Genomic DNA, 58,306 nt, shown 5'->3' with positions numbered 1-58,306 from the left:
ATAAAATGATAATTCAAATAGCAATTAAATATTTTATAACTAGTAAATTAGAAATATTAAAATTAACAGCCAGGTCTGACTAGGTTTTAGTCAACAGGCATACTGTATTGGTGACACTGTGAACTGATGTAATTCTTTTTGGCAAATGATTTGCAAAACATTTGAAAAGAAATATACTTACGTCTGTTGCATGTGACACTGGACTTCCTGTAACTCAGCATTTTCAGCTTTGTCTCCTTCTCCTCCCACAGTGGACAGAACTAATTCCATATTCAGTCTTTCCAATGTGCCCCACAGTATCAGTTACCTGGGTGTTATCTGACATGCTCAGATATGATATGAGGATGAAGGATGAGAAGTATTAAACCCAGGCCAGGAAGTATGAGCGTACATTAGGAAAAGGATACCACAAAGGAACTGAGACTCAAGTATTAAGAAATGTGGGGCCAAAATAACATACCCAAGATCAGATTAGATCGTGTCAGAACTTTCAAGATTTGGAGTTCAGAACACATGGTTCTAGGGACATATTAAGAGATACTAAGAACCATATATAGTATTCTTACAGTGTTTATTAGCGCCATCTTTTGAAATCTTAAAGGAAATTCATGGTTTTAAGCTGGAAAGCAGTGGACACTAAGAAATATAATAATCATCAAATTTTGAGTCCTTTTGGTAGAACAGATGGATCTATTTATTTATATATATTGGCTCCTATATTCTCACTCACCAAGATTGTTATTGATTGGATTATTGAAAATATTAGGAAATATTGAAAATATTAGGAGACTTCAGATAAACTTGCAACAGAGAGCAGCATGCAACATACCTTTCTCCCAAGCTTTTATTAAAATACTCATAAAGATTTTTAAAAAGACAAGACTGCACAGACCAATTACTAAGCATACAGAAACATGATATTCAAATGTCATTAAAATGACAGAAATCTTTTAAGATCTGCTTCCCATCTGAGTCTAAATCAAGGATCTGGCATTGTCCTCAAGGAACTAACCACAAATAACTCAGTGCATGCCTAATAGCTTTGTGTTCCCTTTGTTGGTCCAGCTACTTGCTTTATAATTCTTCCTTACCTGAATGACATTATTAGCAATAGAAAACACACAAATATTACCGTAGGAATTAGCTAATTATTAAAAGCTGATTATCAGCTATATTTATCCTATAATTTAATTTCATCTGTTTCTTTGTAGTTTTGCTTTTACATACAAAACATACCACCAAATATGTATCTCTGGCTTCCTAATATATAAAAGACTTGTGTAAGAAAAAACATTTGATGACATACATAAAATCACAATCACAGTAATTGGACCACAGTTTACACTAATTCAGAACAGAGGAATTTATGCTCATTTATAAGTGATTATATAAAGGAAGAGAAAATGGGTTAGGTAACAAAATGATTAAATTTTTTATATGAAAAAATTACATGAATCCCAAGTTCTTAAAAAGTTTATGTTTAAAAAACAAGTCAAGGTGAAAGAATAAATTTGTACTTTTAACTTCCGTATGTGATCATTTGGGTCCTTTTGCCTTGGATTTGGTTTCCTTTGGAACTTTTCCATTTTGACACTGAGTAAATCTGGCTACTGTAGAAACACCATCCACAAACTTGGTTTTGAAAAGGACGTTTGCATTGTTGAACATACCTTCCTTTAGGGACACCACAATGAACTTAAGGGAGAAAGAAAAACAGCATAAAGTACTTTTTGCAGTATCCTTGAAGAAGTTCACTCTTTTTATACTGAGGTTAAGAATCATTTGGAGATACTTTGTTATTACTTTAAATGCTTGGCTCCATGCATATGCACATCCTCAAATGCAAGTGACAAATAGTTATTATTAGGCACCTCAATGAATTCTTTCCATATGCAGTTTTAGGAGTCTCTTAATTTTACTCTGAATACTTCATTACCCAAGTTACTATCTTCTGCTGGTTGGCTGCTTGTTGCTATCTTCTCCAGTTAGTATCACTGTCTTGTTGCTAGCTCTAAATGCCACTGTTAGCTGCTAAAAAAACTGCCACAATAAATACACAGTCTATGATAACTATGGTAAGTGAAGCCCCCCAGAATTGTTCAATGCATTATCTATATAATCATATTTAGTAGCCTTAGTTCCTGCAGCAACAGTTCAATAAAAACAAACTGTTTTTAGCTTCAAGGGTTTTTTAAATCACTTTCTAGGAGGAATGAAGAGTACCCCATCAAGTGCCACATGATTTTCTGATATATTTTTCAGGTGTATCCTAGAAACAGTCTTGTTTTGATTGTGTATCTTCTGGCAGCTAGCTAGAGAAAATAATTACCCTAAAAAATTCCAAATTACAAAAAAATTAGATTCTCCCTCATGTTACAACCTATAATTTATAATTCCAGGCTCTTTTCTTTAATAAGAGACAAAACCCTCTTTTCTTCTATACCCATTTGAATAGAAATATATTTAAAGAGATACGTAACACCTTAGTATTCCTCAATCCTGAATATCTTATTTATACTGACCATTACTAAAAAGTAGTTTTAGAAAACAAACTAGAACTATTCTGAGACCTTTTTTGGTTCTTACCTGAGAATGTGTGAAATGAGTACGTAGCATCTGTCCAATATTCTGAGTATGAGAAAGATCCAAGGCTGCATCTACCTCATCCAGGATGTAAATTGGGGCAGGTTTGAAGAGGAGCATGGACAGTATTAATGACAAAGCCACTAAAGACCTAAGAAAAGAAGGCCGAAAGAAAAGCTGTCAGAACTTGATTTTACCACTTTTTACCAAAGCACTGAAGCAAATCTGCTGTCCTGTTACTATTATGAATAGTGCCAATTTAGCTGAAAGATAGTTATAGAAAAAAGAATCTTAAGTTTCAAACTTGAAAACTTTTGTTTCATTAAAATGTTTTCTACTTTAGCTTTCCATTTTTCCCTCTCTTCAACAAGTTTTATTTTGAATAAAACAGGTATATGTTCTTCTTTCCTGTCAGATAATTAGGATGTTATATTTGGCACCTAAGCTTAAGAAAAGATCATATTAGTGTTAATAGTTTTCTCTTTCTCTCCCTAAAACTCTTTTTCAGTTCTTTTCTATATCCCCTTTAACTACAGCTGTTTTTGTTCTAGTCTGGAATGAAGAAATATAACAATTCTTATATTTTTCTTAAATATTTCATTAAAAAGCCTTGTTTATTGTAATACAAATGTTTAGAATTATTTAAAAATAGTATTAAAATTACAGTAACATCTGTAGCACACTTAATTCTGTAACTTCAAATATCTCCTGACATGCAGCACTGGAGTAAATAGTCTAATGCTTACTGTATTCCAATAGGGTATTTATTAAGAAACATGTAAGTGGGGAAAAAAAATTGTGTGTATAAGTAGAGGGGGTCTAGGAAGGTGAAACCAAAATTTCTAGCAAAGGAAATAATGAAACAGTACAATAAAAACCAAACAAATTGATCTTTACTGCTATAGAGGGTAGCGAGGGTAGCTGAGGTCACTCAAGAAACCTAAAATTACTTTTCAGTGTCTTTCTCTGTACCAAATATTTAAGGCACTGAGCTTAAAAACAACTCATCAACACTTAAACTACTATGCTGGATTATGGTATAATCCATAATAATCTGAAAATAAGTTTATATCATCTTAATTATGGAAATAATTTTTAGGTTCCAGTAAGAAAATAAGCATACATTCTCTATTTTCCTCAAAAAATTTTCTAGGACTTTGGCAAAAACACTGAAAGATGCTGTGATCTAAACTGTGGAATTCAACTTTGATTGACAGGCAGCAGAAGCTGTCTTTTTTGACTTAAAATATTTTGGAATTTTATCAGTAATGAAAAATAAAGAGTGGACTTCTATTCATAAAAATGACAAAAGATTTCATAAGAGAAATTAACAGGTCTTAGTATTTTCTACATCCATAAGAGAAGAGTTACATGATGGCATAGAGCACATGAGAACAATTCAAGAACTGTGGACTGTACATCCTGCAGGGGAAAAAATACAAAATTAATAAACATCTTCAATTATATTGATATTCACAATTTTCTCTCAGAAGGTTTTAATTATTTGGCTCTCTGCAGTTAAGAAGTTAGGCCAAATGACCTTCTAAGTTTCTCTCGATATACTGATTGTCTGAATCACTGCATAACACAAGGCTGGGAGAAACTTCCCTGAAGCCCAGAACATGCTATTTCCAGTACTCTTCTTTCATTTATGTAGATCCAAGTTTCCATTTGGCATCATTTTCCTTTCACCAGAGAACTTCCTTTAACTTGTACAGTTCTGCTGGAATCAAATTCTTCCACCTTTTGTTTTTCTGAAAAAATATATTGCCTTCAATATGAAGAATATTTCTACTAGATACAGAATTCTAGGTTGACACATTTTTCTTTTAGCACTTTATAGATGTTGTTCCAGACTTCTGGCTTGCATAGTTTTTTGTTTTGTTTTTTTTTTAACATCTTTATTGGAGTATAATTGCTCTACAATGGTGTGTTAGTTTCTGCTTTATAACGGCTTGCATAGTTTTTAACAAGAAGGCTAAAGTCATTCTTCTTTGTTCCTTGGCACTTAATATGCCTTTTTACCTCTGACTGCTTTTAAGATTTTTCTCCTAATCACTGGTTTTCAGCAACTTTATATGACATGCCTTGCTGTGTTACTGTATGTGTAGGAAGCGAGTGTATGCGTTTATCTTACCTGGGGTTCACAGAAATCAAGTATGTGGGTTTACAGAAGTCATCAAATCTGGAAAATCTGGGTCCATTATTTTTTTTGTTTTTTTCTGTTTTCCTCTCCCTTTGAAACTCCATTTACATGTATGTTAGATCTCTCAATATTGTCCCACAGGTCACTGACGCTCTTTTTGTTTTTACAGTTTCGTGTTTCTAAGCTTGACTTGAATAGATTCTATTGATATGTCTTCAAATTGAATCATCTTTCTTTTACTCTGTCGAATCCGTTGTTACTCTTATGCAGTGAACTTTTCCTTTCAGGTATATTTTTTATCTCTAGAAGTTCCACTGGATTCTTCGTTGATAGCTTCCATGTCTCTCATCACATTCTTTTTTTCTTGTAAATAGTTAATGTAACTCTTTAACCTCCTTGTCTTCTAGTTTCATCACCTGTCATTTCTGGGTCTGTTTTTCCTCTAGGTTATGAATCATATTTTCTCGATTTCTGTCTAGAATCATATTTTCTCGATTTCTGTCTAGTAATTTTTATTAGATGCTGAACACTGTGATTATGTTGTTTACAGTCTCAACGTTGTTGTCTGTCTTTAAAGCATGTTGGGCCTGCAATGAACCTTTGCTAAGGGGTGTCTAAAATAGCCTTCACTTTAGGGGTAGTGCAAATGTAATGCTAATGTATAGCTCTCTGGGGCTTCCCCAAATTCTAATCTGTTTCCTTCATTTTTTAGTAAGACTACTGGACTTTGTGTGGGTTTCCCTCCCTGCATCTGCAGTCAAAAAATTGATCCTAGGGAGAAAGCTAGGGTAAACAGTGGACTCAGCATTTTTGTTTCATTTCTCTCAGGTATCTCCTGGGTTATCCATTTTCCAATGTCTGAAAGTAATTGTTTCTCATGTATTTTGTCTAGTTTTCTAGTTGCTAATCCTTATTTCTACTTTGTTGCCTACTATGTTAATCAAATGTCCTAACTAAAATTTGTAGTCTCACATATTAGGCTCCTTAAATTCTACATGCAAAGATAGCAAAGCAAATCTGAAATAAAATTGGGAGGCAATGAGATGTTGGACTATAATAAAGTAAGAGGATTATTGCAAAGGGATTACTCACTCACCTCTGACCACCACTAAGTTCAGTTAGGTTTTCTTTCCAAGTATTTCCTAAGGCAACCTTAAACTCCAGACCATCCAATACATTTTGCCCTTCTGGTGGTGCAAGCATAGCATTAGCACCGGGCAAAAGAGTGGAAAAAATAGATCCAAAGTCCTTGTTCACCTGGATAAAAAAAAGATAAAATATCAGAGAAGGTTTTCCAAGAAGAATCAAATGATGTGTATATATGCAAACCAGCAGGAGCATTTTGTTGTCTGTTACCCTAGCTCTGAGGTTGGCAAGTTATGGTCCATGTGGCAAATCTGGCCATGCCCATTCACTTATGTATTGTCTATGGCTGCCAGCAATATAGTCTAGTGGTTGCAACACAGACTACATGGCTCTGAAATACTTATCTGTCCCTTTACAGAAAGAGTTTACTGAGCTTTGCTCTAACTTCCAGGGGAAACTAGAGGCTATACCTCTAACTCTACCATGAAGTTTTGATACAACAAAAGGCCATGGTTGCCGGAATCCTCAGAGACACACAACTGGATAATATAGGAGATTGAACTTTCATCTGGAGAAGAAAAACAAAAACTCTTTTTGGCGTAAAATGTTCTCTTAAAAAATTTGTTTTCCGTTGACTGGTATGGTAAGGCCTATGGTTATCAGCTAACTTTAAGAAGCCTAAGATCAGGGTGAAGTCCAGGAGAAAAAGGGGCATGAAATCAAACCAGATCTGTTAAAGGTGTTCAGTGGTTCTTTTCTATGCTTCTTCTCAAAGCCAAAGAAGTTAAGGTATCAAGGGACAGGAACAGGATTGAGCCCCAAAAGAAAAAGGCTAAAGAAGCTATTTGGCCTATTCCCATAAAGGCTCAGCAAAAGATTACACAGAGATTTAGGACCAATATTCTAGACTGTAACTGAGTAATTTTTGTGCATACACACTTGATCAATGCCTTGAGAATTCAGACATCTGTCTTCAAAGACACGACTAATAATCTTAGAGAGTTCAGCAGACAAAATTGAGAATGTATACATGCATGCACACATGTGCACACACACACGAGGATTTGACATCCATGTTCTCTAGGGAAATCTCCACCTTCAAGTATAAAATTCAAGTGCAAATACACTTTTTATGAATATTTGTAGTAATAAGGAAATCTCCTAGACATAAACAGTCTCCTAAATATAAATTTACTAAGGAACACATATCTTAAGAACAACTGTACACATGCTAATATCCTACACAGAGAAAGTAGATTCTAGTTTTATCTGGGATAGATTTCCAGAGCTAGGCAAGGTTCATCACAATGAGGAGAGGACTGCTGTCTTTTCTAGGAGAATGACAGAAGATAGCATTGTATTTATAAACACCTTTTCTTTTAAAAAAAATTTTTTGACCAGGCAGGAGAGAGGCAGCTCAAAACTAAGACTACTAAATGCTACTAAATTCCAAAGATGACCATGGATCCTGGATCCCATGTGGAAATTCCTCCAAAAGGGAAAAGACAAACTTTCAGTTAATGGGTAGAGAAGAATATAGATAGGAAATAAACTGAATTTTGAAATTCCAATAAGGCTAGAAGGAAACAAAAAAGCAAAAAACACAACCAGTGCCTAAAATACTCTGGCTTTGTCAATCAACTATACTTGAAGCCATAAGGAAACAATGTAATGCGATAATAGTACCTACTTCATTAGGTTACTTTGAGAATTAAGTGGGAAAATTAATAGGAGAATAGTGCCTGACATATATCATAAGCACTCAATAAATTTACTTGCTTTGGGAGAACTTTAGAGACTGGGGAAAAATCAGTTTAAAAGATAAATTTGTACTCACACTAAATCCAGGAACCATGGGGAAAACAAAAGACAGAATCTCTCAGATCTAGTGTTAAATCCACATATTGTGCAAGAATAATGGGGCCAACTTTTTGCAAGCATTTTTAAAAAGACAAATACTACAGGGAGACTGAACACTGAAAATAAGTTGTAGAGCAGGAAAAACAATGCAATTGAAAGACACAATTGTTCTGCCATTACCAAAAATAAAGTTCCTGAAGAATTAAAAAGAGAAAAAGAGGTAAGGTGCCAGTTAAATCCCCGAGGCCCAGGCCTGTTAAAGTACCAAACAGCATAGTAACTATGGAATCTTTTGAGGAGGAGTCTTTTTCTATGGTAGGTATAGGAAAACTTCACAGAAGAGGCTAAGGAATTATCCTAAAGGAGATAAATCTACGCAGCCAGGGAAGTAGAAATAATAGTAAAGAACCTTGAAATCTGCCAAAGTTGTCATAAAACGAAACAAAAATGGTAATTGGGATTCTGTTGCATATGAATCCTGGAAATGAATACTGAACTTCCTTGTTTATTACCCAGTTCTACTTCTTAAAAAGCAACAAAAGGCAATTTTAACTTTAGTTCTAATTAGGAAAAGAGAATTCCACTTTTTCTACCTTTTGACTGTTATATTAGGCTATTTCACCTTTCTAAGCTTGTTTCCTCATTTGTAAAATAGAGATAATAATTATCAAAGTTATGGAATTAAGATAATTCATGTAAAATGACAGAACTGCTCTTAACTATAATATAATTATATAAAATTAGTATTACTTTATAATTATGTAATTATTAATCTAACATGTATAAAAATCCTTTGCTAAAAATCTAAGAATGCCTAATACTTATGAATTCTGAAATGCAATTAATTGATAAGTGGTAAGGAATACACAATCTTGCTATAGAAACATTTTTAGAACTAATATTTGACCTCTGTGAGTCTGGGCAAGAGAAACTGAAGAGCTAAGAACTCAAGGAGTCCTTTGGAGAGGTTTTCCAACAGTTAGAGAGAGCTTCCCCAATGTGAAACAGATAATGCTTCCAGTTTTAAGCAGAGGATGAGTGGGACTATAGCAGATATTTGGAAGAAGCCTTAGATACTGTCCAATATTAGAACCTATGATCTCATAAGAAGGAAAGAGGGTAAACAGTAACCCAGACCCGGCAAACGATGTAAGAAGGAAACATGTAGAAATCTAGAAAATTAGAAATTTAATATAGCTTAGGAACCAGAGAAGTAGACTATGAGAGCATGATGGAATGACACAACTTATCTGTGCAAATCAGTAGTAAAGTCCAAAAGGACAAAATGCTTTAAAAAGCCTACAAGGTTTTAATTAAGGTCTGAGCTGTGCCTCAAACGAAAATTAGCTATTTCAAATTCATCTTAGAGTACAACCCTGTTAACTTTATCTTTCATCCTTTCCTCATACAGAATAAATTATACAATTTTTGGTTCAAATACCTTTTGCCAAGCAATATTTAGGGCTTGGTTTTTCTTCTGGTCAAGGTCTTCTATAGTTGCAAGGATTTTGGATTTGTCATTTTCTACAATTCTCTTCTTCTTCATCAAGTCATTATACTAGTAAGATAAAAGGCATACTTAATTGGGAAAACACAAAATTTTCTTTATATTCTAGAATTCAGTCAAGAATAAAGAGATTTCATTATTCTTATATGCAATATATACAACTCCTATTTACCAAGAAGATATACTACATTGAATTATAATGTAAGCCAAATTAAGGAAAGTAAATATATCATCTATATGTAAAATTCAATTACTATAACTGAGAATTTATAGGACAAGCTGTTGAAATATTTTGACTCCACTAGGATTCCCTTATCTTCCTAGCAGCCAAGGCAAAAAGGAAAATTTGTCATATGTAAACTCAAAAGTAGCCCTGCATGCTTAAGAAGCAAGGTCAGTCTTAGCAGTGACACAAATAAAATTTTAATTCTTCACCATGGTGTATAAAGTCCTACATAAATTGGATCTTATTTATCTCTGAATTTCTGGCATCACACTCCTCCCCAGGCTTCAGCCATATGGTCACTTTTTTTCAGTTTCATGAACATAATAAGCTCACTGTAGCCTTATGGACCCTGCACTGTTCTTCCTCTATTTCTGACATAACAGGTGCCTCAAGTTTCCACTCAAACATCACATCTTCAAAGTAGCCTTCCCTGGTTAATGTAGAAATTTACTGAAAAAAATTTTGAGGGAGGCAACAGAGGGAGAATAAACCATGAGCAGCAGCAGAACTTTCTAAAAATCCTTTTAACTTATTTCTCCTCAAAGCCTCACATTTCAAGGAGCTTCAAATTCTCCCTGAAAAACTCCAGCCAGTCTTGCTAGTTTCCTTGCCATCCCTCTCCTTTGTGGAGAGGAGGTTTTAGGAGCTTGGCCATATTTTTATCCTATTCCTTGCTAATTCCATATAGTTTCTTATATGTGGTGACACAAAATATAACAACAAAAGGCCAGCTGCTGATCAACAATAGAGCCTTCCTCTCTGGTAAGGAGATGGGAGTTGGTAAATTCTTTTAAAAAAACATTAGCCCCAGTTATCATTATCTAATGAAGCAAACAAGTAAAAGTAAACAAGTTTCATGATGTTAAGCAGCTCAAATTCAGACAAAATATTTCCTTTCCAAAAAGATGCCATATATTGCAAAGGTTTAATGGAGAAATGTAAACCAGCAGGAACGTTTTATAGAGATCATAGCAGGTGCATTATTAGACTGTTCAGCATCTAACATAGATTCTCTGTAGACACTAATGTCAATAATGGTTTACAAAAACCTGTTACCAAAAAATTTGTTAGAAGTGATTGAGCTCATAAGTATTTCCATTTTTACAGAGCTCTCATTAACTCTGCTATACAAATTCAAACAATTTTACAGAATTAAAGAAGGTATAATATAAAATTACTCAGATTGCTATTTCCTATGGAGCCATCAATAGGAACTGCTTTCTCCTTTGGGTTTTTCTAGGGACATGCAGACTATAAAAGGTAGGGGAGATGGATAACATTATCAAGTAACTGAGAGCATTAAAACAGAGAAGACACTGCTGCATTTACAGATTAAAACAGTGTTTATGTATATAACAATCTTAGCCATTTACTTATGTGATGGCTCCAGCATATACTGGAGTCAAAGGAAGACAGGAGTTTTGGAGTGGCTGACCGTGAGGAGGCAGACAGCAGGACACGGGTGTCCCCCACTTTTCGGAAGTTTGCTTTACACCACTACTTTTACAAGAAAAGGTAAAAAGCACAAATAGTGTTCAACATGTGTTTTGCAGTGAGCCCTTAGAGAAGCAGCACACACCTCGAGCAGGGAGAGTGGCACCATCAAGCTCCTCACAGGGAACAACACTAAGCATCTCAGCATTAAGCCACCAGAGCTTTGAACTGTGTCGATGAGCATCTGTGCTTTACCTCAGTTTATTTCATGCATCTGTTAGCAAGATGTGCCCTAAGGTAATTGCTTCTTTGCTTTATACCCTTTCACAGGAATAGTTTCACAGGATTGGCGCTACTTTTGGACAGTGGGGGAAACCTGTACTCTATTTTTCAAAATCTTTCAAAAAGGCAAGTGAAAGAAATGATAGAAATGTGAAGAGCTAACATGATCAAAAATGTTGTTTTTATTTACACCAAAAATAAGAAAGGAGTTGGAAAAGTCATTCAAGGTAAAACAGAATATATAACTGATGATGCAAAAAGAATGAAATAAGAAAAGAAATAACTGGAAAGGGAGAAAGGGAAAATGCAAAGAAAACAAGTTATCAAAAGCATCAAGTAAAAGATTGACTCTAATAATCGCCTCAGGGGTCATATGAAGCCATCAATGCTACTCATATTCTGAAGTGGCCAAATAGTCATAGCAAAGTGACTTACCCGCTCTTCGGCTTCTGTCAGTACATTCATAGCTCTCATATTGACATTTCTTCCTAGTTTCTCCTTCATTTCTTGCAACTTCTGAAGTCTCTGACCAGCTTCTTTTGGGTTGTTAGTTTTGAAATCATAGGTGCTATTGGGTTGCCCAAAGAGGTGTTTCTCTGCATTAATCCAGTCATAATCTTTCAACATTTTGGACACCTAGCCACATGTGATAATGATAATAGAATGATATCATTGCTTACAAACCTTTATTTAAAAATTAGTTTCTTAAATATTTACTAATTTTAAACCACACATTTTGGGAAAAAAATCCCACAATGACACATTTGGAAAAAATGAGATTCACTGTTGACAGTGGACCTATAATAAGTAAGAATATTTTTACCTGGAGGATAGGTAAGAAACTTGAGACTATATAGACAAAGATTTTCCTATTACTCAAGCATGAGAGTAAGAGCCAACTCAAGAGAAACAGTTACAAAGTGTGTGTGTGTATGCACACACATATATAGAACATCTCCATTATAATGAAATACAAGTCAGATGAGGCTCCAGATTTTACCAAATTCAATCAATTGCTTCAAAAAAACAGCTTGTGAAAGTTAAAAGTCTTATAAGAATACTTAAGTCACAGAGTTGGTAAAATCATGGAAGCCTAATCCTGAGTGATATCTAATAATTCTTCTGGAAATTATAATCTAAGTAAAAAACTGTCCTGAATATTGACTCTATCCCGTTGCCACCCTCTTTTGACAAGGCACAGTAAAATACTTCTTCATATAATATAACCAATTAAAGTTTTTTAATTATAGTGCTTAAGGAAGACTTTCTTCTACTAGAATTGTTCAAGGTTGGTTCTGACTGGTAGAATCTAATCCTCTTCAATCATCCTTATTAGTTCCATAGGTACAGTCTCACCACTAGAATCCAAAGTAAAATAATCATTTCTTTCCTGCTGATCTGTAAGCTCTATGAACACATTCTGTGTTCATTCTTATATCTTTAGTGCCTGGCATAGTATGCAATAAATATTTGACAAACTATGTATTTCAAAGAATCCTTGACTTTTTAGCAGTTCCACTTACAAGTCCTTCTTTCTACCCCCTTCCCTAACTGTAAATAAAATCCCCTAGCAATCACCAATACTAGCATTTTCAATTATAAAAAAACCATTAACAGTAATATTAGCATTGGTAATAATTCAGTGAATCCACTAATAGGAGGCTACTAGGAAAGCAATACTAATAAAATACTAGGATATTATGACGTGGCCATAAAAAAATGTTTTTTAAACCAAGTAATGAACCTGAACAGATACTCATGGCTCTTTCAGAAAGGGTGGAAAACTGTTTTGTATGTTAAATCTCTTGTATTTTTATGATGTTAAAAAGATTTAAAAGGCACCAAACTGTTACACACCAGTAAGAAAACATGCTGAGTGAATTACTAAGACCACATAAATGCAATCTCTTAACTAAACAACGAATTTCTACAAAACCATGTATTTTCTCTAAAGTACTTAAGGCACTGTGACACATGAAAGAAAGAAACTTCAAGAGTAACCAAAAAACTGTGGGATAACTTCAAAAAGATAACTGCTTGGCAAAACATCAGATTTCAAATGCAGCTGCTAAAACTGACTATAACCGATCCTCATAAGGACATCCAGAAACCATTTAAGACGTTTTTTTATAAGTTGCCTGTGTATATTTCTCTGTGAGCTCCCTAAATTCAATTTGCAATAAGGTAAAGAATACATATTATTACTACTAACACATTAATAACTAGTTCTATGAGCAACTGGGGATAAAAACCAGTCATTTCCATAGGAGACCACTCAATATTTGGTTAAAAACATCTTGGAGATGGAATAAACTCCTGAAATTAAATTTAAAAATAAAACATTTTTGCCTCTTGGTGATTGCTGAGGAGCAGTTAACATAGTTGTAAGCCTCAAAGTTATGTTACACAGTAGTTCTGCCATTTATAGTAAGGTCTTCATTGAGCAGTTTACCAGAATATTTCAACACAGAGGCAAAAATTTGATCAAGGGTAAAAACGAACAACACAAACGTGCCTTTGCAGCAGCATCTTCAGCTTCCCGTTTATGTTTGCTGATGTTGTGGTCCAGTTCCTTAATTTTAAGCTGAGATTCATTGTTTTGCTCCTTATGTTTTGCTACTTCTGCATATTTAGCTTTAACTATGCTGTCTTGGGCTGTTATCACTTCTTTTTGCTTGGTAACCTCTTCTTGAGCTTTATTTACTAACTCCTGAAACAGATCATTAGAAGACAACATATAGCAAGGTAAGATGGAGACATTTTTAGTTTACTGAAAGATCATCTAACAGACTTCTGGGCAAGATGGCAATGTGATTACAGACAGGTAGTCATCTAACCCTCTACATTTTATATCCCCATTAAAATGACTAATGAATTTACAGATAAGTGAAAACTTGTATTACCACTAGAAAAAAAAAAAAGGATGGGATGTACTGTTCATGCTGAAAGCAACAATGTTTCTGCAAGATACAGTGTAACTGGGATCACCTTGGGGAGGAGGGACTACTGGAATCTGACCTGTGAGGTCTCTCAAAAAAGTGGCATTTTGGGGAGTTTACAAGATAATATGACAGATTCCCAAATGACATTTATTAGGAGGGGCAAAGAACAGGGGTGGAAGCAGGTAAGCTGGCATTTGTTCCTTTCCCTTCTATAGAGGTAAGCCATAGGGACTTTACCAGTGGCAGTAGAAAGTCAGTGTTTGGTTCTAGCAGAGGGATCAAAACGGAGATATGGAAGAGGAAGAGAAACTTTTTTGAAGAAATGGATCTGTGGCACAAAGAAAAACTTCTTGCTTTGACTTTTACTATCCCCTACCTCCCGAGATTGAAGTTATTCAACCTCCAAAGTGATAATTACAGCTGGGATTTAGTCTATCAACTCTCACCTCCTCCCCCTCAAACCTCTTTGCTAGATCTTAAAAGTCCTTCTGGTAAAAAGATATGGTCACAGACTTACACAAATGTCTGAAAACAAAAAAACCTAGCTCAACTCAGATTTAGGTAGAGGGAAAACAGATAAGTAGAACAACCTGCTAAAAGACTGAGGAAGAATAGATCTCTGTAAGTGATGAAAAGCACCAGTAAAAATTTAGGAATTTTTTAGGCATGCTCATTAGAAAACAAGATCATTTTGAGCAGTAAACAATACTTGATATTATGGTTAGGTTATGAATGTGCCATAAATGCTTTAATTTCCTTATAATGTTTTATAATGTTTAATTTGTCTCACTTAAGGTCCTTTGCAGGAGGAAGATAAATCACAGCATTCAGCTAAAAAACCCATAACAAAAACCCATGACAAAATCGTGTTTATGAAGATTTCCTCATGCCTAGAGGTTGAAGATTGCATCGCAGGTATGACTGTTTCAATCTTTACAATGGTAAGAAAAAAACAAGGAAATCTATCACTTAAGATTGAGCAAAAATAAAATTTTACTTTTGTTTGAACCTAATTAGTTAGTAGGCAATTTCTCTTCTTAGCTCCCTGAGAGTGTCCTTAGTTACTATTATCAGCAAATGGAAACAATTTAGAATGTAAAGCCTGAAAAAACAACCTTTACAAACTAAGTGATCCACTTTATAGTTTTCCATAAAGAGAAATGGATGCCCTCTTTATAGAAATATGTACGTTTTGATTTTATCTTTATTTAGATTAAGGAAGAAGTGGCTTATTTTACTTCCACATTTCTCTTTAGAAACATGACATCTAAGTTTTTAAAATTCCACATGATGTCCATGAAAGATGGTAGAAAATATGGAGGAATGAGATGAAAAATGAGATTAAAAGACAAGTCAGAAGGCAGAAAAGAAACTGTAGAAAATGTAATCAGAAACACAAAGCTGAAAAGCATTTCTATCCCTTATCTTCAAAAAGAATAAAGAATTGTTATTTTGCTATTGGTTTGATAAATAATGTGTTAAAAAAAAAACAACTTGAATTTAACCACAAACAGAATGAAGAGGAAGGAACTACTTTCTAAAACACTGCATGCTACAACAATTAAAACAATCATCTCAAGGGAAAAACAACAGAAAATGTAAAAGCTGATGACAAAAGGCAAAAGCACACTTTACTATAATGTACGTAAAATGGATGGAACTCCCCTGTTAAAAGCTGTTATATTTTAGTTAACATGAAGATCAATGATATATTACTTACAAAAAGAGTATCTATATAGCCACACAGCAGAAAACTTAAAAATGAAAGTTATATTGAAAAAACAAAAGTGGGTACACTTTGTAAAGCATAGTGACAATATTTAATAACACTACCGTATATTTGAAAGTTGCTAAGAGTACATCTTGAAGTTCTCATCACAAAAAAAAAAATTCTGTAATTATGTATGGTTACTAGACTTATTGTGGTGATAGTTTCACAATGTATGCAAATTGAATCATTACGTTGTACACAGGAAACTAATATAAATGTTATGCTAATTATATCTCAGTTTTAAAAAGTAGGAGTAGAAATAATACGAAATAAAACAGAATTCAAGTTCAGAATTTAAAAACAGGGTTAAGAGGGTATCCAATATTCATGAGGGACCATTTCTAATATTTGTAGATAATAGAAATGTCTTCATAACATTTGAAAGCCCCTCAGTCCCAAATCCACCCTTTACTTCCTGCTTCTGAGATGGGGACATTTCTCCCTTGCCAGGTGCAACAGTATGAAGCCTCATCAGTAAAGGATGCTATAGGGTCACTGTAGAAGGAAGGGGCTTTACTTCTTTGGTCCAATGTGCTTTTCTCAAAGGCAAGCTTGTCATGTGCAGGGGCTAGCAGCTTTCATGGCTTCCCCTGGCATCCCAGCAAGTCCGCAGGCTGGGCACTTCTCCATGGCACCCTGGAAAGCTATTTCCCAGCAAGTGCCCCTGTGTAGCACTTTCCTATGCATGATTTCCCCTAGTACTCCACCAAACTCCACCACCAGTGGGCCACAGTTATCTTCTACAAGTAGATGTGGTTCTCAGCCCTGCAGGTAAAATGGGGCTCCTTTCCAGATTTGTTTCTTCCAAGGGTGCACCGCCTCAGCCTTATAGGTAACGCTGTTCCCTGTATCTGCTGTTCGTATAGTCTTTAGAGTTTTCTTTATCTCTTAGCAATCAATGCTGCATCATTACAAACTCCTGTTATAGTTAATAATTTTTATTTAAACTTTGCCTGGTGAAATTACTGTGTAGTTTTTGTCTTCTGAATAGACCTGGACCAAAACAGTTAGTAATATTATTTCAGGTCTCTTTCTGGATTGGTACTCATAATTTTAACTCATCATGACAGGAGTGAAGAGACCATAAAGTCTCTAAAGACCTCTAAAGTCAAACATCTTCAAGCCACCATTTCAGAATTAGATTAACATTTGTAATTTCTCTAATATGGTTAGTAAATCTTACCTTATTTTTAGCCACCTCAGCTGCCATTACTGCAATCTGACCTTCATAGGATTTGATAGCTTCATTTACAGCTTCAAGCTGTTGTTCATTGGATGCATGCTCTCTCTTGAGCTCTTCTAGCTCCAGGGTGATAGCTTCAACTTCCTATAAGAAACACAGCATCTGGGCATTCAACAGGTTATTAACTACTGAAAAATAAATACATGCATGTCAACAAAATTAGTAAGATTCTCAAGCAAGTAAGACCCATAGCTTAGTTACTCAACTACCAAAACATGTAAGCTACTTCTAAAGAAGAAAGGGGAAAGGAAATTTATTTTTCTATATTAAAAAAAAAAAAGACAAATGTACATACAATTTTTAAGGGTTCAAAGAACTTTGTATAAACTATATCCTTTATCCTTTTATTCCTATAGGGATAAACGATATACAGTTCTACACAGCAGATAAATTAACAGAGGTAAAGCCTTTTTAAACAATTATTCAGTGACAAAAAAATTAGTTTCTTAATTTTCTTCTTTCCCATTATAGCCTTTAGTTCTTTAGAAAATACTGTGCAAGCTATGAAAGAATCATAAGGTGGGTTAAAAAAAACAAACAAAAAAAAAACTATGAACAAAAGTTAGACTTAAGTGAAATTGTACAGAATAGTGATTGAGCACAGCCTCTGCAGACAGAAAAACGCAGGTCAAATTCCAGCCTTGGCACTATCCAAAAGATATAATCAGATATCACCAGTCTATGATCGAATAGCACTTTGTAAATATAACATGCCTGGTCTTACATCATTCTTTCACAGTTTATGTATGTTCACGAAGATGATCAAACAGAAATGTCAACAGTGAATCTCTGATACGACACAGCTCTGCGTACATGATATGAGCTTTGGTCCACTCTTGAATGAAACATTTACCAAAAGGCAACTTTGCTCTTTCTCCAAAATTAGCAAGCCAATGCAACCCCTACTCAAAATTACATAACACTTAATTCCAGGGTTTCAGAGTAAAGCATATTTTAATTTGACTCATAAGATGTGTAATGTGTCTCCTAAAGAAGTACATCTCACTTTTGGATTTTGTGATAAATACCGATGAATAAGGCCAAGGCCAACCAATGGTGCTCTACCACCTTCAGTTCTATTCTGATGTTCAAAGATTAGTTCCATTTCAAAACAAAGTTATTACCTGTTGTTTTTCTTTCATTTTCTTGGTAGAAGCATCTGCTTTAGTTTTGGCACAATCTAGTTTTTTCTGTGCATCCTTCAGTTCTCTCTCTCTCTCAGCTTCTGCGTTTTTCATTTTATTCTCCAATACTTCATATTTTTCTTCTGCTTTTTTTTGAATTTCTTTGGTGTTTTTTAAGGTCTCCTCACTTTCCTCTGCATCATAAAGCAGGTAAATATGCCTATGTGAGGTCTTCCAACAACTATTAACAGGTATAGATATTAATGGCTTACAAATTCAACTTTTAATAGAAGAAAAGGTATGGAAAGTTGGAGCCAAGAGTTTAAAAAAAAAAATCAACTGTTCTAACCTTATTCTAGAAATGGTATATTGAAACACAGATCATGCCTAAGAGCCATACTTGAATTATCTAATGATCTGTAAAGAAATTATTTCCAATCACATGAAATTGAGTAACATAAACTTTACCTACAACTTAACTTATAAAAAGATCACAGACCATCTATTTTGGGCTTCCCTGGTGGCGCAGTGGTTGGGAATCTGCCTGCTAATGCAGGGGACACGGGTTCGAGCCCTGGTCTGGGAAGATCCCACATGCCGTGGAGCAACTGGGCCTGTGAGACACAACTATTGAGCCTGCGCGTCTGGAGCCTGTGCTCCGCAACAAGAGAGGCCGCGATAGTGAGAGGCCCGCACACCGCGATGAAGAGTGGCCCCAACTTGCCACAAGTAGAGAAAGCCCTTGCACAGAAATGAAGACCCAACACAGCAAAAATAAATAAAATTAATAAACTCCTACCCCCAACATCTAAAAAAATATATATATATCACAGACCATCTTTTAGACCATCTTTTTATATGACTGTATGCTTCCTAACATCAGAACTGAGTGTGTAACTATGGTATTTTCTTTTTATTTTAGTTATAAGAAAGCTTACAATTTACTTCATAAGCAAGCTTACTTAGTGTTCCTTGCTCCTTTATTTTTATTCAAGGAATCTTTTATTAAAGTAGAGAAGCACTGTGAGAACATGTCTAGGATGAAGCATAGGAAACATATTACCTCTAAATTTATAAATTTAAAAATAAAAAAGTAAGACAGAATGAGCATGTGATGGTCACAACTGACATACACTGTTAAGCGTTAGGACCTAGGTACAAATATAACCCTAAAAGCCATGATTAGACAATTTCCTATACTACTTTTCATTGTAGGAATGTCATTCCAAGAAATCAAAAGAGAAATAAAAAAATACTTTGTCACAAATGAAAATGGAAATACAACATACCAAAACTTACATCATATGTAGCAAAATCAGTTCTAGCTATGAGTGAAGTTCATAGCAAAGTTCATAGCAATAAATGCCTACCTAAAGAAACAAGAAAAATCTCAAACAGCTTTACACCAAAAATCTGTTGTATTTCTATACACTAAATAATCCCATTTACAACTGCATCAAAAAGAAGAACAAAGCCCAAAGTTAGTAGAAGGAAGAAAATAACAAAGATCAGTGTGGAAATAAATGAAATTGAGACTAAAAAGAAATAGAAAAAAAAATTAATGAAACTAAGAGCTGGTTCTTTAAAACTGCCAAACTTTTAGCTAGACCTAAGGAAAAAAAGAGACTCAAAGTCAGAAATAAAAGATGAGATGTTACAGCTGATACCACAGAAATATAAAGAATCATAAAAGGTTACTATTAACAATTTTACACCAACAAACCAGAAAACCTAGAAAAAATAAATTACTAGAAAATACAACCTATCAAGATTGAATCATGATGAAACAAAATCTGAAAAGAGATTATTAGGAGATTTAGTAAGTAATCAAAAACCTCCCAACAAACAAAAGTCCAGGACTAGACGGCTTTACTGGTGAATTCTGACAAACATTCAAAGAAGAATTAATACCAATCCTTCCTTCTCAAATTCTTCCAAAAAGCAGACAAGGAAGAAATTGTTCCAAACTCATTTTGTGAGGCCAACATCATCCTGATATCAAAACCAGACAAGGGGGCTTCCCTGGTGGCGCAGTGGTTGGGAGTCTGCCTGCTGATGCAGGGGACACGGGTTTGTGCCCCGGTCCGGGAAGATCCCACATGCTGCAGAGCAGCTGGGCCCGTGAGCCATGGCCACAGAGCCTGTGCGTCCGGAGCCTGTGCTCCGCAATGGGAGAGGCTGCAACAGTGAGAGGCCCGCATACCACAAAAAAAAAAACAACAGACAAGGACGCCACAAGAAAAGAAAATTACAGGCTATTATTCCTGATAAACACAAATGCAAAAATTCTCAACAACCTTAGCAAACTGTATTCAACAATACATTAAAAGGATCATACACCATGACCGAGTAGGATTTATTCCAGGGATACAAGTATGGTTCAACATCTGCAAATCAGTCAGTGTGATACATAATATTAACAAATGAAGGATAAAGTCATGGTCATCTGAAGAGCAGAAAAAGCATCTGAGAAAATTCAACATCTATTTATGATAAAAACTCACAATAAAGTGAGTACAGAGAGAACACACCTTAACATGATAAAGGCTATACATGACAAGCTCACAGCTAACATCACACTCAACAGTAAAAAGCTGAAGGCTTTTCCTCTAAGATCAGGAAGAAGATAAGGATCCTTGCCTACTCTCCACTTTCATTTGACATAGTGTTGGAAGTCCTATAGCAATTGGGAAAGAAAAAAAATGCATCTAAACTGGAAAGGAAGAAGTAAAACTGTCACTATTTGCAGATGACGTATTATAAATAGAAAACCCTAAAGACTCCATCAAAAAACTGTTAGAAATAATGAGCAAATTCAGCAAAGTTGTAGTATAAAAAATCTGTTGTGTTTCTATATAATCCCATTTACAATTGCATCAAAAAGAAAATACCTAAAAATAAATTTAACTAAGGAGGTGAAGGACATGTACACTGAAAACTAGGAAACACTGATGAAAGAAATTGAAGACAGAAATAAATGGAAAGATATTCTGTGCTCACGGATTAGAAGAATATTGTTAAAATGTCCATACTACCCAAGGCAAGCTACAGATTCAAGTCAATTCCGGTCAAAATTTCAATGGCATTTTCCACAGAAATAGAATAAACAATCCTAAAATTTGTATGGAACCACAAAAGACCCTAAACAGCCAAAGCAATCTTGAAAAAGAACAACAAAGCTGGAGGAATCATACTCCCTGTTTTCAAACTTTATTACAAAGCTAGAGTAATCAAAACAGTATAGTATTGATATTAAAAACAGACAGATCAATGGAACTACTGAATAGAGAACCCAAAAATAAACCAACACATACATGGTCGATTAATTTATGACAGAGGAGTCAAGAATATACAGTGGGGAAAAGACAGTCTCTTTTATAAATGGTGGAAGGAAACTGGACTTGCAAAAGAATGAAACTGGACCACTAAGACCATACATAAAAATTAACTCAAAATGGATTAAAGACTTGAACATAAGACCTGAAACCATGAAACTCCTAGAAGAAAACACAGGTGGTAAGCTCCTTGACATAGGTTTTGAGGATTTTTTTGGATTTGACACCAAAAGCAAAAATGAACAAGTGGGACTACATATCAAACTAAAAAGCCTCTGCACAGCAAAGGAAACCATCAACAAAATTAAAAGGCAAACTACCGAATAGGAGAAAATATTTGTAAATTATATATCTGATAACGGGTTAATATCTAAAATATATTAACTCATACAACTCAATAGAAAAAAACAACCAAATCCAAAAATAGGCAGAGGATCTGAATACACATTTTCCACAGAAGACATACAGACGGTCAACAGGTACATGAAAAGATGTTCAACACTAATTACCAGGGAAATGCTAATCAAAACCACAATGAGATATCACTTTGACCATTAGAATGGCTATTATCAAAAAGACAAGAAGGGTTTCCCTGGTGGCGCAGTGGTTGAGAGTCCGCCTGCCGATGCAGGGGACACGGGTTTGTGCCCCGGTCTGGGAAGATCCCACATGCCGCGGAGCGGCTTGGCCCGTGAGCCATGGCCGCTGAGCCTGTGCATCCGGAGCCTGTGCTCCGCAACGGGAGAGGCCACAACAGTGAGAGGCCCGCGTACCGCAAAAAAAAAAAAAAAAGGGCAAATTAATAGAAAATTATTAAAATATTTAAATTGAAAAATGTTTTTAAATTAAAATATTTAAAGTAATTAATGCAGATAAATATATAATAAACACAAAAGCTGCTAAATACCTAAAGTAAGGTTATCAGTAGAAACAGATTAGCACCGAATGTTTTTGTCTTACCAATGATTTTTTTAAGAGCGTCTAATTCTTCCTGTTGCTTGTGATATGAGCTTTGCTGAAGCTTGGTTTGTAATAAATCTGCCTCCTCAGTTTTCATCTCCCATTGCTGTTTTAGTTGGCGATACCTTAAGAAAGAGAAGTTTATAATAAATGACAACAGTTTTTCTGATGTTAGAGACATGCTTTTAAATAACAGGCTCTTACCCAAAACAAACTCATACAACATAATATAAGATGCCACTGGTTACAAGACTCGTTTTGATAACTTCCGCATTTCTGAGGCATCAATTAAACTCAAGTTTGACTTGGTTACTGAAGGTAAACAACCCTAAATGACCAAGACCAATAGTAACTATCCAGAGAAATATTCTTAATTTTAGAAAATACCAATAATCTTTGAATAAATAGGTTTCCTTAAAAATAACTCCTCCCACTGATCCTTATCAAAAAGAAAAACTCCATAACAGCTCCCCATCACAAAAATAGAATACATAACAATTATATAAAATTTCAAAAATTTTGTAATCTATTAATCCCTAGTTTCAAATGTTAAAAAAATAATGTTCCCTACATTTTGTAAGGAGACTGGTAGTTTAAAATGGCACAGTACTGAACTTAAACATTTGCAAAGCACTTTTTTTGCAAACCCTATAATTCTCCCCCAGTTCTGGATGCTTCAAGTTATTACTTTGGAAGGTATTTCGCTAATTCAGCTGCAGTGAAATTTTAAATTACAGTAAATTCACAGGTTGCTTGTCACTAGAAATTCATGAGGTTTGAGGAAAAAGTAAGGAAGCAACTTATAAAACATAAATACTCCCTTGAGTATTCTTGTCTGAGACTGCTTGACAGCATAATTTTAACGAGTCATTTTCCAACTCATTTAAAAATGTAAAGTGTAGAAATGTGCAAAAAGATATAAGCTATTTTCCTGATATGATATATGAAAGAATGGCTTTAGTTGACCCTTCCACTCTCATTTTTCAAAATCTATTTCTCTTCCTTAACCTCTGGGCCACAATTAGTCTACAAGACATCTCTGCAGAATAATGATCCAGTATTGCTCAACAAAGTTAACAGTTCCAAGCCAAATGTGACCACAAACTCATTGCCTTGACAGAGCTTCCATATATCAGAGAAATCTTCTTGTATCTTTCTCACAGAAAAAGTTCATTCACTTTATGGTTAATGTATGTTAATGAAGGTAAAAGGCAAGCTTTACATGTATATAGTGTTTGAAAGTGGGCATTTTGATACAGTTTACATCTTCAAATGGCCACTTTGACTCACTGTAGCAATCTTTTCCATATAATACTGTGTCCCAAAGAAGTCTTGGTACCATTCTAAGTTTTGATGATTTCAGAAGATGAATGCCAAAAGTTAACCAAAAAAAAAAAAATCACTTCAAGTTTTTTAAAATTTATTTATTTATTTTTGGCTGCGTTGGGTCTTCATTGCTGCACATGGGTTTTCTCTAGTTGAGACGAGCGGGGGCTACTCCTCATTGCAATGCATGGGCTTCTCATTGCGGTGGCTTCTCTTGTTACGGAGCACGGGTTCTAGGTACGTAGGCTTCAGTAGTTGTGGCTCTGGGGCTCTAAAGCACAGGCTCAGTAGTTGTGGCGCACTGGCTTAGTTGCTCTGCGGCATGCGGGATCTTCCCAGACCAGGGCTCGAACCAGGAAAGTCTCTCATTTCAAGGTTTTTATCTCTCTCTCTCTCTTTTTTAAAGCTTTATTCAGTATTGTGAATTCTAAATAAAATGTTTGATTTTTTTTTTTTGTGCGGTACATGGGCCTCTCACTGTTGTGGCCTCTCCTGTTGCGGAGCACAGGCTCCGGACGTGCAGGCTCAGAGGCCATGGCTCACGGGCCCAGCCGCTCTGTGGCATATGGGATCTTCCCAGACAGGGGCACGAACCCGCGCCCCCTGCATCGGCAGGCGGACTCTCAACCACTGCACCACCAGGGAAGCCCTGATTTTAATTTTATCTCAGTTCCCATTTGCCATCTTCAGAGTGACTAGAAAAAAATTACAATTAAGCTCTCAAATATTGTACTTAGTAAGTTTGTGGCATTTATACTCCTGAAGCTTTTACAGCAAGTAAGGACTGTTCTCCTGGATAACCACACGGCGAGTTCACTCACATCATTCTGGTATTTATTCAACAGTCTTCTCAGTAAGGCTTTCCCTGCCCACCCCATATAAAATTTCAACACCTCTTTCTTTGCCCTGGATAGTTCATATCTCCTTTACTATTTTACTTTTTTCTTCTTAGAACTTAGCATTATCTAACATACATTTTATCAGTTTACCTTTTTATATTGTCTGTTGCCCAGCTACACATATCAAAACAAGATGAAGAGGTTTATCTGTTTGACTCCCTGCTATATTCCCAGCTCCTCGAAGAGTACTTGGCATGAGGCACACAACAGTAAATAACGTTAAGTGACAAAAAAGGTTACATTAAATAGCATAGTACCAATTTTGAAAAAAAAATGGCATACACATATTGTGTCATACACAAAATATGTATCATACACAAGCAGAAGTAATGTTGAAAGGTACGCATACTTATATCCACACCCACACAGAAAATACACTGTAAGTAAACACTTTAATTCTAGCAGTGACTTTTGACATGAACTTGTTTAACTTCTCCATAGGAAACTTAGTGATCTTCAACATCTACAGGACAGCCATAATGCTGCAAAACTTAGTGCAGACACCCAATCGACGCTATAATATTACATCATTTCAAATCAAGGACTCAAGTATCCTCTGGCATCAACCTCTAGAGTATCTATGGATTTCCTCACTAATCCCAGCAGAATGTTAACAGAGTGTATCTCAGCAGAAAAAGGGGAATATTTGGCTGATTTTTCTTTCCTTCTTTTAATTAGCTTTCCCCAATTTCTTAAAACAAAGACACTATTTATATTAAGAAAAACTGATGTTATCAACTCACAACTTATTCAATAATACCAAGGTTATTATTAAAAAAGTCAGAAGTATTTCTTTTTTGTTTTGTTTTGTTTTTGTTTTTGCGGTACGCGGGCCTCTCACTGTTGTGGCCTCTCCCATTGCGGAGCACAGGCTCCAGATGCACAGGCTCAGTGGCCATGGTTCACGGGCCCAGCCGCTCTGCGGCATGTGGGATCTTCGCGGACCGGGGCACGAACCCGTGTCCCCTGCATCGGCAGGCGGACTCTCAACCACTGTGCCACCAGGGAAGCCCAGAAGTATTTCTTTAAATAAAATATTCTTTCATCTTCTACCATCCAAATCTTTGACCAAGAAAATTTTTAAATACAGCTTAATCCAACCGAAGTCTTACTTTTCAGCAGTGTTTTTAAGGCCTGCTAATTCCTCTTCTAGAGCCTGTAGCTCATTCTCCTTGATTCTCAGCTCATCTTGAACATCTTTGAGTTCTTGAAACTTGGTTAAAATAGAAGCTGCCTGGGATCGAGCACCTGACAGAGGCAAATTGAAACAGGCCTTTGACACCAAGTTACCATGTATTTAGTAAGCAATAAAAACTTTTCTGAGACAATTATACTTGAAATAATTCAACAGCCAATCTTTAGTAAGTTTATGAAGCTACAGAATTCACTTCATCATTTGAATCTTAGGGCATACATACTTGATAACAAATACTTCTAAGTAGATGTGGTGGATTATTTATTCAAAATAATCATTGCCCTTGCCTACTGGGCCCATCCCTCCCAGGTCCATTTCCCTCTCTACTGTCATCAGGCTTAGCCATGTGCTTTGCTCTAGCCAACCAGTGGGAAATGTACCTCTTCTGAAAGGAAGCTTTAAGAGGCAGCACATAACTTACCATGTTTTCCCCTTCCCTTCCCATGAGAAAAGTATGTTCACAAAAGGGACTTACTTCTCGGTCAGCCTGGGTCCCATAATGAGAATAACATGGAGCAGAGACAAGTGACCCACAGTTAATGTAGCATAATTATGGAATAAACTTGTAAGCTACTGAGATTTGGGAGCTGTTTATTACCACATCATAATGTGGTCTAAACTCGATGTAGCAGCGTAAACTGGTTTCACCTTACGTGCACTATAACTGTCTGGCAGTAACAGGCTGAGGTGTTAGGTTGGCAAGAAAACTCTAGGTATGATGGGAGGATGCAAAGGTCAATTAGCAATGCTATTGTGAGCACTTTGTTTATATGATATGGGGTTACATATTTGCCATCTCTTAAGCAGGAATTGTAAGAACCTCCAATTCAATGAAATCTAAAATGTTTCTTCTATTTTAGATATTTAAAAATATTTGGTCTCTATCTTCCAATTGCAGATGCTAGTCATCTTGTACACTGGGGAACTTGATACTATATCATGGAATTCATTATATTGGCTGTTTTCTTGGCCTAGAAAGAAATTAAGACACTTGATATCTCAAGAGGCATCCAAGTCTCTTGGTTTGGTTAAAAGCACAAACTCTGTAATCAGACCACCTGAGTTCAAATTCTGAGCTCTGCCACTTACCAGCAAGTTACTTAATCAGTCTATACCTTAGTTTCTACAACTGTATAATGGAGATGATAGTAATGTCTACCTTATGGTTGCTATAAGGATTAAATAAGCTAATCATTTAAAGTCCTTAGAATAGGGCTTTATAGAATGATAGAAATGTTCTATATTTGCACTGTCCAATTACCCACTAACCACTTGTGGTTTCTGAGCCCTTGAAATATGACTAGTGCAATTAAGGAAATTATTTTAATTTTATTTAATTTTAATTATCTTATTTTGGTGTAAAGAGCCACATGTGGCTAGTAGCTACTGTTTTGGACAGTACAGTCTTACAACACTGCCCAGTACACAATAAGTACTATTTAGTGTTTGTTATTTATTACATGGTCACTTGACACGGATCTGGAAACTCAGTGTTGCAAATATTAGAACAAGAAATATATGGTCATTATCTCAGAATTCCTTACTTAAGGCATTCAGGCAGATTTAATTTTTTGTTTTACTTTTGACAGGAGCAGTAACATATACACAAATTAGAAGTTAACGTGTTTCCTAAACGAGAAGTGGGTTAGTTAAGCTACAAATGTACTGACTAAAAAGACTTCATATCCTAGTGACAAGAATATCTTAATAAGACAAAAAGCAAGAGAAAATAAATGGGAATAGACTTAAGATGAATAAGAAAAGCTATAGGACTGATTACTAGCCTATGAGTTCCTTCAGGACAATGACAGTGTAGAATTTCTCAATTAATATTAAGCACCTGTCACAAAGTAGGTATTCAAAAGAAAACAATCCTTTGATTAGGAATAAAATACTGGATTAACTCATTCCAAGCCCAATATTTCCTGTTTAAAAAAAAAAAAAACCCATCCTATCTACCACGCAGAATTGTGAGGACAAAATGATATAAAACCTACCTCCACTCAATGTCCCGTGAGGATCAAATACATCACCTCCTAGAGTTACGGTTCTAGTCATTATCCTTTTATCGAAAGCTACCTTTTTTGCATTATCCATATTGTCACAAACAAATGTTGTTCCAAAGACAAATTCCATTGCTTTCTGAAGTTCTGGTTTGTATTCAACCAGGGAAAGAGCCACATGAACATTATTAGGGCCAACCTGGGGGAAAACAGTTATGTCGTGATACATATTACTCCTTTCCTTTCAAATATTATTTTATAAAATAGTAAGAACTGCCACAACAGAAACTGAATACCTATCCAGCACTACAACTCCTTTTGAATTTTCTAAAATGCTATAGAAAACAACACTTTTAGAAAAAAACAATTCCAAGTTTAAACACTGAAAAATCTAAGTAAAACATTTAGCTAGAATACCAGTCATTATGAGAGTTTCGATCAAGCAGAAGCCACTACCAAGTTTCTAAATTCAAAGTGGATTATTTGAACAAACTTTTTTTTTTAACATCTTTATTGGAGTATAATTGCTTTACAATGGTGTTAGTTTCTGCTTTATAACAAAGTGAATCAGTTATACATATACATATGTCCCCATATCTCTTCCCTCTTGTGTCTCCCTCCCTCCCACCCTCCCTATCCCACCCCTCTATTGAACATCCTTTCTTAATTAAAGTACATCAATTTCTGGATCAACACAATTACATAAAATGTTTTGCTTCAATTATTAACTTGGTTGTTCCAAAGTGAATACTTTTTCATTCAAATAAAACATGCTAAGGCAACCACCTGCCAGTTACAGAAATAAAAACAATTGAGTAAAAAAAATCTTTTAAAATCCTTCAATCTTTTATTTTGATCCAACTGTCTTTTCAACCTTTGTTTATAATGTCTACCTCTGCCCACATTTTTAGAACAACTTAGCATACTTTATGGAGCTTAGTAGTAGCAGAAATCATAATGAAGGCAGCTCTATATAACATATGTTCAGCAGTGTCCTCTGACATAGCAGTTACCATTAAATGGGTCTGGCTGAGGGATCTGGGTAGAAGTGCTTTTGTTGTTACTTAAAACCCCAATTGACTTCTAACACTGGAACTTGACATAGGACTAAAATAACTTCCAAAACCTTCTAGACTCTAAGGTGATTTTTCTAAGTAAAGGATGTAAATACTAACCAAAATTACCACCTTTCAATTACTCTGTACTCATCTTTCTTCTTCTGATAGTAAACAATTTTCATTGAAGGCGTCTCAATTTCAAGAAATATACTATCCATTTAGTATCTTAATTATACATGCATTTTCAGGTTTCATAGAATTTTCTTTTCAACTCATGCACTTGGAATGCCTGCTCAATAACTGATATCACTGCTGAATGTTATGATTGGCTTCATGTTTTTACCAAATATTATGCAACCACAACAGCCTTTTAAATGTATTTCCTTGTACTCATCTGTTTACTAGTAACCACACCACTTTAGATCTATCTCAGCAGCTGACTGCATATACTGGTTACCTGCTTTGTATGTTCATAGGTTGGTAAGCAATCTAGAAAAGCTCTAACAGAGAAGCATCTCTGCAAGATGGATGGATACCTTCCATAACGGTTGTCACTGTAGTCAGTTTAAGTGTGCCTGGCATGAAAAAACCTGAAGAATTCTTGTATTTATCTATAAGCTCTATAATTCAATTTGGAAATCAAAACTTTTAACATTTAATGCCACCTGATAGTCATGTGACTTAGGTTTAAAGACATTCTAGAAGATGGCAGAGTAGGGTGACGTGGAACACACCTCCCCACAAATATATCAAGAATACATCTACAAATGGAACAATTCTCACAGAGCACCTTCTGAATACTAGCAGAGGACCTTAGACACCTGAAAGGACAAGAAAGATCCCCATGTAACCAGGTAGGATGAAAGAAATAAAAAAGAAAAGAGGAAGTGGGATGGGACATGTACCCCTTGGAGGGGAGCTGAAGGAGAGGAGAGGTTCCCACACCTGGGGAGATATCCTCACCAGTGGGGAGATCAGATGGGACAGGAAGGGAGCTTCGAGGGCTCAGAGGGAAGTACAGCAACCAGTCTGTGACAGGCAGGACAGAGTGAGACCTACACGGACAGTCCGTGCCACAGTCGTGCGCGCCCCAGCCTGAGACATGTGTGGTGGTACGGACAGGGGCTAGGCGCTGGAATGTGGGGTTTGGAGAGCTGACCTGGGGAGAGGACCACGTCTGTCTGCATGGAGTCAGCCTGAAGGGATAGGAGCAACCAGGAATGTTCGTGGAAGAAGACCCAGCTACCACAGAAGCAAAGCGCTGTTGTTGAGCGGTGTGCGAAGGACACAGCCGCCACTGCAGCCTCTTTCCCCACGCACTGGCACCTGCCGCTGCAGGCACTACGAGGGGCTCCCGCCTGGGCAGCCCGCACAACCTGACCACTGCCCTGGCCCCCTCCCACCTGGGCGGACCCGAGCATCTTGACCACCGCCCTGGCCCCCTCTTGCCTGAGTGGCCTCACAAGCACCAGTCACCACTCCGGCCCCCTCCTGCCTGGGCAGGCTCATGTGCTCAGGGGCAGCCTCAGGAGCAGAGGCTGGTAGGTCTGAGCCCCAGGGGCCGTGTGACTAAGGAAGAAGAGCTGACGTCTCTCCTCGCAGCTTTGTCAACCATGGATTTACACCTCTGCTGCCAGCTTTGTAAATTTACCACCTACAGAATATCCAAACAGACAACGAGTGCTCCTGCAGCTGAGACAGGTCTGCCTTTAGCAGCTGTGGGCTTTGTGTGGGTTGAATCAGGCCAGGGTCTGAGCTGCCTCCACAGGTCCCACAGCAACTCCATGTGCATGACTTCTGCAGTCCTGGCACCTGACTTCAGTGGATGTGCATTGGTGGCCTGGTGAAAACAATGCTTTAGAGACACCAGGGCCAACTGCCAGCATACCCACAGTTAAGGGGACGAGAGCAGGGCCAACAACAGTGTACTTTGTGAGCCAGCACAATGGGTGGAAGGTGACACAGTAGAGCACAATCACAGGTGAACAACTCCAGAGGAGGAATACTCAGTGGTTTCTCTCCCAGTGGGAGAGAAATCCTGCCTACCTCACACCGCAGATCAGAAACACAGCTCAGAAACAGATCTGGGGGCTTCTACTCCAACAACTAGGAAGCAGACCCTGCCCCTGATGGCAGTGACAACCACAGAGGAAAGTGGAGGCCCTGCTCAATATCTAGTGCAGGCTCTGGTCACCACAACACTGGCCACTGCCACCGAATGAAGAAAAAAGAATGAGAAAAAATGAGGACAGTCTCAGAGACCTCTGGGACAACATTAACTGCAACAGCATTCACATTATAGGGGTCCCAGAAGGAGAAAAGAGAGAAAGGGTCTGAGAAAACATTTAGAGAGATGTAGCCGAAAACTTCCCTAAAATGAGAAAGGAAACACTCACTCAACTACAGGAAGCAAGGAGAATCAAATACAGGATGAACCAAAGAAGGAACACACCAAGACACATGTTAACCAAACTGACAAAAATTAAATACAAAGATAAACATTAAAAGTAAAAAGGGAAAAGCAACAAATAACATAGAAGGGAACCCCCATAAGGTTATCAGCTGATTTTTTGCAGAAATTCTGCAGGCCACAGGGAGTGGCATGATATATTCGAAGTGATGAGAGGGAAAAACCTACAACCAAGAATACTCTACCCAGCAGGCCTCTCATTCAGATTCAACAGAGATCAAAAGCTTTATAGACTTTCTGCAGGGTTTTTATCATAAATGGGTGTTGAATTTTGTCAAAGTTTTCTCTGCATCTATTGAGATGATCATATGGTTTTTCTCCCTCAATTTGTTAATATGGTGTATCACGTTGATTGATTTGCATATATTGAAGAATCCTTGCATTCCTGGAATAAAACCTACTTGATTATGGTGTATGATCCTTTTAATGTGCTGTTGGATTCTGTTTGTTAGTATTTTGTTGAGGATTTTTGCATCTATGTTCATCAGTGATATTGGCCTGTAGTTTTCTTTGTGACATCCTTGTCTGGTTTTGGTATCAGGGTGATAGTGGCCTCGCAGGCATACAGGGAACTTCCCTCAACATAATAAAGGCCATATATGACAAACCCACAGCCAACATCATCCTCACTGGTGAAAAATTGAAACCATTCCCAATAAGATCAGGAACAAGACAAGGTTGCCCACTCTCACCACTCTTATTCAACATAGTTTTGGAAGTTTTAGCCACAGCAATCAGAGAAGAAAAGGAAATAAAAGGAATCCAAATCAGAAAAGAAGAAGTAAAGCTGTCACTGTTTGCAGATGACATGATACTATACATAGAGAATCCTAAAGATGCTACCAGAAAACTACTAGAGCTAATCAATGAATTTGGTAAAGTATCAGGATACAAAATTAATGCACAGAAATCTCTTGCATTCCTATACACTAATGATGAAAAATCCGAAAGTGAAATTAAGAAAACACTCCCATTTACCACTGCAACAAAAAGAATAAAATATCTAGGAGTAAACCTACCTAAGGAGACAAAAGACCTGTAGGCAGAAAATTATAAGACACTGATGAAAGAAATTAAAGATGATACAAATAGATGGAGAGATATACCGTGTTCTTGGATTGGAAGAATCAACATTGTGAAAATGACTCTACTACCCAAAGCAATCTACAGATTCAACGCAATCCCTATCAAACTACCAATGGCATTTTTCACAGAACTAGAACAAAAGATTTCACAATTTGTATGGAAATACAAAAGACCCCGAATAGCCAAAGCAATCTTGAGAACGAAAAAAGGAGCTGGAGGAATCAGGCTACCTGACTTCAGACTATACTACAAAGCTACAGTAATCAAGACAGTACGGTACTGGCACAAAAACAGAAATATAGATCAATGGAACAGGATAGAAAGCCCAGAGATAAACCCATGCACATATGGTGACCTTATCTTTGATAAAGGAGGCAGGAATGTACAGTGGAGAAAGGAAAGCCTCTTCAATAAATGGTGCTGGGAAAACTGGACAGGTACATGTAAAAGTATGAGATTAGAACACTCCCTAACACCATAAACAAAAATAAGCTCAAAATGGATTAAAGACCTAAATGTAAGGCCAGAAACTGTCAAACTCTTAGAGGAAAACATAGGTAGAACACTCTATGACATAAATCACAGCAAGATCCTTTTTGACCCACCTCCTAGAGAAACGGAAATAAAAACAAAAATAAAAAAAATGGGACCTAATGAAACTTCAAAGCTTTTGCACAGCAAAGGAAACCATAGGGCTTCCCTGGTGGCACAGTGGTTGAGAGTCCGCCTGCCGATGCAGGGGACATGGGTTCATGCCCCGGTCCGGGAAGATCCCACATGCCGCGGAGCTGGTGGGCCCATGAGCCATGGCCGCTGAGCCTGCGTGCCCGGGGCCTGTGCTCCGCAACGGGAGAGGCCACAACAGTGAGAGGCCCGCGTACGGCAAAAAAAAAAAAAAAAAAGGAAACCATAAACAAGACCAAAAGACAACCCTCAGAATGGGAGAAAATATTTGCAAATGAAGCAACTGACAAAGGATTAATCTCCAAAATTTACAAGCAGCTCATACAGCTCAATAACAAAAAAACAAACAACCCAATCCTAAAATGGGCAGAAGACCTAAATAGTCATTTCTCCAAAGAAGATATACAGATTGCCAACAAACACATGAATGAATGCTCAACATCATTAATCATTAGAGAAATGCAAATTAAAACTATAATGAGATATCATCTCACACCAGTCAGAATGGCCATCATCAAAAAATCTATAAACAATAAATGCTGGAGAGGGTGTGGAGAAAGGGGAACGCTCTTGCACTGCTGGTGGGAATGTGAATTGGTACAGCCACTATGGAGAACACTATGGAGGTTCCTTAAAAAACTACAAATAGAACTACCATATGACCCAGGAATCCCACTACTGGGCATATACCCTGAGAAAACCATAATTCAAAAAGAGTCATGTACCACAATGTTCATTGCAGCTCTATTTACAATAGCCAGGAGATGGAAGCAAACTAAGTGTCCATCATCGGATGAATGGATAAAGAAGATGAGGCACATATATACAATGGAATATTACTCAGCCATAAAAAGAAACAAAATTGAGTTATTTGTAGTGAGGTGGATGGACCTAGAGTTTGTCATACAGAGTGAAGTAAGTCAGAAAGAGAAAGACAAATACCATATGCTAACACATATATATGGAATCTAAGAAAAAAAAAATGTCGTGAAGAACCTAGGGGTAAGACAGGAATAAAGACACAGACCTACTAGAGAATGGACTTGAGGCTATGGGGAGGGGGAAGGGTAAGCTGTGACAAAGTGAGAGAGTGGCATGGACATATATACACTACCAAACAGAGAATAGATAGCTAGTGGGAAGCAGCCGCATAGCACAGGGAGATCAGCTCGGTGCTTTGTGACCACCTAGAGGGGTGGGATAGGGAGGGTGGGAGGGAGGGAGACGTAAGAGGTAAGAGATATGGGAACATATGTATATGTATAACTGATTCTCTTTGTTATAAAGCAGAAACTAACACACCATTGTAAAGCAATTATACTCCAATAAAGATGTAAAAAACAAAAACAACAAAAAAAGCTTTACAGACAAGCAAAAGCTAAGAGAATTTAACAGCACCAAACCAGCTTTACAACAAATTCAAAAGGAACTTCTCTAGGCAGGAAAAAAAGCCAAAAAGGAGTCCACAACTAGAAGCAAGAAAATCACAAATGGGAAAGCTCACCAAGAAAGATAAACGTAAAGTAAAAGTTGGAAATCATCCAGACACAAATACAGTATCAAAACCAGCAACTGTGAGAAGAGAAGAGTGCAAATGCCAAGAAATGGGAAATGCATTTGAAGTTAAGAGACCAGCAACAGAAACACTCATAGATGTCAAAATCAAACTTATGGTTACCAAAGGGGAAACGTGAGGGAAAGTGATAAATTAGGAGATTGGGATTAACATATACACACTACTATAAATAAAACAGATAACTAACAAGGATCTACTGTATAGCACAGGGAACTCTACTCAATATTCCATAATAACCTATATGGGAAAATAATCGGAAAAATAATGGATATATATATATATATATATATATATATATATAACTGAATCACGTAGATGTACACCTAAAACTAACACAACATTGTAAATCAACTATACTCCAATAAAAATTTAAAAAATAAAATAAGGACATTTAATACTACAACTTTAAAATATCAAAGGGTATTTTAGTCTTCCAACATTTCTATTCTCTCTCCATCTAATTTCACAAAAGCCAACTTACTCTCTTTGGTATCTTAACTTTTTTAAGCATGGTATCACAACAAAATTTTGTGCTTTGATATATGATTTAAATCCGAATTTACTTCAAAGGACAAAGCTAATGTCCTGTAATTAAAAAAAAAAGTGAGATGCAGATAAAGCATATAAAAAAGACTTACAAGATTCTGAGCAACCCTCAGAGTTTCTGGAGCAATACGTCTGGCTGAAATTTTATTCAGTGGAATTATAGTGTATCTACGCTTCAATTCCCCCTTTTCTAGTAGCTTTTTTCCAGTAACCTAAAACGTTGTGCATTAGAAATGAAAAAAATATTAATGACAGAGAACATTTAAATGGAATGAGTGCAAGTTTAGGAATCCATAATCAAATAAATGCTGAATGCCTACTATCCTGAACGATCAAAATTCTAAGATCGATAATATGCATTCTGGGCTCCTGAGTTAGCATTACTCAGCCATAATAAAGAACGGAATACAGTTAATCAAATATAATCAATAACATAATTAAAAAGTCATTAACTCTATAGTTTTACCCTGTAAAGATAAGCATCCAGCCTTAGGAGAAGCTTAAAACATCAAGAAAGTACCCAGTTCTACTAGGAACACATGATTTTTCAAGCTAAACAGCAATTATAGCTTTTCTTTCATGAAAATCAATTTACCTCTGTGTCTACTACAACATTGTAGAGTCGGTCCCCAGCCACCAATTCTAAAGCTGTGGTTGCAGAAGTATCTTTCACACTAAACAGTGAAGCTACAAGTCCTTTCACACAATTTCTATTCCAGTTCTTCTCTGGATCCCTAAAACAGAAAAGTGGACAAAAATTAATCTTAGATAAGAAAATAGAAAAAGTTGTACTTTAGTAGTCAAGAGCTCTTTCTGACAATAAAGTAATAGCACAAGAATCATATAGTTTTAATGGAACAAAAATTTTCAAATGTCTCAGATGACTAGCCAGCTACAGGCATACCTTTTATTGTGTTTCACAAATACTGCTGTTTTTTGTTTTGTTTTGCTTTTTACAAATTGAAGGTTTATGGCAACCCTGCACTGTCAGCTGATAGTATTTTTTAGTAATAAAGCCTTTTTTAATTAAGGTAGGTACATTGGTTTCTTTACACAGTATGCTACTATACACTTGACTATTGTTTTAAAATCAATTGAAAGATCTTTCAGTATATATTTTTTCAATGTAACAAAAATAACTTTGATGTTCTAATCTTTGTAATACATATATTAAGTATTCATAAAAAAAGAACCATAGAGTAAAACAAACTGTAAAATGTTAATGTTTACAGTTATTTGATATTAATGATATAATAACTTTAAAGGAACTTTCCAACTGAGATTAAATTCCCCTCATTTTGGTTTTAAGATTAGTGGCATTAGTAGCCTTAAATTTCACAAGAATTTCCCCTGCCTACAAATCTGAAACATTCAATAAACACATTTAAGGAAAATGTATCAATTAAGGAAAAGCAGCTTACAATAATTTTCATACAAAAATATATCCTGGTTATTACCATGATGTTAGAATTCAATGTTTAGCTCTCTTACCTGTAGGCAAATCGAAGATTGGGAAATCTGGCCAAGAGAGCTTCATATGTTTCTTTCAATCTACTGATATCACGAGATAGCTGCCTGTGCCTTTCCAGAAGGCATTCCTCCTTGTTTTCTGAACAATAAGTCATAAGTAGATTGAAACCAAGTTTTAAAAACTCAAATATTCTACTGCTTTAAGGAAAATATTAGTAACCTCTATTTCCAAAGCATTTCTAAAAGCAAAATACAAACTTCTGGTAAGTATTAAATAAAAGCATGCTTGACATTCAGATTTCCATCAAGTGTCAAGTAGACATATTTCCAACACATAACACCATTTTCATGCCAAGAAACAACATATGAATTGGATACCTACTAATGTAGAAACATATAAATAACATTTTTGAGTTTTCAAGTGGCACTTCAGAGTGACTGAAGCAGGAAATTCTCAGCATTGAGCTTTCAAAAATTCAAAGGGTTGATTTATACTTATTTTTTGTGACTATATTTATAAATAATTCCTATACTAATACCCATTAATATTAATGGGATAAAATATTTCCTACTTGCTATTTCCTTTATTTAAGGAAGTTTCTATCAATAATCACTACTTCCTAATGATTTAACATCTTTAAAGGCCAACCTTCATAATTTAGCTTTTTCATTTCGGCTTCAAGTTTTTCTCTAAGTTTCTTCACAGCTTCTAAGGCTTCTTGATCCTTCCTATAGCCACCATCCATCTTCTTAATTTCTGTTTGTTTAGTCTTTAATTCTTGTTGGGCATGTTTCAACTTCATCTGAGCCTATAACAGAAAAATGTAACAGACTGTATGAGGCAAACAGTGCTAGTGATAAAATGGCCACAGACTCAGATTGCTTTAAGAGACATCAGCCTTAAAAATGTAACTGTTTGGTCACTTGGATCAACATCTCAATAGATCATTTCCCAATGTTTTCACCTCAAAACACTACTCAGAATATAAATGAATAAAAGCTCCAATCATTAAATAATTTGCAATTTAAGTCCATATTTTTAATATTTATAAAACTGATATCAATGAGCTCAAAAATTATATCAAAGAATAACTATCATTAGCTGGTTAAATTAAAAACAAAATAGAAAGCTATTTCTATCACTTTCTTCCCTCCTTTTCCACTTAGATATGCATGTTTGTATTTATGTATATTTGTGTTGTATAATTAACTGTACAACTGTATTGAACAATGAGAAATAAAATTATACAGGAAAAGGAAGCTAAACTGACAGAAAAATTTAAAAGCTATAAGTCTGATATTTAAATGCTAGTTTATATAATTGAGCACTATTCCTTAAAACCATGAACTAGTATTCTAAGATCTAAATGACTGTATACTTCCTTTAAAACTGAATGGTGGACTTTTCCCAATATAAAATAAGTTAACAAAAAAAAAACTGACCATCACCTTTTTTGTGACCATAATCTTCGAATGAAAAAGTTGCAAATATATAATAGAAAACCTTGAATGGGATTAATACACACACATCTGTGTATATTTTTAAAGATGAGTCCTCCATTAAAAAACAAATAAAAGAATGTGCGTGTGTATATATACATTTTTTCTTTCTGCCATCAAAACTCCTGCGTTCATAGCACTTCTAAGCTGCACAACTATCTAAACAAATATGAAAACCATTTTATAGATCAAAAAGCCATTGAAGATTATGAAATCAGAGTAGGGAAACCAAAGACTGGAATGGGGGTAAATGGGAGGTAGAGATACTTCCAAGGAGGATACTACAAAGTTTCAGAAACAAAGTTTTAAAGAACTAAGTGTGGTAGACATAGAAATGAAGACATTTTTGTTTTCCTGTTAAAGCTTAAAACTTCAATTTTATGTCAATAAAATAGCAAAAAGATGAAAACAAACTAACCTCAAATATTCCATACAATGCTGAAAGCAGAACAGAGCATTTATGGCACTTATAATTTCAATTAATCTATAAAGGTATTTTACGTTTTATAACATCTTAAACTAACATTGTCAACAGTTAGCAATCAACATATTTGAATTTCATTGTTTTAGGTGCTAAAGAGTGACAGAATATAGTAAACAATAAAAAGTTCCTTGATATTGATCTGATTATTTTCAACATTTTATAACAACTGCCAAAGCATAATGTGAAGGAGCTTCTCAAAAAAAAATGAAAATAAAAAAATTTTAAAAAACTGCAATCACATAGTGCTTACTGTCTATACTTACCTGTTTGGCTTCTGTCTGAACTTTACTTATGTCATTTTTACAGGCCATCATTTGACCAGCAAGAGTTGCTTCTGCTCCATCTTCATTACTGGACAGGCCAGCGGAAACAGCATTGAAGTGCTGCTGTGCAGCAGCCAAAGCTTCAGCATCTTTATTACTTGCTTCTTGAAGGGCACTCAGCCCATCTGTCATCTTTTTAACCTCTTTTTCCTTTGCTGCTAAAGTTTTAGAATCCTTTAGGAAGAGTTTCAGATTGGAAAGTATTATATTTTAGAAAACCATCCATTTTCTTAAACACATATACCTTTATGTCATCAAATTTCACAGCAATTTGAAGTGAACATGGTAATTTAACCATCATAACTTTATACTTTATTCCCATTTTGAAATTCAGCCTTTCTCAGTTTTTAGGATAAATGTACCTCTTATCCTAATAATACTTTCATTCCATATGTTATAGTCAAATCTGGGAGACAGTGAACTAAAACATCATTGCAAATTTAAACAAACCACTTGAAAAAACTAAAAATCAAGTTCTAAACCTATAAAATTGAAATAATAACCACCCTACCCAAAGCTTCAAAGTAGAGATTTTAGGATTAAGAGCATGAATAGGAAAATATAAGCTATTAAAGGCCATAAATTTAAGTGTTAAATAATTATGGGAACAGCATTACTAACACTTAATACCTTTTAAGTTCTAGTAACCAGGTATCTAATGCTATGTAAGATACCAGCACTGAAAGAAAAAAAAAAGAAAAAAAAAATCTAGTCATATTTACATGAAAGTGACCAGAAATTTTGGCTCACTTAATTCATGATTCATTGGATATTTATTAGATATGTACCAGGCATTATTCTAGACATTAAAGACATAGGGTCCTCAGGGAGTCTACATTTCTAAGGTGGAAGACATAGTAAACAAATAACTAAAGCAAGGTAAAGGGACAAGAAATGATGGGACTACTGTTTTAAGAATGATGAAGGAAGGCCTTTTGTGATGATATTTTGAGCAGAAACCTAAATGAAACAAAAGGAGTGATCATGCTAATACTAGGGGGACAGCATACTTGGCAAGCTCTGAGGAATATGCTTGGGTGTTAGAGGAACTGTGGTTGGAGCACAGTGAGCAAGTGAAAGCAAGGTAACTATTAAGGACACTACTGAGTATCCCTCCTGGGAGGTGATGGGTTCAACCAGGTTAGCAGTGAAGGAGGTGTGAAAAGTGGCTGTATTCTGGATATACTTTTAGAGTCAACAGAATTTGTTGATGAACTAGATACCATAGAGTTTGAGAGAAAAGGGAAAATTCAGGAGGACTCCAGGTTCTGGAGTGAACAGCTAGGTTAATAGTGGTATCATTTACTTACATGAGAAAAATTCAGTAACTCAGGCAGGTTTGGGTAGGTAGGGAAAATTTAAGAGTTCTATTTTGGTTATGTTAAGTCTTAGACTTCTAAAGTCATCCATATAAAAATGTCAATTAAATAGCTTGACAAATGAGTCCTTCAAAGAAGGAGTCAAGGCTAATTACTGGTTTGAAAGGCATCAATATATAGACGGTATTTAGGGCTATAGGGCTGGACAGGATCACCTAAGAAATGAGTGTATATAAAAGAAGTCTGAGCACTAGCCCTGGGGCATGCCAGCATATGTATTTTGATTTGTATTTTCAACCTGGATTCAAGGTTCATATATTCAACTATCAAACCAACATCTCTACTTAGATGTCTAACTGGCTCCTCAAGCCTATTATCCTCCACTCAACAAATGGTAACCATATTTCACACTGTCAAAGACAAATCTCTGGAGTTATCCTTCAGTCCTTTTTCACAGTCAAAAACCAATCTGCTGGCACTACTTACAACAGCCAAGACATGAAAACAACTTAAATGTCCATGGACAGAGGAATGGATAAAGATGTAGTGTGTATGTACACACCCACACCCACACACCCACACACAATGCAATATTACTCAGCCATTAAAAAGAATGAAATAATGCCATTTGCAGCAACATGGATGGACCTAGAGATTATCATACTGAGCAAAGTAAGTCAGAAAGAGAAAGACAAATAACCATGATACCATTTATACGTGGAATCTGAAACATGACACAAATGAACACATCTACGAAACAGGAAGACTCACAGACATAAAAAACAGACTTGTCGTTGCCAAGGGGGAGGTGGGTGGGGAAGGGATGGGTTGGCAGTTTGGGACTAGCAGATGAAAACTATTATATATAGGATGGATAAACAACAAGGTCCTACTGTATGGCACAAGGAACTATATTCAATGTCCTGTGATAAACCATAATGGGAAAGAATATGAAAAAGTATATATATATAACTGAGTCACTTTGCTGTATAGCAGAAATTAACACAACATTGTAAATCAACTATACTTCAATTAAAAAAAAAATCTACTGGGTCTGTCTGCTGGACCTATCCTTAAAATACACATAAATTCCCACAGCTTCTCTAATATCCCAACTTCTATAGCATTTATCCAAGGGCTATCACCTGGACACCTACTACCTGGATTCCCTGCTTCTTCCATTTATCTTTAGTTTATCCTCAAAACAGCAATAGTCCTATTAAAATATTAAAACGTCATGCTTCTGCTCAGCCAACTCCAGCAGCTTCCCATGCCACTCAGAATAAAGGTCAAAGTCCTTCACATGTTTTGCAAAATCACATGTGATCCTACACCCCATTACCTTTCTGCATTTCTATTACTTAGTGATAACCAGCTACACTTATCTCTTTACTTTTCCAGTACCTTAGGCACTTGGGGCAATTGCTGTTCTTTTGCCTGGAACATCTTTCCCCACAGCCTCCCAATTTATCTACATTGTTCTCTGACCTCCTACAGGTCTTTAATGAAATACAGCCCTGCCAATGAGACCTTCGATGGCTACCCAATTTAAAATCCCAAACTACACCCCCGTCCCCTATACTACAACCCTCTCCACTGCTTTATTTTCTCTCCACATCAGTTATCACTATATAACATATGATATTTTTCACTTATTTATCATCTTTATCATCATTTCCCTCACTGGAACAAAGACCCACAAGGTGTTTTGTCCATTGCTACATCCTACCCCAAACAATTACCCTTGATCCATAGCAGACACTCAATAAATATTAACAGAATGGATAAATGTATACTACTAGAATTAAATTACACTTCTCGTTTGCTTACCTCTACCATATTTTTTTCCAGCTCTTTGCGTTTGTTCTCTTCACTTGCCAGATTTTTCTTCTTGAAATCAAAGGCACTCTGAGATTTAGTATTAACTCGCTGAGCTTCTGCAAGAGCATCTTCTAAAGATCGGAGTATACCTCCAATTTCCTATAATCAAATGCACCCAGTTCAATCAATGTACTTAAAAATTTGTTCACGATGCCCTTTTCTTGTATAATTTCTACATAAATTATTGACTTTTTATAAGCTATTTCATTATTATACTTTAAGAAATCGATACAGAAGACAATGGCCAGTAAATCCTAAATAGTTATTGTATAATATATAATTTAATATCTTTTTCAGTGTATATTCTATTCTTACATATATGCCTGACCTTATCTTTTCTTTTTTCCAACTCTTCTATTTCATGACTAAGTGCTTTTATTTTTTTATCATTTTCAGACAATTCTTCTTGAAGCTTCACAATTTTATCCTGCATTTCTTTTAACTCCTCAGCTGAGCGTTCTTTGGTATCTTCAGCCAGCAAAAACTGATAAGCAATATATAAACGACTCAAGTGTTCTATTTCTCTCATTAACTTTTGATACTCCAAGTAGGAAGATCTTTCCTGAAAGAGAAATCACCAGTAAAGTATAACTCAAAATTCATATTTTTAAACAAATTTGGAAAGAATCAAAATACAGCAACATGTATACAATTTCCCATTACATGATATAATGGATTTTGTCTTAAACTGAGTGATCATGGATTATAAATTTTAGAAAGCTTTAAATAACATTAGAACTACGGTTAGATAGCATAATACCATCTCTAGTGAATGTGGTTATTTCTTCTCAAATATAATCAGGCAGTTGGGATTAACAAAGAAATGCAGACATAAGATTCACAGACTGGCAGTAATAAGAAGTCTATATAAATGCAACCTACACAACCATGAATGATGCACTATTAGATGTACTTTGTAGTAGTATTACCAAGATGCCCACCCAACATTCATTCATGTAACTATTTATAAGTATTTGCTCACACATTACTAAACTTGATTCCCGTTAGGACCTACTGGAACAAAGTAACAAAATAACAAAAAGTTCCTAACTTGAAGAAACAAATTCAGGGTGATTAAATGACCACTCCATATTTTTAGATTTAGAAAGAACTTGTCAAAATCAAACATGACATCTAGGTTTAAACTCGTGATCTAGTGTTTTCTACTAAATCATACATACAAAAGGCAGAACCTTCAAGATCACAATTTTTCAGTTTTTCCAATAATGTCTATGCTACTATATGGATTCAGAAGAGAGCTTGAGAAATATCAAACTTTAATGAACATTTAATAAATTCCTAAATACATAATTTAAAACCAATGTGCTATAAACACATTCTTTCACTGAAACACTAATTACAATGTCAGAAGCTGCAAAGATTATAGAGAAAACAGTCATCTGTTTCAATACCTTTCGTTTACCAATTGCCTTGACAGCAGCAATTATGACAGCCCCCTTTTATCCAAGAAGTTATTCACTCTACCAAGAAAAGTCACTGAGAGGGCCATATCTTTATGAAATATTATTCCATTCAATTCTAAAGGTACAGGAAAATTTAGACTTCTCTTCAACAAAGAATTAAAATCTGGCATATTATTTTAGATTAAGACAGGCAATCTACTTACAAAACAATTATGGCTTAATAGATATGAAGTACACTGTGCTCTATAAGCAGAAGGCTAAGTATGGACTACCAACTCTAACGCCTTATCTCATCCACCAGAATAATTCCTGAGAAGTGGTACACATTTCATCCCCATGTGTATGATCGTCGATACATCACCAATTTTGAGAAACATTCTAGCTGGCTGTCCTCACATATATAGTACATACCTCTTTTAATTTCTGAATGGTTGGAGTAATTTCTTCTTCAAGTATCTGGAAAATAAAGGAAGATCATATTTTTCAGTATGTGAAGTACCATTAAAGAAATTTAAAAGGGAGAAGTAGGATGTAAGACTAAGGAAAACTGAACTAAGGCTGGGCGGAGCGGGGGTGTGGTAGAATTTCCCTTTTTACAGCAGAGAAACTCTAAATGCAAAAGTACTCTCTTCTCTCAAAATATTTTATATAAATTTAATTACCATCTTAATTTCTTTCAGCTTAGCCTCCTTTTTTTCTATAGTCTTCTGGGCAGCTATCTTTTTGTATTCATACATCCTGGTTCCAGCTGCTTCTTCTATCATGGACAAAATCTGGAAAGACGATTGTATTAATGTTTTAAGAATCCAAGACAATGAGTCTCATTGGAATTTACATTAAGGATATTATTTAATGCCTTAACCTAAGTATCTTAACAAAATTATGGATCATAAAAGTTAAGTACATAAAATTGTGCATATTAGCTAATAACCCTAACATTCAAGAAACATTTCTGGCCTTCACTCCAATTCTAAAATCAAACTTTATGCCACGCTGAGGTTCCAGAGTGCATTTCCTTTAAAACTGAAGCCAGTAATTCCTTCCTCCTCTTTTCCTTCAAATATGAGTCTTAGAAAAAGTAAAGGCTAACAACATTCAGTTTTCATTTTAGAAATTTCTACTTAAAATTGTACCAAGTGAGACTTCAGCCATTTTGTTCCTACAAGGATGAAGCATGGCCTAACGTCTGCATTCCAACTGTGGCACATGCTTTAAGAACTTGGGAAAGTAACTTAATTTTCTCTGTGCCTCTGTTTCTTCTTCTGCAGAGTACTGATAATATCTCACAACATTGCTGAGAAGTAAACATGAAGTAAAATAATTCATGAGAAGTACTCTGAAAAAGGCAAATATTAATTACAATTTTGTAAGTAGGACAATTTTGCTAGCACTCCTTTTTCAGAAGCTTCTAGTCACCATCAATCCCTATCTCAAGAGGACTATTTCTCTGAAAACCATTTTGATTTCTATGTATTTGACAGGTTTTGAATTAGAAGTTTTCCCTTAAGATGTTATCTAAAGAAAATAAGCATGACCTCTGGTCAAACCAGACTAGTATTATCAATTATCAGTCGTCTTCTTAGTTCTTCTCCATAGAAAAAAAATACCAAAAGAGCTTTTGCTCTTATACAAAACATTCATTCCTTCGTACCAACTCTTCTCAAGGGGGCTCTAAGAGAAAATTAAGTCTTAATGTCCTAAGCAATCCATTGTATGTAATGAATTAATTTCACTCAAATCTTTTTCTATAGGCTGACATGGAACACCAGTTGAAAAAGGCTACTTTATAGAGGCAAAATTTCTTTTCATACTGTATTGGGCACATAAAATTCCTAGACATCAGCCTTGGCAATGATTTTTTTTTGGATTTGACACCAAAAGCAAAGGCACCCAAACCAAAAGTAAACAAGCGGGACTACATCAAACTAAAAAGCTTCTGCACAGCAGAGGAAATCATCAACAAAATGAAAAGGCAACCTACTGAATGGGAGAAAATATTTCTAAATCATATATATAAGCGGTTAATAACCAAATACACAAAGAACTCATACAACTCAATAGAAAAAAATTAAATGAAAAAAATGTGCAGAGGGTATGAATAGATATCTTTCCACAGAAGACATACAAATGGGCAGCAAGTACATGAAAAGATGGTCAACATCACTAATCATCAGGCAAATGTAAATCCAAACCACAATGAGATATCACCTGTCAGAATGGCTATTATCAAAATGACAAGAAATAACAAGTGCTGGTGAGGACGTGGAGAAAAGGGAACTCTTGTGCACTGTTTGTGGGATTGTAAATTGGTGCAGCCACTATGAGAAACAGCATGAAGTCTCCTCAAAACATTAAAACTAGAACTACCATATCCAACAATTCCACTTCTGGACATTTATCTCAAGGAACCAAAGACACGAATTTGAAAAGACATCTGCACTCCCATGTTCACTGCAACATTATTTGCAATAGTCAAGACATGGAAACAACCTAAGTGTCCACTGATGGATGAATGGATAAAGAATATGTGATATTTATATATATAAATAAATTAAATAGAGTATTATTTAGCTGTACAAAAAGGAAATCCTGCCATTTGTGACAGCATGGGTAGGGCCTCGAGGGCATTATGCTAAGTAAATTAAGTCAGACACAAAAAGACAAAAACAGTATAATCTCACTTCTATGTAAACTCTTAAAAAAAAAAAAAAGTGAACTCACAGGTACAGAGAACAGATTGGCGGTTGCCAGAGGTGGGGAAAGGGTGGTGGGCAAAATGAGTACAGGCAGTCAAAAGGTACAAACTCTAAGTCCTGAGGATGTAATGTATGCCATGGTGACTACAGTTAGTAATACTCTACTGCATATTTGAAAAGTGCTGACAGAATAAATCTTAACAGTTCTCATCTTAAAAAAAAATTTTACCTGTGTGGTGACAAATGTTGAGTAGACTTATATCATTTTGTGATATATACATATATTAAATATATGTATATATATATAGAATCATTATGTTGTACACCTGAAACTACTTTATGAATTATATCTCAATTAAAAAAATAATTTTTTAAAAATTTTGCTTAATAAGGTCCTAAGACTTTTCTTTTACTTCTTTTAAGGATTCTCATTTAATCTTCAGAACAGACCCTGAGGTAAGGATTATTGGCTCCAATTTATGGATGAGGAAAGTAAGGCTCAGAAGGTTTGTTACATAACTTAAAAAAAAAACGGGGCACAGTGTTAAATATTAAAAAACAAAACTATTTCCTCTACTTATCATTCTTAAATGTTTCCAAGAGTTTTAATAATGGAAAAAATTATGTTAAAAAAATTGATTACCTAGAAGATTAAGACAATATCTATAATTACTATTTTTACTGTCCTTAAAGAGTACTCTTACCTCTGGAGGTTTCATATTCAACACTTTTGTAATTCGGCCCTGAAAATAAAATTGGCAAACTTACTATGATAATAACAAAATACAGAAAGAATAACCTAAGACATACATGTTTATCTGCACTGAAGCTGTTGTATCCTAATACACCAATCTTTTGGGAGTTATTTCTTCCACCTACATGAAAAGATGTTTCTTTTATTATAGTTGAGACCAAAGGTAGCTTATAACTCTAGAATTTTGTTACCCACTTTCTCATGAGTGATACAAATTACATGTTATTAAATGATACAAAGTTAACTCGACCATATTTCCGAAACAGTTAATATTAATGATGTAGAAGTTTCCAATTCTAAGACAGGTAAGTATATAAATTAATGTTAGCATAATTATTGAACATTTCTTGATTTTTTGGAACAATGGCCCTCCAAGATAAGTCAAAGAAAATTCCTTCCAGACATTCTTCAAAATTCAAATGTATATAATATACTAGACCACGTAAGTACAAAAAACTAACCCACATTTCTTAACAGGTGCCCAAACAGCAGGCTAATAGTAAAATAAAAAATGAAAAATCCAAACAGAAGCACTTCTCTTATAAGTTAAAAAATAAAAGATGTCAAAACTATTATGAAAGAGATATAAAGACCACAAACGAAATACCTGCATGATGAGAAAGTGAGGGTTGTTAACATTAAGGCCAACAGAACAAAAGAGATCCTGTACTCTGGTATTGTTTGCATTTACTCCATTGATTAAATATTTATTTCTGCCACCAATAACCACCTAAAAAGGAAAGAATTTTAAAAGATATAAATGAACACACACATCTTGTGCTATGATGATAAATTCCCAAATACATTATTTTTCATGTTTGTTCTGTCCAACTAATGGTAAACAAAATCAATATAGGGTAAATAATAAAGAAAGTGTGACATGGTCAAAAAGAATATGAGACTGAGTCAGGATAATTGGCTTCTAATCCAGGGACTTTTACTAACTAGTTACGTAACCAAGCACAAGCCTCCTAACCTCCCCTGCAGTGGATTAGGTCTCTAAGGGCCCTTCTAGCTTCATGGTTCCAAGTATGTGTAGATTGTAGTTTCTATCCCTGATCACCCTCTTTCTACAATTTTCCATACTCAGGGGTTAAGCCCTCTTCCTCCCTTTTGATTTCCAAAGGAAAAGAAGTCAGATACTTAAAATGAAAGGCAAATAGTTTAATATCAATCCCTGTCAAGATGCTAAAAGGGATTAGTAAAAGACAGGACTGGTAAATACTTGAAAGAAAAAGAGTAACCATGGAACTTCGGCATGGGTTTAATAGGAACAACTTATACTAGATACCAGCTTGTTCACACTCTACTACAGCACTTGCATTATCATTTTTTGGGTATGATTGTCTCACCCATATTTTGAGGTCCTTAAAGACAAGGTATGTTTCTCATTCTTTCTATCTGTATTTCCCAGTGCATTCAACAATGCCCAGCACACATTAAGCACTTAATAAATATTAAATATTAATTCACTCCTTTTCCCTGACAGGATTATGAGGGTGGTAGATCACTTATTAATATATTTGAACAACAGTCCTAATTTACCCATAAGTAATTTGAGACAGTCTTTATAACAAAATTATGGTGAAGATACAGGCATATGGATTGCATGAGGACAGGAATTTGGGGTAGATTAGTAGCAGACTTACTTAAAATCCTTAAAGGGTTATTATTTGATAGATGCTTAATGACAGAGAACAGGATTCTGTCCCAATCTAGTCAATCCCCCGCCCTTTTTTTTTCAACCAGAGGCTTTCATTAAAATAGAGAGGGAGGGCTTCCCTGGTGGCGCAGTGGTTGAGAGTCCGCCTGCCTATGCAGGGGACACGGGTTCGTGCCCCGTTCCGGGAAGATCCCACATGCCGCGGAGCGGCTGGGCCCGTGAGCCATGGCCGCTGAGCCTGCGCGTCCGGAGCCTGTGCTCCGCAATGGGAGAGGCCACAGTGAGAGGACCGCGTACCGCAAAAAAAAAAAAAAAAAAAAAAGTAAAATAGCGAGGGAAATCTAAGTTACATAATGCTAAGTTGGAGAGTAAATGCGAATTAACAGAATTTTTTAAAATAAAATTTTGACAAACTGAAAACATTGACTATAATAAAAAAAGATTTTAAGGGACAGATGTAAGGTCCTCCCTTGGTTTCAAAAACCTGCTTAGATACAGAACTGGCAGTATGTGGCTAAGTAATAACACATGAACAATTTACAGTGATTTTTAGTAAATCAGATATGAATTCACAACGTATCATGAACTCTCCAACATCATATTGAGAAAAATAGAAGTAGAGTACTTAAAATGAAAGAAGCAACAATTCTGCTTAATCCTGTCGTAGCTAGACCAATTCTGGTATATGTAATTTGAGATGCCAAGCATTAAAAAAAAAAGATATAAAAAACTGGAGCAAATTTGTATTCAATTCAACTGAAAGACCTATAAACAACTAAATATCAATTGAAAGACCTAGAGAGTTAGCTTAGGAAACAGACTTACAGAACACTTAAATATTGAAATACGGAATAAATTAGATTTGCTCTTGATGCTCTCAAGAAAATGAGGATTAATGTGTAAAACTTGAAGACAGCACTTTGGCTCAATATATAGGAATACATTTCTAATTAGACCTTTCCAAAAACAGAATGGGTTACCTGAGAACACAGAAAGATCCCAAGAGCTACAGATGTTCCAGCACAGAGAGAGAAGACTCAAGTGTGGTTCAAGATTTAAGCATGGTTGAGTGCTTGGACTGATGGATTTCAGATCCCTTTCAATCCTCTTGGTACACGGCGGAATTTGCATGATCAAAATTTAACATAAGGAAGATATTCTTAAGGAATCTAGTCAGTATTTGATCCATCAGTTTTGCTCATAAACTTTCGCACTCCAGTAGTCACATTGCCAAAACGCACATCAGACCTGCAAGTTTCTAGGTAACCAAATATTTAGTAGCCACTCACCTGCCTTGTTACTGTAATTTCATCATGAATCTCAAATCCTAAAGGACTCTGCTTTTTGTCAGAATTATCAAAGGTGATTGACACGGAGGCTTTGGTAATACCAGCCTGCCCATTTTTGTAAACTAAATCTTGTAAATTAGAAGCCCGAACCTAAAATAAAGGAAAAGTTTCAGTTACAAAACCCCATACTACGCAAAATAGCACTAAAAATGTGCTTCTTGCTGTCGGAAAATCACCCATGTAGTATCCATTAAGCAGCCAAGGATAGGCAGTGGCATTCATAAGCAAGAAGAGCAAAGAAAATGGGTAACAACCTGAAATGGGCACCTTTCTCCATAGGACTTTTTCAACCTTAAAGAGAACTGTTTTCTACTCATTTCTTAACAAAAGCTCATTTGAAAGATTTAAGGAAAGACAGTGTCTACGAATTTCACTATTCATCCAATCCCATTAGAAGGTCCTGAAAAGACATTATAATGGGGGGGCGGGGGCAGGGATGGGGTGAGGGTACAACTCTGCAATGAGAATGCCTGAGTTTCAGTGTTGCTCCAAACATCTTAAGAAGATGAACCTTAGGCAACTCCTCTAAGTTTCTATTTTCTCACCTAAAATATGGAGTAATAATACCGACCTTTAAAGGACTGTGGTGAGGTATAAGATATTTCACATAAAAATGCAAATGAAGAGGATACTGGCAATAGTCTCTAAGTGCAATGAGGATTCCCTCGAGGCTCCTCAAACTTAAATTCACATAAATGAGAAAGTTTACACTTTACCTGAGACAGGTTGGAGATACCCAGCAAAAAGCAGATGGAGTCCAATATGTTGGATTTCCCACTACCATTTAAACCAGTGATAGCATTGAAGAGGGGGTCAAAACCATTGACTTCAGTCCTCTGAGCATAGGACTTGAATCCCTCAAGAATGATTGACTTAATGTGCATTTTCACTACTGACTCCGACAGGCAAATCTCTGCTAGAAATCAAGCAAGCCACAAAGCAGTTCTGTACAAAACAAATAACAACACATAAGTGGAATGTAAAACTGGAACCATAATAAATGTAGAAGACTGAAACATAAGAATGACAGCTCTATAGAAATAAAACAGCCACTTGCCAAGCTACTTCCTCTGATGCAAAGGTATCTTTCTTTAACTTAAAAATATACAGGCGTTAGTCTCTAGTTAAAACTTAATTAAACCATTAATTCAACCTGGAAGCCAACCACTTACTTCTCCAGGCTTATCTTCCACCGTTATCATACTCTAGGTAACGTAGGCTGATTATTTCACACCGCATCCCCTTTGCCCATAATGCCCTTCTCCCGGATACTGGCATGGCTCACTCTCCATTCCAACACTCACGTCTTTGCTCAAACGTCACCTAACTGGGGTCCTTCCTGACTTCCCTATATAAAAGAGCACCTCTACCCACCCCCTCGCTCCGCTTCCTTTTTCCTTCATTGCACTTAAAGCTGACACTAAACAGTACTTATTTACTCGTCTATCCAACCTATCACAATGTAATCTCCGTAGCATCTTCGCCTACGTCCACCGCTGTATGCCGGAATAGTCCCTGACTCGAGGGCGCGGGATGGGGGCGAGGGGGGGTTCGTAAATATTTATTAAATAGATAAACGCCACATAAAGAAATGAAGCTTTTTGCTTTCACTCAGGCTCTTTCCTCGCCTCACCAGGCCTTTCTGTCAACACTTCCTCGCCCTACTTCAATGGCAAGAACTAGCCATTCTGCCAGGAACCCCTTAGAACTAACTTTAGTCTGAGGTCCCTTGCTCCTCGGCTCCCCAGCCCCCGACGCCCATCTCCGGCCAGGAATGCCAGGCTAGGCCCAACCGGCCGCGCGCACGCACCTGCCTCACCGCTGCGTCAGGCCGCCTGGGCTTGCGGCACCCACAAAGCTCTTCCTAGTCACTAGGGCGGAGAGTGGGCCAGCCTTGCCCGGCTTCGGGCGCTAAGAAGCAAATTCCACCATAGCGACTACAACACTCAGCCCGCGCTCAGCAGCGGAGAGGAACTATTTATGCCTTTGAATTTAGGCGCGAGCAAAGGACCCCACCTCCTCTGCCTATTTCATTGGCTGGTGCCTCAGAGATGCCTGACTTCCATTTTTCTCTTCCATCAAACAACCAAAGTGACAGGGAGATAGAAAAGAAGGTCGCGACGGTGGCGCCTCCGGGAAAGCGACGGCTTGGGCCTGAGGACTAAAGGAGCTGGTGGCATACGTTGAGCTCGGCGTCCGGCACACCTCGGACAGCCCCGCACCTCCGCCTCGGGGCCTCGCGCTCGCCGGCCCCGCCCCGCCTCAGGCCCGGTTTTGCGGCAGCTGCGTTCGGGAAGCCCTGCCTTCCCGCGGGCCGGGGGGGGGGGTGGGGGGGGGTACTTGCAGGTGCCGGCTGCTGTGTGGTCTGTGAGCAAGGGAGGCAGGGTGGCTTCTTACCGGTCTCCTCGCTCTGCTTCAGAAGCCCTGGAATCTCCCCATGCTGGCGCAGATTCGTCCAAAATGGAAGCTGCCCCTTGTTGGGACTGGGGCAGCGCCGACCGAACTTGTGAGGACTGTGGGTCGCGGTCTGGCTCCACCCCTCGCCGGCTACATCTCAGGTTTAGCGTCCGGAAGGGACGATAGGCTCGCAGCCAAAGCTGTGCAGCGCCCAGGGGAGAAATTGAGTGGGGCCGATAATAGGTGCTGGACGAATAGGAGTTCCCCTCCTTTCACTGAAAAGCTGTAGAATGATAAGCAATGGCAGAACTAACATTTCAGAGAATTTTAGGAGGAACACCTTGTAACAGCTGATATTTATTGCGTTTCGTGTGCCAGCCTGCGTTCCAAGGGCTTTTAAAAATCCTCGTAGCAACCCTATGAAATTCGTGATATTGCTCTCATTTTACAAATGAGCAAACTGAGTCACAGGTTAAGCAACTTATTACAAGTAGTAAGCGGAGCAGTGGAGATTTGTTCCCACGCAGTCTTGCTCCAGAGCACGTACTCTTAAATAGTATATTTACTTCTCTTCGTGTATAGACTCCAGTACTAGTAATAACAGATCCTGTTATCAGTGTGTACTTTTCTTTAAAAAAAAAAAAAAGGCCAGTTTACTCACAGTTAAGGATATTGATACTAATGAGTTAGGAAGGGCTTGGCTTCATAGTGCACTATGGTGGTGTCTATTCCTAGGTGATGTATAAAAAGATGGTTCAGTCAGTATGCTGTTTTAGGTTGTATATTTAAAGTTGTTTTCTTCGCCCCGGGTTGGCTTTGCAATATTTAATACCAGTCGAACTACCAAGAATTACCAAGAATGAGCCAGTGTTTTGAAGTTCTTTCTCTACTTAAGAGAATAAGTTTTATGAAGTTTTTTGTTTGTATAAGAAAGAATTCATTTGTTTACTCTCATCCCACCCACTTATATAAGTCAATCATTACAGGCCTAACATCATTTAGTCAAGCAGTTATCTTTGTGTGCTGTGATTCCTTCATCTACACTCCACAGCTCTTCACTTGTATTGATTCTATTCGGTCTTAATATACATTTCTTTTCAACTCTGTCGTCTTCATCACTGTGAATAAAGAATTTTAATTTGCCAACAAACCCTAATGTGGATTTTACCAAGTTGTGAGATAAGCAGTTCTTTGGGGTGAAAGTGTAAGTGTTAAGACAGACATTATTAGCCTTTACACTATTTTAATTAGTTAATAACTAGCTGATATTATTTAAGTCAAATGGATAAAAATATATGCAAATACACTTGCTGGATAAGAACTTCTGGGTAGTTATAAAAATAAACACATCTAACTACTAAAAGTAATTATTAAAAGGAAAATTCCTTATAAAAGGAGATATCTAGAGCAATTTTAGTCTTAGAACACGTCAGAAGCACGAAGGAATTTCCGTTAGTACAGGTGGACTTGAGGAAATCACTAATGGCTGACTTACAACTGGCCCCTGAGATCACCACAGAGAAGTGGAGAACACCAAGGCACAAAGCCGCTAAAACCACTCTAATGTGGAGAGGTTAGGGCTGGAAGTAAAGATAGACTGTAGGGTGGATATAGTATAAATAGAGCACTGTTCTTGTTTCATCACCGTGTATCAAAAGCTTTTGAAAGCTTTAACACTGGCTGGCTAGTGTAGTCTTCGTCCTTATGTAGAAGGCAGCAGCACCAGCAAGGACACTGATAAAAGCCATAAAACAAGACCTAGGAAAAAGACTTGGTCTTCTACTCTTCCAGGGCATTGGCAGGGACCGTCTTTCCCTGGGTGCACTTTTCTAATTTTGGAGTCCTACAGTAGTTCTTCTGTGGACCTGGGTGAATCCTCTTTCCCTGGAATTTAGGACAGAAGGAAAAAACTGAAAGAACTTTACCTTCATTGCAGAAATAAGGAAGGGTTGATTCATTTTGTTGAGAGATTAATTTTTGGTTCAAGGGGATGAACTGAAGTTCACATTGCAAAATTGTATTGAGTAGCAGCACATTTTGAATACACCAAGTATAACCTGTCTGACAAACTTGGAAAGAAATACAGCTGAGCATAATTTAAAATGAGGAATAGCAAAGGAGGTGATTATATTCATTCACTTGTGGGATCTGCTTGGACACATTCATTTTCATTTCAATGACAATATTCTTTTCAATACTCCATGTTCTGTTTGGTGCCTTGTGAAATCTGCCTGTACTTTCATTATGATTTCTATTATTTTGCCTCCTTAGTCAAGTTAGATATCTTTATCTTCTCTTTCAGGTACTTCTACTATTTCCAGCTGTTGAGTTCCTAACTCTTACTGTTTACAGCAGTGGCTGACTCCTACTCATAGTGATTTATTTCCTCCTGTGGTGCTGTTCTGGGATGGGGTTGTTTTGTTTATGGGAGTCTCTTATGCCCTGAGTTGTGAAAGCGTCCTTTCAGACCAGTTACACATTTGTTTCTGCCAGGGTTCTTTGACTCTTAAAGATCTGGGTACATTTGTAAATGATTGTTTCTCAGTTTGTGGTTCCTGAATAATACAGATATTGTAAATTTATATCTGTTGCAGGTCTGGGGTTTTGATTGCTCAGGAGTCATCTTTTGTTTTATTCCCCTATCCAAAGCTCCAGGCAAAGAACAAATTTCCTTGCCTCTTACCCAAGCTAGTAGGTGGAGTTTTTCCAATCCCAATGACTGGCAGATCTTTAAGGCTCCAGGTTTTACCTAAGGGCCTAGTTCCAGCTCCTCTGACTCAGTGAAGCTCAAGGGCCAGTGCTTGTGCATTAGAGCCCAGCCACTGGCTTCTGAGCTCTATAGCCAAGTGTAAAATAAATGTTGGAGGGCTGCCTGTCAGTGCCTGCTCTTCAAATTGTCTCTGGCACTTAGGATTTTCTAAGTGTTTTTTTATATTTTGTTACCGTGCTTGATATATGGTTTACATGCCAATAGTTATGTTTTACCCAGTATTCCTATGAGTTTATAAAGGGAATTTTAGTCAGCCAGGCTAGAGGAGATCTTCCCATTGACCTTTTATGAAGCACATCAGGGATCTTTGTTTTGCTCCTGCTGAACCTTGCTTTCAGATTCTCACATTCCACATTCAAATTAGCTTTTCCTAAAAAACAGAGAAAGATGTCTGGTACTAGTGCTTAAGAAAATATTTTCATGCACTACTCATAAAATCCAGTGTCTATGTACTTATTTCACATTTTTTCAGTTTTTCCAGTTCTCCTTGGCTTTTATCACTTCCACACTGGTTAATAGCCAACGCTACTCATCTCATTGCTTTTCTGCTTTGCCACACCCCTTCCATTATGGGAGGATTATTCATTCCCCTTTCTCAAATATCATTCTCATTTCATTGTTCTCCCTCTCACAGTGGTCCCTTATTACTTTTTATTTCAAATCCACAACATCTGCTTGACCTTCCTCTATTGGTTTCCTTTTACTACCAACTCAATTCTTACTAGATTTCACTCTTAGATTTTTTCCCACAAGATCTGCCCCTCTGTAATCAACGTTTCCTCTCTTGTTACATTATTCAAATTCCTACTTAAATTTCTACTTCAACAATACTTAGCCACCAGTCTCTGCCCTCTCTAATGTCCTACAAACTATATATGTTTCTGTATCAGAAATATGATATCTCTTTACTCTGTATAAACTTGGTGAAAATTGCCTACAGAATTAATTCTAACCTCTTTAAGGTGGCATGCCTGGCCTTTCATAATTTATTCTCAACCTGCTTTCCTAGACTCATCTCCTGCAGCTTCTTCCTTAGATTACCATGTCATTTGTTGTTCACTACTGTAAACCAAGCACCAACCAATGACAAAAAAAAAAGTGTTCGATACCTTTTTAAATGGATAGATGAATGAATGTATGAATTCAGTAGGCATTTATAGAATGCCTACCTTATTCTGAGAATTGTACTATGTTCTGGGATACAAAGATGAATAAGATGTGGGCCTGTCCTCAAGGGAGTCCATAGTTCAATAGAGATGACATGTATAAAGACATTAACCAGAGGAAGACTGAAAGGCATTATAAACAGAATAGATTGCACAGGCAAGGGCATAGAAGATAAACATAATGTATGAGGCAAGAAGTAGCAAGATTTAGTGTAGGAGATACACAGAAGCCAGATTATGGAGCATTTTATGTGCCATCTTTTTTTTTTTTTTTTTTTTTTTTTGCGGTACGCGGGCCTATCACTGCTGTGGCCTCTCCCGTCGCAGAGCACAGGCTCCGGACGCACAGGCTCAGCAGCCATGGCCCACGGGCCCAGCCGCCCCGCGGCATGTGGGATCTTCCCGGAGCAGGGCACGAACCCGTGTCCCCCGCATCGGCAGACGGACTCTCAACCACTGCGCCACCTGGGAAGCCCCTATGTGCCATCTTAAAGAACTTTTTGTCATCCCTGAAATATTGATGTTCTCTTCTTTGTTATCTTCTTTGTATCTTTGCCCATGCTGAACTTGAAATGCTTATCCCTTCTCCATATCTACCCCCATGTGTATTTCTACTGATACTTGTAACCCCAAATCTTATCCATTTCTGGATGATTTATTTGCAACCTCTTCTGTAATCCCTTAACCCTTTATCCAGACTTTTCTTCTGACCTATATTGCTATTGTGACATATCTTTGTGACATAGCACATAGTAGACAATATTGGTTGAATATGAATAAATTTAGGAGATTCATTTGCTGCTTTCTGATCAAGGTAAAGGGAAAGAATAGATTTAAAAAATAAAGACTTGGAAAATATTGAATTATATGACATAATCCACAAACTAGTCAATATTATAAGATTCAGCAAGTTAAGAGTGGTGATTATTTCATTGATCTAACACTGAAAATTTTTTTCAGCTTGCAGTGTTCTTTTTGTGTAATACCACCAGCGACCACTGTGACATTCATAAGGCTGAGGAATCTATCATGATATGAACATTACAGCTTTTGGTTTCACGGAGCTGTCAGCGCCATATACTTTCCTCAGTCCTGCTCTTTTGACCCGTAAAATAAAAAATAGGTTGGATTTAGCATAGGTAGTAGTGCTGAGCAGGGACAACAGGAGGAAAGTTTCCTAATTGGGCTGGTTGGTGGCGTCTTCTTATTTATTATTTATGGCTGTGTTGGGTCTTCGTTTCTGTGCGAGGGCTTTCTCCAGTTGCGGCAAGCGGGGGCCCCTCTTCATCGCGGTGCGCGGGCCTCTCACTATCGCGGCCTCTCTTGTTGCGGAGCACAGGCTCCAGATGCGCAGGCTCAGTAATTGTGGCTCACGGGCCCAGTTGCTCCACGGCATGTGGGATCTTCCCAGACCAGGGCTCAAACCCGTGTCCCCTGCATTGGCAGGCAGATTCTCAACCACTGCGCCACCAGGGAAGCCCCACGCCTTCTTTGTATAGAAAGAAATGTTGCCAGCGATTCTGCTTGGAAGACTAATTTAAAATAATTTTTATTTTGTATATTTTTTTAGTTAATGGGATCTAGAAATGTAATAACCTGGTGAGAATTTCTCTGCAAACGGCAATCAAATTAGTCTTATTCATGAAACTCATAAATAAGCTATAATTCAGCATTTTATGTCTGGGGAAAATAAAACTGGGGTCATGCTGTTTAAGAGGATAAGGGGATTTAACGGAACACTGGGGGATTAACTGGAAGCTTAATTATG

General features: G+C 36.6%; 1 protein-coding gene across 1 annotated transcript; it reads right to left on the bottom strand.

Moving 5' to 3' along the window:
* Positions 1-376: 376 nt before the first annotated feature.
* Positions 377-52,316, bottom strand: SMC2 (structural maintenance of chromosomes 2). Its single transcript, XM_079925539.1, has 25 exons — positions 52,016-52,316; positions 50,922-51,150; positions 50,146-50,295; positions 47,801-47,923; positions 47,144-47,182; positions 44,406-44,516; positions 44,155-44,199; positions 42,648-42,881; positions 42,269-42,418; positions 39,060-39,293; positions 37,462-37,621; positions 36,834-36,951; positions 35,938-36,076; positions 35,435-35,554; positions 27,917-28,121; positions 25,837-25,972; positions 22,500-22,624; positions 18,205-18,398; positions 17,021-17,164; positions 13,640-13,834; positions 11,560-11,760; positions 9,117-9,233; positions 5,826-5,986; positions 2,587-2,734; positions 377-1,695 (listed from the first exon to the last, which is right to left on the bottom strand). The coding sequence occupies exons 2-25, from the start codon at positions 51,087-51,089 to the stop codon at positions 1,537-1,539; spliced, it is 3,576 nt and encodes a 1,191-aa protein (XP_079781665.1). The 5' UTR covers positions 51,090-51,150; positions 52,016-52,316; the 3' UTR covers positions 377-1,536.
* Between the last annotated feature and the right edge of the window lie 5,990 nt (positions 52,317-58,306).

This window comes from Stenella coeruleoalba (genome assembly GCF_951394435.1).
Source record: "Stenella coeruleoalba genome assembly, chromosome: 7".
NCBI classification, from domain to species: Eukaryota; Metazoa; Chordata; class Mammalia; order Artiodactyla; family Delphinidae; genus Stenella; species Stenella coeruleoalba.
This window is presented reverse-complemented; position numbering and strand designations above follow the sequence as displayed.

Bases quoted from the DNA above. Each gene is read 5' to 3' on its own strand.
- SMC2 (XM_079925539.1), bottom strand. From the start codon at position 51,089: ATGCACATTAAGTCAATCATTCTTGAGGGATTCAAGTCCTATGCTCAG. The intron at 28,122-35,434 runs GTAAGTCTTTTT...GTTTTCCCCCAG, and splicing joins TGAGGGTTGCTCAGAATCTT to GTTGGCCCTAATAATGTTCA. The intron at 5,987-9,116 runs GTATTTGAACCA...TTTTTTATCCAG, and splicing joins TAAATATTGCTTGGCAAAAG to GTGAACAAGGACTTTGGATC.